The 71,695-nt window shown below is 46.3% G+C and overlaps 2 protein-coding genes and 1 long non-coding RNA gene across 3 annotated transcripts in view; all 3 read left to right on the top strand.

Moving 5' to 3' along the window:
- Positions 1-1,557: 1,557 nt before the first annotated feature.
- Positions 1,558-36,551, top strand: LOC115618958 (E3 SUMO-protein ligase PIAS2-like). The gene is made up of 9 exons (XM_030510948.1): positions 1,558-1,581; positions 11,391-11,865; positions 20,527-20,611; positions 21,742-21,792; positions 21,919-22,009; positions 31,417-31,551; positions 34,779-34,884; positions 35,457-35,530; positions 36,387-36,551. Exons 1-9 carry the CDS (start codon positions 1,558-1,560, stop codon positions 36,549-36,551), a joined length of 1,206 nt encoding a protein of 401 aa, XP_030366808.1.
- Positions 36,552-44,594: 8,043 nt separating this feature from the next.
- Positions 44,595-56,716, top strand: LOC115618962. The gene is made up of 3 exons (XR_003994878.1): positions 44,595-44,682; positions 49,420-49,425; positions 56,684-56,716. It is a non-coding gene; the product is annotated as an uncharacterized LOC115618962 (long non-coding RNA).
- A 13,191-nt stretch (positions 56,717-69,907) lies between these two features.
- The window catches only part of LOC115618956 (sorting nexin-18-like), a 20,123-nt gene continuing 18,335 nt past the window's right edge, over positions 69,908-71,695 (top strand). The window contains exon 1 of the mRNA XM_030510947.1: positions 69,908-71,456. Within this exon, the coding sequence (XP_030366807.1) occupies positions 69,908-71,456 (1,549 nt within the window). The remainder of the gene's footprint in view (positions 71,457-71,695) is intronic.

Genomic DNA, 71,695 nt, shown 5'->3' on the forward strand with positions numbered 1-71,695 from the left:
TGGGATTGTGTTCAGCGTGTTAAGGAGGAGGGGATGAAAAGTGCTATTTTTGTCAGAGATGCAGATGCTATGCTGCAGGCTCCACTATCAGTTCCAATTTGGAACAGGATTATTAGGACTGCACCACTGGCATATAAAGGCATTATGATGACTTTATTGACAAATGAAACTGTGTGATAAATTAATCGAGTCCCAAATAGGATTTTTAGAATTTATTAAACGAATAAAGGCAAGCAAACAGCGCTGGGTGCGCCGGGAGTCTCTGCCCACCAAGACGCGCACCCCACAGTTCCCGCCCCTGGTTTATATATCTTTCAGGGATAGGCGGGTCTCAAACTTTCCCGCTTCGGACTTTTCCCGCCTCGGCTAGCAGCGACCTTCCAGGGGTAGGCGTGTCTCCAACTTTTCCCGCGTCGGCTAGCAGCAAAACCGGCCCAACCGGTTTTAGGCTGGTATGCTGCAATGCCTGCCAAACGACCTTGCAAAAAACCTTGCAAACATAGGAACTATATACATTACAGATGTCCATCACGAGCCTTATCACCATCTTAGCCCTCACACATTCCATTTTCATATGGTCAGGTTCCACAACATTCTATAACAGAATACATTTCCTAACCCCTTAAAAGCATCTAAGCAACCAAACAAGGAACAAAACATTTCTTTTAGCAATTGTGTGATTAACCAAGGAATTATTCCCTTATCCCCTCTTACTGTGATGTCGACAGGGACGTTTATCATATTCTTTTACACATAATGATCACTAAGATTTCCTATTTGTTGACACGAATCACTCCTATGTTCCTCACAACTGGAAACCCCATAGGACAAATCATAGAAAAAATCCATAGAAAAAATGGGTGGATGTACCATGTAGGAATTTTCCCAATTACCTGAGACTCCTGGCATCGGCTGCAACAGGGCTTCCCAGCTGGAAGTGTGGGCCTGGATGATGATTCAGTGGTAAGTGGTGATGTATTTCTTCTTAATCTCTGTTCTCTCTATACAGTAATGATTTAATGCACCGCTAACTTTCTCCAGTATTTTACTTATATACCTATATCTCTGATTTTCTTTATTGTACTTATTCACTATATATAGATATTTACCTAATTCACATTAGTGTGCTTGCTTTACTGTGCTTATTGGCTTTAGTGTACTTGTTTATTAAACTCTGCATATTATACAGCTAGCGTGTGGTCACTTTGGGGCGTACCCTGTCTGTCAGCAGAAAAGAGGGAGAGCGGCAGCCCCGAGGGATGCGAGCCCGCTTGGCTTTCGTGCCCGGCCGGGGGCCGCTGCCGGACCCCTGCCGGGCTGAGGAGCTGCTTCTTCCCTACGGCCCGCGGGTTTGGGCACCCCGAGGGGTCCGGCTCGGTTAGGGGAACGACGGGTGTGTACAAAAAAAGGCCGGTTTTTCCTTACGATTTTTTCAGGGCCGCCCCGCCGGGCTGAGGCGCGGAGCTGTCCTCCCCCGTCACGTGCCGGGGGCGCGCTCAGGGTGCACGATGGTGGCAGCGGGGTCCGGCGACGGCGGCAGCAGCAGCGGGGTAGAAAATGGCGGATTTCGAGGAGTTGCGGGTGAGGAGGGAGAAAGGCGGCAGCGGGGGAGATGCGGCCCGAGGTGTCGCCTGAACGCTCCCGCGGCGGGGGGCCCCTCACCCACCCCCTTTCCCCGGCCTTTCCTTACCGGTACCCCCCGCCGCACCACTCCGGTGCCTGCCGGGAAAGCGGTGAGCCGTCAGCGCCTCTCGCTGAGGCGGCAGCCCGTAACGCCCGGCCGGAAATCACTAGGGCCCCGCGGTCGCCTGCGCGTTCCCCGGGGAGGAAGCGGGGCCGCTCTGAATCGCGCTCGGGGCGGTGGAAGCCAGCGGCGCTGCCCGAGGAAACCATCCCGTCACTCCGCGGGAGCAGCTCAGCCAGCCTGCTATCTATCATCTCCGCCGTGTGGGCTGTGCTGTTGGTGGGATTCTCCCCCCACTCCCGACGTTTTTAAAAGCCGTTTCGTGCGGCCCGACCGGGCAGGAAGCCGGGCCCTTGCCCGGTACCGGAGGCTCGCATGGCGCCTTGTGGGGCTCCGCGCCGTGGTGCCCTTACTGCGAACTGAAGGGAGAACGCTGAATAATTACCGAATCTCTAAAAATGCTAATAATGATTGAATTTTTGAAAATCCATTAACTGCTTTATAACTTAGGAAACTGCACCCGTGAAGCGTGAAATCCAGTATTTCTTTTCAGACCTGGTTTATCTTCAGTATATATTGCACTTGTGGACTTTCTGTAACAGCTTTTTTGGGGTGGTGCGGTGGCGGCCTTTCATATTTTATGTTGTGTGCACAAAGAGCTGACTACATAGTTTCCTTTTTTTTTCTTATGTTTCTTGAACAGTCTGTGTGTATCTTTGTTCAGAAGGAGAATGTTGTCCTTATGCAGCATCCACATCCGCAGAAGTGCTGCTAAGGGAATACTACATGCACATTGAAGCCCCCCCGACCTAGACTTTCCTACAGAAGGAATAAGTCAGTTAAATAGGAACCACTGTGAGTTAGGCTTTAGTGTAGAGAAAGGTCTGATGGATAAACTGACTGTGGTCTGGCCAACAGTGGGAAATACATTGCAATTGCCAGCAAATTTCCTACACTAAGGCTTCCTCCAGCACTAACATTACTTGGGTAGAAATGGCTGTAGCGTAGCTGAGGAGCTTAGGTATAAAAATCTAATGGAAAGAACCGAGTTTCTTCATTTGAGGACAACAGTGCTCTATCTCAATCTTATGACAAAATAAGCTAACCCTTCTTAAACCTAAGTAAAATGTTGGGTTTTTTGTTTGTTTGGAGTTTTGTTTATGTTTACATGTTTTCTTGTTTAGTGTCCTCACTCATTTTCAGCCCTTGTTCCAAGGTCTCTCAAAGGGTATAGCTATGTAGGTGGCTAAACCCTTCATGTAAACTTTGTAGCAGAGGTAACTTAGTGTAGCTCCTCTTGTCCAGGCTTGAGCCAGAGTGGTGACCTGTGTTTCCCAAAGCGCTATCATCACTTAACTAGATATGCATAAGTATTAATAGACTCTGTCTGGGAATTGGGTACCTTGAATACCTTTGAAATTATAGAATCATAGAATGGTTAGGGTTGGAAAGGACCTTAAGATCATCTAGTTCCAGCCCCCTGCCATGGGCAGGGATGCCTCAAATTAGACCATGTTGCCCAAGGTCCTGTTCAACCTGGCCTTGAACACTGCCAGGGATGGAGCATTTACCACTTCCTTGGGCAGCCTGTTCCAGTGCCTCACCACTCTCACAGTAAAGAATTTCTTCCTTACATTTAACCTAAATCTCTCCTGTTTAAGTTTGAACCCATTACCCTCATCCACCAAACAGTCCACCCATCAAATCCATATCTCTCCAGTGTAGAGAGAAGGATGTTGTGGGGACCGTGTCAAAGGCTTTACAGAAGTCCAGATAGACAACATCCATAGCCCTTCCTTTGTCCACTGATGTAGTAACTCTATCATAGAAGGCCACTAGGTTGGTCAGGCAGGGCTTGCCCTTGGTGAAACCATGCTGACTCTCTCGAATCACCTCCCTGTCCTCCATGTGCCTTATCATGGCTCCTAGGAGGATCTGTTCCATGATCTTCCCAGGCACAGAGGTGAGGCTGACAGGTCGGTAGTTCCCAGGGTCCTCCTTTCTACCCTTTTTAAAAATGGTGTGATATTGTCCGTTTTCCACTCACCAGGGACCTCACCTGACTGCCATGACTTCTCAAATATCATGGAAAGTGGCTTGGCAACTACATCAGCCAATTCCCTCAGCACTCTGGGATGGATCTCATCAGGTCCCATAGACTTATGTATGTTCAGGTTCCTCAAATGGTCACAAACCTGATCTTCTCGTACAGTGGGAGGGACTTTGCTCCTCCAGGTCCCACATTGCAGTTCATCCACTCGAGAGGTGTGGGGAGAGAGCCTGCCAGTGAAGACTGAGGCAAAAGAGTTGTTTAGTACCTCAGCCTTCTCCTTGTCTATTGTTACCAGTTCACCAGTCTTGCTCATCAAGGGGGGCACACTTTCTTTGACCTTCCTCTTCTGGTTGACATACCTGTAGAAGCCCTTCTTGTTATTCTTTGCATCCCTTGCCAAGTTCAGCTCCAGCTCTGCCTTGGCCTTCCTGACCCCATCTCTGCACAACCAGACAGGATCCCTATACTCTTCCCAGGATACCTGTCCCTGCTTCCACTGCCTGTGCATTTCCTTCTTGCCCTTTAGTTTGACCAGCAGGTCTTAACCCAGCCATGCCAGCCTCTTCCCTTCCTTATGCAATTTCTTACACCTGGGGATCGCAAGCTCTTGTGCTCTGTGGAAAGCATCCTTAAAGATCTGCCAGCTCTGTCCTGCTCCCTTGTCCCTGAGGGCAGTTTCCGAGGGGGTCCTACTGACTAACTCCTTGAAGAGCTGGAAGTTGGCTTTCCTAAAATTCAGGGTCCTGACTGTAGTCTTTGCCTGTCCCACCTCCCTCAGGACTGCAAACTCCACAAGTGCATGATCACTGCAGCCCAGGCTGCCTCCAATCTTGACATCACTGATTAGCTCGCTTGCATTGGTGACCATCAGGTCCAGTGTCACATCCCCCCTGGTAGGGTTGTCTATTACCTGGCTTAAGTTATCCTCAGTGCACTCCAGGAGTCTCTTGGATCGCCTACAGCTCGCTGTGCAACTTTTCCAGCAGATGTCAGGGTGGTTGAAGCCCATAGCAGGATAGGAGACTGACAGGGTGATGGCTCCTGTAGCTGGAGTAAGAAGGGTTCATCAGTAGTCTCACCCTGGTTGGGTGGCCTGTAGTAGACACCAATCACAAGGTTTCCTTTGTTGCCTCGGTCCCTGATTCTTACCCACAAGCTTTAGACCTGCACATGGCTATTCTTCAGAAACAACTCCTTGCACTCTATCCCTCTCTTGATGTAGAGGGCAACCCCTCCACCCTTCCTTCCTTGCCTAAGGAATTCATGTTAATGAATTCTAATCTTTTTTTTTCAAAAAGTAGGTGCAGAATCTGATGGCCAAGACTAGAGGGGCCCTGCCTCCAGCAAGGTGGAGGAGAAGGACAGCTGGGTTTACTGGACTTTGTGGATCAGATGGCCTGGCATGTCAGAGCCACAGAGGTTCTACTAGACACTGGTGCACAGTGTACCTTAATGCCATCAAGCAATGAAGAGGCAGAATCCATTTGTATTTTTGGAGTGACAGGGGGATCCTAACAGCTGACTCTACTGGAGGCTGAAATCAGCCTGACTGGGAAGGAGTGGTAAAAGCACCCCACTATGACTGACGCAGAGGATCTGTGCATCCTCAGCATCTCAGGAGAGGGTATTTCAAGGACCCAAAAGTGTGCTGGTGGGATTTTGGTATAGCTGCCTTGGAGACAGAGGAAATTAAGCAGCTGTCCACCTTGCCTTGTCTCTCAGAGGACCCTTCTCTTGTGGGGTTGCTGAAGGTCGAAGAAAAACATGTGCCAATTGCGACCACAACAGTGCACTGGTGGCAATATCGCACCAACCCAACGGCAGCAATATTGCACCAACTGAGACTCCCTGATTCCCATCCATAAGCTAATCCGTAGGCTGGAGAGCCAAGGAGTGATCAGCAGGACCCGCCCATCCTTTAATAGCCCCATATGGCCAGGGCAAAAGTCTAACGGAGAGTGGAGACTAACAGTAGACTATCGTGGCCTGAACGAAGTCACACTGCCATTGAGTGCTGCCGTACCGGACATGCTAGAACTCCAATATGAAATGGAATCAAAGGCAGCCAAGTGGGATGCCACAACTGATATTGCCAATGCATTTTTCTCAATCACTTTGGCAGCAGAGTGCAACTCCCACGGGTTGAGATAAGAACAGTCCAGTAACTAAGGTATAATACAAAACTACTACTGCTACCGCCAATCATAATAATAAGGGAAATAGCAAGGGGAGAGAATACAATTGCTCACCACCCTCACAGTGAAGAACTTCTTCCTAATATCTAATCTCAATCTCCCCTCTGTCAGTTTAAAGACATTGTCCTATCCCTACATGCCCTTGAAAGAAGTCCCTCTCCAGATTTCTTGTCAGCCCCTTTAGGCACTTGGAGGCTGCTCTAAGGTCTCCCCGGAGCCTTCTCTTCTCCAGGCTGAACGAGCCCAGCTCTCTCAGCCTGTCTCCATAGCAGAGGTGCTCCAGCCCTCTGAGCATCTTCGTGGCATCCTCTGGACTCACTCCAACAGCCCCGGCTCCCCAGGGCTCACCATATTGATGCTGGCCTTGAGCGCTGCCAGGTATGGGGAATCAGTTGGACCTTAAAGATCCCACCTCCCTGTCATGGAAGGAACCTGCATCTCTCTGTGTTGCCCAGGCTACACTGCAGTGGCTATTCACAGGCGCGATCCTGCTACTGACCGGCACAGGAGCTTTGACCTGCTCCGTCTCCAACCAGGGCCAGTTCACCACTCCTTAGTCAACCCGGTGTGCCCCGTGCTCGCTGAACCCAGGACACCTTTTTTAGTTTTATATTCTCTCCCCTTGTTATTTCCCTTATCATTATTATTATTGGTGGTAGCAGTAGTAGTTTTGTATTATACCTTAGTTACTGGACTGCTCTTATCTCAACCCGTGGAGTTACATTCTTTCAATTCTCTGCCCCATCCCACTGGGAGCAGGAGGGGGGAAGAAGGCGGAAGGAGCGAGCGGCTGCGTGGTTCTGAGTTACCAGTTGGGCTTAAACCATGATAGTCCTTTGTGGAGCCCAACATGCGGCACAAAGGGTTGAGATAATGACAGATCTGACCAGGGTGTGTCTAATCGTATTTGTGATAAGCATTCATTGTTTCGGATTAATAGTCACTCGTCACAATGTTGATTTATTTGCTCTCGGAGTTGTTGTGCTTGGTCTCAGAGTTTCAGCATGTCACACCTTACTTGCAGCCAGTATTTGCTGTTTTAGTGTCTATTGGTTTTGGGGCCTGGGCTAAGGTTCTCATTTTGCTGTACTTTGTGATAGTAGCTTGTGATAAAATAGAATTATTGATCATGAAACTGATCTGGTATGCGTTCTCAGCCTGGCCATCACCTCTATACTTTGGGAAGCATGTAATGGGAATTTTTAACAATTACACCTCTTTTCCCCCCCCCCCTCGGAGGGCCAACCTAGGAAGGAGACATCCTCTCACACCTTCCACTCCCCCACCAGGCCATCTACAGTAGATTTTGTGAATTTTAAAGATTTTTAATATCCTTTGAATATGAGCCAACAATGTGCCCAGGCAGCCATAAGGCAAATAGAATCCTGGTTTGTATCAATAAGAAGTGTGGCCAGCAGGACCAAGAAATTGATGTCTCCCTGTACTGGGCACTGGTGAGGCTGCACCTCAAATACTGTGTTCAGTTCTGGGCCCCTCACTCCAAGAAAGACATTGAGGTGCTGCAGCATGCCCAAAGAAGGACGGTGATGCTGGTGAAGGGTCTGGAGCACAAGTCTTATGAGGAGCAGCTGAGGGAACTGGGGGTGTTTAGCCTGGAGAAAAGGAGGCTCAGGAGAGACCTGATCTCACTCTACAACTACCTGAAAGGAGGTTGTAGAGAGGTGGGTGTTGGTCTCTTCTCCAAGTAACAAGCAATGGGACAAGAGGAAATGGCCTCAAGTTGCACCAGGGGAAGATTAGATTGGATATTAGGAAAAATTTCTTCACTGAAAGCATTGTCAAGCATTGGAACAGGCTGCCGAGGGAACTGGATGAGTCACCATCCCTGGAGGTGTTTAAAAGATGTGAATGTGCACAAGCCCATGGGACCTGATGAAATTCATCCACGTATCCTGAGGGAACTGGCAGTTGAAGTTGCTAAGCTGCTTTCCATCATATTTGAAAAGTCATGGCAGTCAGGTGAAGTTCCCAACGACTGGAAAAAGGGAAATATGACCCCCATTTTCAAGAAGAGGAAAGTGGAAGACCTGGGGAACTACAGACCAGTCAGTCTTACCTCTGTGCCTGGCAAGATCATGGAGCAGATCCTCCTGGAAACCATGCTAGGGCACATGAAAAACAACAAGGTGGTTGGTGACAGCCAACATGGCTTCACTAAGGGCAAATCATGCCTAACCAATTTGGTGGCCTTCTATGATGGGGCTACAGAACTGATGGATAGGGGCAGAGCAACTGATGTTGTCTATCTGGACTTGTGCAAAGCGTTTGACACAGTTCCCACACGACATCCTTGGCTCTAAATTGGAGAGATGTGGATTTGATGGATGGACCACCTGGTGGATAAAGAATTGGCTGGATGCTTGCACAAAGAGAGTTGTGGTCAACGGCTCAATATCCATGTGGAGACCAGTAACAAGTGGTGTCCCTCAGGGGTAGGTGGTGGGACCAATCTTGTTCAACATCTTTGTCAGTGACATGGACGGTACGATTGAGTGCACCCTCAGCAAGTTTGCCAATGACAGCAAGCTATGTGGTGCGGTCAACATGCTGGAGGGAAGGGATGCCATCCAGAGGGACCGAGACCACTTGAGAGGTGGGCCAATGCCAACCTCATCAATTTCAACAATGCGAAGTGCAAGGTCCTACACCTGGGTCGGGGTAATCCCAGGCACAGCTACAGGTTGGGCGGAGAAGAGATTCAGAGCAGCCCTGCAGAGAAGGACTTGGGGGTGTCGGTCGATGAGAAACTGAACATGAGCCGGCAAGTGTGCGCTTACAGCCCAGAAAGCCAAACGCATCCTGGGCTGCATCAAAAGAAGCGTGACCAGCAGGTCAAAGGAGGTGATCCTGCCCCTCTACTGCTCTCGTGAGACCCCACTTGGAGTACCGTGTGCAGTTCTGGTCTCCACAACATGAGAAGGACATGGAGCTGCTGGAGCAAGTCCAGAGGATGATCAGGGGGCTCGAGCACCTCCCGTATGAAGACAGGCTGATAAAGTTGGGGCGGTTCAGCCTGTAGAAGAGAAGGCTGCGTGGAGACCTCATAGCAGCCTTCCAATATCTGAAGGGGGTCTACAAGGGTGCTGCAGAGGGACTCTTCATTAGGGACTGTAGTGATAGGACAAGGGGTAACGGGTTGAGACATAACAGGGGAGATATAGGTTGGATATAAGGAAGAAATTCTTTACAGTGAGGGTGGTGAGGCACTGGAATGGGTTGCCCAAGGAAGTGGTAAATGCTCCATCCCTGGCAGTGTTCAAGGCCAGGTTGGACAGACTCTTGGGTGACATGGTTTAGTGTATGGTGTCCCTGCCCATGTCAGGGGGGTTGGAACTAGATGATCTTAAGGTCTTTTCCAACCCTAACCATTCTATGATTCTCTGATTCCATGTGTAGATGTGGCGCTTAGGGACATCATTTAGTGATTGAGTTGGCAGTGCTTGGTGTCGTGGTTTAAGCCCAGCTGGTAACTCAGAACTACGCAGCCGCTCGCTCACTCCCCCCACTTCTTCCTCCCCCCACTCCCGGAGGGATGGGGAGGAGAATCGGAAGAACGTAACTCCCACGGGGTGAGATAAGAACAGTCCAGTAACTAAGGTATAATACAACACCACTACTACTACCACTGATAGCAATAATAAGGGAAATAACAAGAGGAGAGGATGCAATTGCTCACCACCTGCCGACCGGTACCCAGCCCGACCTGAGCAGTGATCTGGGCCTTCCGGGTAACTCCCCCCAGTTTAGATACTGGGCATGACGTGCTGTGGTATGGAATACCCCTTTGGCCAGTTTGGGTCAGGTGTCCTGTCTCTGCTTCCTCCCGGCTTCCCCTCCTCCCTGGCAGAGCGTGAGACTGAGAAAGTCCTTGGTCGGCGTAAACATTGCTTAGCAACAACTAAAACCATCGGTGTTATCAGCATTGTTCCCAGGCTGAAAGTCAAAAACACAGCACTGCACCAGCTACTAAGAAGGAGAAAAATGACTGCTACTGCTGAACCCAGGACACTTGGTCACTGGTTGGACTCAGTGATCTCAAGGGTTTTTTCCAGCTTAAACAGTTCTGCGATTTGACGTTCATTTTTTATCTGGCTCAATTCACTGATCTGTCTTACTGTAAAAACAATTTTCTCAACATTAAGGAGAGAATAAGGAGCTAGCATCTTGGGGCACAGGTGGAGTTCAGACTTTTTTTTGTTTCTGACTGCATGGTTGTAGCATAGTTGTGTTAAAACTTAGCTGAGATCTGATCTATTTTAGAATACATGGGTGTAAACTTTGTAACTGTATAGTAAGTATTAGGGAAGGTAAACCCAAAGCATTGCGTTTTGAGTTGTATGACTTTCAAAATCAATGCCCAAAGCTTTTAATGTTGTCTATTGGACTACTATTTAAAAGTCACCAATGCACTTTTGAACTGTTTTAAAAAATATCTTTTATGATGCCATATGTCTACTACTTCATACCTTCTGTTAGGGCCTTTGTCTGCCAGTCCTTGAGTCTGGAGTTAGTATGGTACAGTAGTAGTACAGATTCAAGTTAGATGTTCATAGATGTGTCTATGCCAAGTTACTCATTTGTAGTAATGGGTGGAGAATATAGTTTCTTTCTCTGAGTTGTCTTTTTTATCTTATTTGTTTGTTTGTTTATTTATTTAAAATTAGAATCTTCCTGTCTATGAACTTCTTAGTTCAATCCTCCAAGTCTTCCACAACTAACTGATAGCCAGGTAAATAGTATTATTTCCTTTTAAGAGATCTTTGTGTCCCACAATACCAGAATGTGATATGAAAAGGACAGGAAGTTTTCTGTGACCTTCTGGAAGTATCAGTTATGTTGGTTAAACAGTTCGTTAGTATGATATAATGTAGCTTTTAAAAAACTGTCCACCTTGCTGTGCCATCCTTTCAGGAGTGAGACCTGATGTGCCTGTCTCTGTTCATGCATGCATTTAACATGCTGCCCAAAATAAAGGACATTTCAGAATAAACTATGGAGAACTTAAACACTTCCTTATTTCTTAAAATGTGATGGAAGACCTGTGATAATACTGATTAATCTGATTTTTTTTTTTTTTGCTTGCTTGCTTGTTTCATGTAGTGAGATATTTTGTGTTAGAGCTTATGCTTCTGCCTGGGAATTTAAAGTAGCACTGCATGGGTTGCATTAACGTTTTGTTGTTGCTATTGTTTGAGTGTGGAAACAATTAGAAGTCTTTGAAATTATGAACCCAACCAAACTCAACCTTCTTCCTGGACACTTTGTTTCTTTGTTTTAAACTAACTATACTCTTGTGTTGGGAGGGGGTATGGGTAGTACCTAAGATAACAAGTGTGAAACTATAATGATGGAAGCTCAGATGCTTCCCTATGCTCCTCGAAAAGGCCTACTCAGGGTACTGTTGGTTCATCTGTACTTTTTTCTCTTTTCTTTCTAGAATATGGTATCAAGTTTTCGTGTTTCTGAACTACAAGTGTTGTTGGGGTTTGCTGGACATAATAAAAGCGGGCGGAAACATGACCTCCTGATGAGAGCACTGCACTTACTGAAGATCGGCTGCAGCCCAGCAGTTCAGATAAAAATCCAAGAACTCTATAGGCATCGGTACCCAAAGACAATTGAAGGACTTTTGGATTTATCGGCTATAAAACCCACCGTTTTCAATCTGGACAATAGTTCCTCTCTTGTCGAGCCTGATCTCACTGTTGCTGGCATTCACCCACTCCCTTCTACTTCGGTCACACCTCAGTCTTCTTCCTCACCTGTCAATTCTGTGCTCCTCCAAGACAGTAAGCCACACTTTGAGATGCAGCAGCCATCCCCTCCGATTCCACCCGTTCATCCCGATGTTGAACTGAAAAGCCTACCTTTTTATGATGTGCTTGATGTGCTCATAAAACCTACAAGTCTAGGTAAGCGTTTAATAGCTCTGCAGCTTGCTTGATTCATGAAATAGGTGTTGCTTATGACAGCACTAAGTCCAGACTAAAAGGGCTTTTTTGCAGCTGGGGAAAAGTGTAAACTCCCCTTCTCATCTCTACTCTTGCCCTCTCCTCATCACTTGTCCCCAAAAGTGCCAAGCCATGCTTCAGAAAATAGTGTGCTCTTTTGTAAATATTAGATGGTTAAAGATCTTTGTCTTTTGAATACGAAGTAATAGAGTAGAATAGTTCAGTTGGAAGGTACCTACAATGATCATCTAACTGGCTGACCAAAAGTTAAAGAATAGTAGTTAAGGGCATTGTCCAAATGCCTCTTAAACACTGACAGGCTTGCGGCATTTGCCATGTCTCTAGGAAGCTTGTTCCAGTGTTTGACCATGCTCTCAGTAAATAAATGCTTCCTAATATCTAGCTTGAACCTCCACTTTTGGCTGAAAGATTTGGACCCGAAGTCTCTGCCTGGTACAGGTCGCACATCCGTCAGGGCCAACAGGAAAAGGATTTCAGAGTCAGTAATTAATAAGCTGCAACAACGTGAAGAGAACAAATTCACTGGTTTGTTAGTGTAGGCTTATCTCACTGCGACAATTCTGCAGGTTCTGACATCTGTTACTAAAATATATACTTTGTGCAGCAAAGTTCAAGTTCAGTGTTGTACTCAGATTAGTGAAGGTTTCTCAGCCTATGGATTGTTGCCATGCTGTACGTTAAAATGTAGAGTGGACCTTTGTCTTCCAAATAGCCTGAAATCTCAGTTTAGCTTCCTCAAACGCCCCACTCTTAAACTTAATTATTTGGAAATAAGTTGTTTTCTGTCTTGAAATTCAACCTGTCTTACCTTACATGGTAGAAAATGTTGCCTAACTATTTAATAATATTGTTTAGAAATGCTTCAGCATCTTGTAAGCTGTTTACATTATTTTAAACATTTTAGTTTCTTAACTGATAATAGTCTTTTAGGCTGTGACTTGTACTTCAGTGAGGCATATACTGATCATTGGTCATCCCCCAGTACCTAAATCAGCAAACATTACTAACAAGCATTATTTACAATGCCTGTTGTCATGTCTGTTTGTGTGTTGTGACACCCTGTTAGAGAGGAGTTTAATACTGAACCCGTGTATTGGTACAATTGCTGCTTTGGTGTAGGACAGTTCTATGGCTCATGCTGCTACAACCTTTACAGAGCTAATCAGTGTCCCAGCAAATGTGGAAATGAGGCTTCCTTTATTTAATATTTTTAGATTGGTATGGACAGCTTATAGTAACAGTTAGTAGACTTGGGTGATTAGGACATGGAACAAGCAAGTTTTGTGTGTTTGAGAATTAAGGATTGAGAAATCAAATAGACGGGTAGGTCAGAGAGCTAGGAGTATGGTCTTCACTGCAACTCTTTAAAAGGGATGAGTGTATGTATTCTTTTTCACTAACATGAGAATACAAGAACAGGTGTAGGTGTGGAGTTTAGTTTTAACCCACACTGACTCAATAACAAAATATTTCCATAACCTTTGTTACATGTGCTCAAGTATTATTTTAAAATATAAAATCCTGTCTATGGTGTGTGTGTCTGCGCACATACGTGCACAGTGTGTTTTGAATTGTTTGAGGAGGTTGGTGTGTGTGTTTGCTCCACCTGGGTTCTGTTTTGTGTTTGTGTCCTTTTTGTGTGTGTTTTCTGGGTGTAGAGATCATTTCTGAATGTCACGGTGTACAAGGCAGTCTAGCTCTTTGTCATGGTTTAAGCCCAGTCGGTAACTCAGAACCACGCAGCCGCTCGCTCACTCCCCATCCTTCTTCCCCCCCGCTCCCAGAGGGATGGGGAGGAGAATAGAAAGAATGTAACTCCCACGGGTTGACATAAGAACAGTCCAGTAACTAACGTATAATACAAAACTACCACTACTACCACCACTAATAACAATGATAAGGGAAATAACAAGGGGAGAGAATATGAAACTAAAAGGGGAAAAGGAAAAGAAAACAATAAACACAAGTGATGCATAATACAATTGCTCACCACCCACCGACTGGTACCCAGCCCGACCTGAGCAGCGATCTGGGCCTTCCGGGTAACTCCTCCCAGTTTATATACTGGGCATAACATGCTGCAGTATGGAATACCCCTTTGGCTAGTTTGGGCCAGGTGTCCTGTCTCTGCTTCCTCCTGGCTTCCCATGCCCCTCCTCCCTGGCAGAGCATGAGACTGAGAAAGTCCTTGGTCGGCGTAAACATTGCTTAGCAACAACTAAAACCATCGGTGTTATCAGCGTTGTTCCCAGGCTGAAAGTCAAAAACACAGCACTGCACCAGCTACTAAGAAGGAGAAAAATGACTGCTACTACTGAACTCAGGACAGTATCCACCCCTTATTCCATACCATTCACGTCATGCTCAGATCCCATATTTTAAAATGTACTATCGCTATTCTTTCTAAAATATATATATACACAAATGAAGAGAGAGATATCATTCCTTAGTCCATGGACTAATCCCTATAAAGTTGCTGAATTCATCCAGTCCATGATGTCAGGACTCCATCTCTCGAAACAGTCCTTTAGGGGAGGAGACACAGCGTATAGTGTTGGATTGTTGCCTGCTGACGACAGCGCCAAACTCATCTGGTCACTGCTGAGCTTGCCTGGTTTCATCAAAGTTCATTCTTTGTTAGGGTGATGATCAGAGGGAAGTCAGGGTCAGTCGATGGTGACCTGAGGACATTTCTGTTGCTGCTGGCTTTTCCCATGACTTTAGTCTCTGCTGATGATCATGACAGCACATATCTTCTTTTCAAAGCCCAGAGTGGTGGAGATGGGCATCTAGCTGATAGGCTATAGAAGTGTTATAGAGCAGGCAACAGCATATAACTGAGTTCATTGGCTGTTTTCCCCCAAAATCAAATCCCCTTGAGGTACACATCGGACTTCCCCATCTTCCCGCATTACCCACCAAGTATATCCAGGTCCCTGAGCAAAAGCAACCCCACGAGTGGGTTTGCCTTTACCTGAAGCAGGAATAACCCAGACTCTCTTCCCCAACAAATTCTTTATGTGCACCACAGGAACTTTATCCCCCTCTACAGTACGTAAAAGTTCTGATTGGGCTGGGCCAGCCCTGTTGGCAGATCCCCTAGTGTTGACCAACCAGGTGGCTTTTGGTAAATGTGTATCCCAGTGTTTGAAAGTCCCACCACCCATTGCTCTCAGTGGAGTTTTTAACAGCGCATTGTACCGTTGGATTTTCCCAGAGGCTGGTGCATGGTAGGGGATGTGATATACCCACTCAATGCCGTGCTCTTTGGCCCAAGTGTCTATAAGGTTGTTCTGGAAATGAGTCCCATTTTCTGACTCAATTCTCTCTGGGGTGCCTTGTCGCCACAAAACTTGTTTCTCAAGGCCCAGGATAGTGTTCCGGGCAGTGGCGGGGGGCACAGCGTATGTTTCCAGCCATCCGGTGGTTGCTTCCACCATGATAAACACATGGCGCTTGCCTTGGCGGGTTGGTGGGAGTGTGATATAGTCAATCTGCCAGGCCTCCCCATATTTGTACTTCAGCCATCGTCCTCCATACCATAGAGGCTTTAATCGTTTGGCTTGCTTAATTGCAGCACATGTTTCTCATTCGTAAATAACCTGGGCAATAGTGTCCATCGTTAAGTCCACCCCTCCATCACGAGCCCATCTATATGTTGCATCTCTGCCTTGATGGCCTGAGGTGTCATGGGCCCACCAGGCTAAAAATAATTCACCCTTATGTTGCCAGACTAAGTCCATCTGAGCCACTTCAATCTTAGCAGCTTTATCCACCTGTTGGTTGTTCTGGTATTCCTCAGTGTCCCGACTCTTGGGTACATGAGCATCTACGAGGCGTACCTTCACCACCAGGTTCTGCACCTGGGCAGCGATATCTTGCCACAATGCAGCAGCCCAGATGGGTTTACCTCTGTGTTGCCAGTTGCTCTGCTTCCATTGCTGCAACCACACCCACAGGGCATTTGCCGCCATCCATGAGTCATTATAAGGTGCTAGCCATTTTTCTCATTCAGCAATATCCAAGGCCAGCTGGATGGCTTTCACCTCTGCAAATTGACTCTATTCACCCTCTCCTTCAGCAGTTTCTGCAACTTGTCTCAGGGGACTCCACACAGCTGCCTTCCATCTCCGATGCTTTCCCACAATATGGCAGGACCCATCAGTAAACAAGGCATATTGCTTTTCACTCTCTGACAGTTCATTATATGGTGGTGCCTCTTCAGCACATGTCACCTCCTCCTCTGGTGACATTCCAAAATCTCTGCCCTCTGGCCAGTCCATGATAACTTCTAGAATTCCTGGACGACTGGGATTTCCTATTTGAGCTCGTTGTGTAATTAGTGCGGCCCACTTACTCCATGTAGCATCGGTTGCATGATGTGTAGAGGAGACCCTGCCTTTGAACATCCAGCCCAGCACAGGCAACCCGGGTGCCAGGAGAAGCTGTGCTTCAGTGCCAATCACTTCTGAAGCAGCTCAAACCCCTTCATAGGCTGCCAGTATCTCTTTTTCAGTGGGAGTGTGGCTGGCCTGGGATCCTCTATATCCCCGACTCCAAAAGCCGAGGGGTTGACCTCGAGTCTCCCCTGGAGCTTTCTGCCAGAGGCTCCAGGTAGGACCATTCTCCCCGGCTGTGGCTTAGAGCGCATTTTTCACATCTTGCCCGGTCCGGACTGGTCCAAGGGCTCCTGCATGAACTATTTCTCATTTAATTTGTTCAAAGGCTTGTTGTTGCTCAGGGTTTGAGTAGCTGCTGTAATTGTCACTGGAGTTGGTGTAGCTGTGATACTTGCCCATACTATCCCACACACCCTGCCACTCATGACTGTCCAGCCTCAGGGAAAATCTCTTGGTGGTCCTCCTATATTGTCATCTAACCCTAGACCAGACTCGAACCCAGTATGGCCTAACTTTCAAGATCAGATGAAATAGGGTGTTCCCAGGGTGGGATGGCCGTGGGTAAAACACACTCCGTATGTTTGCCAACATGCTGATCCCCAGCACAATCAGTAGGCAGGTCTCAACGGTATTCAAAGGCCATCCAGAACCTTCAGATCTCTCAAATGCTGTTGTAAATAGCCTGGCGGGGGAGCGAGGGGTGTAAGGGAATGCCTCCTTCCTAGGTTGACCCCCCGAGGAAAATAAAAAGATATGCAATTGCTAAAAAATTTCCCTATATACCTCCCAAATTATAGAGGTGATGGCCACACTGGAAGCACAAACCGGACCAGTTTCATGATCAATGAGTCTACTGTATTACAAGTCACTACCACCAAGTACAGTGAAACAAGAACCTTAGCCCAGGCCCCCCAGCCGATAAACACTAAAACAGCAAATACTGCCTCTAGGTAAGTATTACATGCTGAAACTCAGATCAAGCGCAACGACTCTGAGAGCCAAATAAATCAACATTGTGATGAGTAGTAACAATGAATGCTTATCACAAATATAATTAGACACACTCTGGTGAGATCTGTTGTTATCTCAACCTTTCATGCCCCACGTTGGGCGCCACATAGAACTGTCATGGTTTGAGCCCAGCCGGTAACTTGGAACCACGCAGCTGCTCACTCACTCCCCCCCCTTCTTCCTCCCCCTGCTCCCAGAGGGATGGGGAGGAGAATCATAAGAATGTAACTCCCACGGGTTGAGATAAGAACAGTCCAGTAACTAAGGTATAATACAAAAATACTGCTACTAGCACTAATAATAATAGTGATAAGGGAAATAACAAGGGGAGAGGATACAATTGCTCACCACCCGCCGACCGATACCCAGCCCAACTCGAGCAGTGATCTGGGCCTTCCGGGTAACTCCCCCCAGTTTATATACTGGGCATGACGTGCTGTGGTATGGAATACCCCTTTGGCCAGTTTGGGTCAGGTGTCCTGTCTCTGCTTCCTCCCGGCTTCCCCTCCTCCCTGGCAGAGCATGAGACTGAGAAAATCCTTGGTCAGAGTAAACATTACTTAGCAACAACTAAAAACATCGGTGTTATCAGTGTTGTTCCCAGGATGAAAGTCAAAACCACAGCACTGCACCAGCTTCTAAGAAGGAGAAAAATGACTGCTGTAGCTTTCTGCCAGAGGCTCCAGGCAGGACCATTCTCCCCGGCTGCAGTATAGAGCACATTTTTCTCATCTGGCCCAGTCCGGACTGGTCCAAGGGCTACTGCATGAACTATTTCTCGTTTAATTTGTTCAAAGGCTTGATGTTGCTCAGGGCCCCATTTGAAATCATTCTTCTTCTGGGTCACATGATAGAGAGGGCTTACAATCAGACTGTAATTTGGGATGTGCATTCTCCAGAACCCCACAACATCTAAGAAAGCTTGTGTTTCTTTCTTGTTAGTTGGTGGAGACATTGCTGTTATCTTGTTGATCACATCTGTGGGGATCTGGCAACATCCATCTTGCCATTTTATTCCCCAAAACTGAATCTCCTGTGCAGGTCCCTTGACCTTATTCCATTTTATAGCAAAACTGGTCTTTGAAAGGATTTGGATTATCCTCCTCCCTTTCTCAGAAACTTCTTCCCCTGTATCGCTCGACACCATAATGTCATCAATGTATTGCAGGTGTTCTGGAGCTTGCCCCTGTTCCAGTGCAGGCTGGATCAATCCATGGCAGATGGTAGGGCTGTGTTTCCACCCCGGGACTGTCGATTCGAAGTGTACTGGACACCGCTCCAAGTAAAAGCGAACTGTATCCTGCACTCTGCTGCCAAAGGGATTGAGAAAAATGCATTGGCAATATCAATTGTGGCATCCCACTTGGCTGCCTTTGACTCCATTTCATATTGAAGTTCTAACATGTCTGGTACGGCAGCACTCAATGGTGGTGTGACTTCATTCAGGCCATGATAGTCTACTGTTAGTCTCCACTCTTTATTAGACTTTTGCACTGGCCATATGGGGCTATTAAAGGGTGAGCGGGTCCTGCTGATCACTCCTTGGCTCTCCAGTCTACCGATCAGCTTATGGATGGGAATCAGGGAGTCTCGGTTGGTGTGATATTGCCTCCGGTGCACTGTTGTGGTTGCGATTGGCACTTGTTCTTCGACCTTCAGCAACCCCACAACAGAAGGATCCTCTGAGAGACCAGGCAAGGTGGACAGCTGCTTAATTTCTTCTATCTCCAAGGCAGCTATACCAGAAATACAAATGTGTTCTAACCCTTGATAGCTTGATGGCATCAGAGTACACTGTGCGCTGATATCTACTAGAGCCTTATACTCCTGTGGGACTGATGTGCCAGGCCATCTGATCCTCACAGTCCAGTAAACCCAGTTGTCCCTCTCCTCTACCTGGCTGCAGGCAGGGCACCTCTAATAGCGATCATAAGATTCTCTGTTTAATTCTTGTATGAAGGGATTAGTATTCCTTATCATAGGAGTTGGAGTTGGAGGGGCGGGGAGGAGAATCAAAAGAATGTAACTCCCACAGGTTGAGGTAAGAACAGTCCAGTAACTAACGTATAATTCAAAACTACTACTTCTACCACCAATTATAATAATGATAAAGGATATAACAAGGGGAGAGAATATAAAACTAAAAGGGGAAAAGGAAAAGGCAACAATAAACACAAGTGATGCACAATACAATTGCTCACCACCCGCCGACCAATACCCAGCCCACCCTGAGCAGTAATCTGCCCGTCCGGGTAACTCCCCCCAGTTTATATACTGGGCATGATGTGCTGTGGTATGGAATACCCCTTTGGCTAGTTTGGGTCAGGTGTCCTGTCCCTGCTTCCTCCCGGCTTCCCATGCCCCTCCTCCCTGGCAGAGCATGAGACTGAAAACGTCCTTGATCGGAGTAAACATTACTTAACAACAACTAAAAACATCAGTGTGTTATCAGCACTGTTCCCAGACTAAAGTCAAAAACACAGCACTGCACCACCTGCTAAGAAGGAGAAAAATGATTGCTATAGCTGAACCCAGGACAGTCTTCCAAATTTGCCTGGTTTAGTTGTTCTATTTTTGTGTTCATCCTCCTTGCCGGTTACTTTAAGCTGTTGGACAAGTCCAATCTGCCTTTTCTTCAGGTCAAGATTTCTAACTTTTCTGGTTAAAAGTAGAAAAGTAACATTTACATACTATGCACCCTTAATACTAAAATATTACTGCTTCCTATCATTGACAGATAAGTAAGATTCTGATATGAAAGTTCTTTGGGTTTTTTGGGTTTGCCAAATGCTCCTTGTCCATTGATAAGTTCTCGTGCATGTTCTCTTCTTGTAGTACATTAAAATAGTTGTAAACATCTTTTCTGTTTTACTGTTTTTGTCAGGTATCCAGTGTTTTATTTTCTGTGTCTTTGAACCTTTCTCCCTCCTTTGGGAGAAAGGATTATAACGCAGCTTGGCAAGCTTTTTTAGTACTGAAGTGTAATGTGATGTTAAGCCATCCTAATAGAGTTGAATGAATTATTTGTTCCATTGCTTTCCTGTTGACAGTTACATGCAGTTCAACCACAATTTAATTTTATTAAGCAAATTCTGTTTTGTTCCAGGAAAAACTCAATTGCAGATCCTGTTTTAATCAATGACTAATCACCATAGTTACATCTCTTTTGTGTCTTTTATTTTTTTTTTAGTACAGAGCAGTATTCAGAGGTTCCAAGAAAAGTTTTTTATCTTTGCTTTAACACCTCAGCAGGTCAGAGAAATCTGTATTTCCAGGTAAGAAGTAAGAGCGTGGCATTTTGTGAGTAAACTTTTGCAAAATCTTGGGAGAAAGCGTGGGTGTTTTGGTTAATTTTATGCATCACATAAGCTTGCAATTTTCTTCAGGAACTATTGTGCACAGAGTTCATGTGCAGTTGGGGTAAATCCTATGCTACTAAAGAGTTAACAATTAGCCGGTTCCAAATAATTGTGTCTATTTAGAGAGGTGGTGAGCTTTTCTTTCCTGCATGTTTCCTGGCTGCAGGAATGGAAGACTGCTTTTATCTTTTGTCCCAGGGTTCATGTTGCTACAAGACCTATGGTGTAAGATGAGAATTCATAGGGTTTTTTCCTCTCTGGCAACATCATACTTTATTGTTCAATAAACTCTTGACAGAGGATGCTGATACTGAAGTCCTGTTTAAAATGCAGTAGCTAAACAGGGGTGTCACTTGTAAGACTTGTTGGTGGCTCAATAAAAGAAAAATAAAATCAGACAATCATAGAATGGTTAGGGTTGAAAAGGACCTTAAAATCATCTAGTTCCAACCCCCCTGTCATGGGCAGGAACACTTCCCACTAGACCAGTTTGCTCAAGGCCGTGTCCACCCTGGCATTGAACACCGCCAGGGATGGAGCATTCACAACTTCAACAGGGCAGCCTGTTCCAGTGCCTCACCACTCTCACAGTAAAGAATTTCTTCCTTATATCCAACCTATATCTCCCCTGTTATGTCTGAACCCATTACCCCTTGTCCTATCACTACAGTCCATCAACCAACACCCCCAAGTCCTTCTCTGCAGGGCTGCTCTGAATCTCTTCTCCACTCACACTGTAGCAGTGCCTGGGATTGCCCCGACCCTGGTGTAGGACCTTGCACTTAGCTTGGTTGAACTTCATGAAGATGGCATTGGTCCACCTCTCAAGTGGTCTCGGTCCGTCTGGATGGCATCCCTTCCTTCCAGCGTATCAACTGAACCACACAGCTTGGTGTCATCAGCAAACTTGCTGAGGGCGTACTCAATCCCACTGTCCATGTTGTGAAGTTTAGTGATATTGGGGCAGGTGTGCCAGTTCTTTCTGCATGCGACTGGAATATGAGATCTGCTGTCTAAATGGGTACTTCTCTTTCTCTTTGCCACAGGGACTTCTTGCCAGAAAGCAGGAGAGATTACACAGTCCAAGTTCAGCTAAGGTACCTTTTTCATAGTGTTCTCTTATAACTTCTTAATTGGCTAATGTAACAGAAGTCTAGATGTTTGTGGGAACATATGAATGTGCTGACACTTGAAAATGATGTTTTCTTTTTTTTGGGATATAGGTTATGCCTAGCAGAGACAAGCTGCCCTCAAGAAGATAATTACCCTAATAGTTTGTGTGTTAAAGTAAATGGGAAACTGTTTCCATTGCCGGTAAGCTTGTTTGTACATATTTGTGGCTTCTTTGTGACTTGTCATATGTGTGGTTTTTCTGTAATGTTAGCTTGCTAAAACAATCAAGCCGTTTATTGTTATCACACAAATTTCTCAAGTTACTAATGTTAGGCATACGGTTTTTATGTTTGCTGTGTGAGATAACCATTACTATTATTAATCATGTTACAGCCACTGCATGGATTAATTATGTTTTAGCCACCTATAGCAAACCTCATCTGTTGCAGTTAACACAACAACATATGTCAAAAAGAAACCATTATCTGAGTGGGGAATCCTCCTCATAAGTCTTCAAACTGAGTTTATTTGACTTGATTGGTAGTGGCCCTCACTATTTGGGCTATAGATATTTGTGATTGGAATGAGTTCCTTCTTGTTCCGAGGGAATGGCATCACCCTCTTGTGTACAACTTTGCACACTGCTCTGCGTCTGTCTGGTTGGAGCAGTATTCATTGTGGGGATGAAGAACAGACACTTTTGAGGGTTCCTAGCATTTGCTGATACTGGAACAGTGTTGGCAGTCATACACTTCACTGGTATCTGATGTTGCAAGAGTTAGTACGTAGGCAGGGTCACCTCAAGGCTTAGAATATATACAAAAAAGGAAAAGCACTCTTATTATTCTTGAAAAATCTCTGAAACGAGTATCTCTACAATAGAACGGCAATAAACTCTTACACAACCTGTTCTGGAAGCTATAGAAAATGGAAAAATTTTCCTAAGACTTCCTTTCAACAAGTCTTTACACTTTGTCCTTCTCCAGCTGTATCCCTCACGGAATAACAGAAACGCGGATCCGGACTCCACACTTGCTTCGTACTTATTTGTACATCTCAGACACACACACTCACTCAAGCCTCTCAGAATGTCCCAACCACCAAGGTAATACTTAAAGTCCAATTTTCTTACCTTGGTCCATGTACGGAGTTGCTTGGTTGCTGCAGTGGTGTCTACTTTTTCCTCTTTTTCCCCCTCTGGTTCACTGGGTCTACCTTATAAAAATGGTCTCAGGATTTTAGTCAGTAGCTGCAGAACCCCTGTCGACTCCGCACGAGGCCGTTGAAATCAACGGGACGCATCTCCCTGTCCTTCGGTGTCGGAAGTCCCTTCAATGATGACTTGATCCCGGACGAGCCCCCAGATTGTGAGAAATGGTCTCTAGATCAAAACTTTTCTTGTAAAAGCTCAGGTTAGACACAGCAGTGAAGCAGCTATTTATTTAACGTTTTTGCAAAAATGGGCATCCTAGCAAGTAGGCACACAGCAAAAGTAGAACTATGATTTATATTTCCTATCCCATCCGCAAGTTCCCTCCCTTGTTCCCCCATTGGTTGGGTGTGGCGTATGTAAGGCACGGACTCAGAGCATCTTCATGCAGCGAATCACTTTATTGCCTATTGCTCTAACTTTTATACTGTTATAGCAAAGCTATCTTTAGCCTATTGCTCTAACTCTTATGCCAAACTATTTTATCACATCATGTTTAGTTCCTGGTTTACAGTTTTGGTTTTTTCAACATTCTTCGTCGTTTCACAAACAGTCCCAGAATAACCAGTTCCTTATCTTTCTGTTCTCCTACTCCTGTCCAGCTGGGTTGCTCTGCTTAATCACACGGTGTGCTTTGCTTCTTCTTTAACTCTTTCTTCTCCAGCCAAGTAGCTACCTCTCTTTGGCAATAATGAAATAGTTTCCATCCTCTCCCACAGTTGGGTACTCCAAGGTTTACAGCCTATCCAACGTGTATAATCTACATGCCAACTGTCCTGCCTCTGTTTACATCTCCCCTTACTCAATTTTGTATGCCCCTTCCTCTTATTTATTTGTTTCCTTTTATGGTTCGATTTCATAACTCTCTGGCAGACATGTGGTACCCCGACTTACTGTTTAACCAGCCTGCACCTGCTTAGTTGCATAGGTTGTACAAAGATAGTATTCTTTTTAACCACACAGTGTATCTTTTGTCCAGAGATGATATTGTCTTTAACCAGAGTGTGTCTTTCTAAGTTATGGTATCTCAAACCCTTTGTTTTATTCCTTTAGTAACTCAGCCCCAGCCCCAGTATTGAAAAATCTTAATATTGCAAAGCCTTAATATTGATCTTAAAGCTCTAATATTGTAAAGCCTTAATATTGCAAAGCCCCATCCCCAATTATGCAAAAACAACACTGTTTCTCTCACAGACCTTACACCTGATCTTATGTTCATAGAATCATAGAATCACAGAATAGTATGGGTTGGAAGGGACCATCAAAGGTCATCTAGTCCAACTCCCCTGCAATGAGCAGGGACATATTCAACTAGATCAGGTTGCCTCAGAACCACATCCGGCTTGGCCTTAAATATCTGCAGGGATGGTGCATCTTCCACCTCTCTGGGCATCCTGTTCCAGTATTTTACCACCCTCATTGTAAATAATTTTTTCTGCACATCCAGCCTGAATCTCCCCTCTTTTAGTTTAAAAGCATTACCCCTCCCCTGTCACAACGGACCCTGCTGAAAAGTCTTTCCACATCTTTCTTATAGGCCCCTTTTAAGAACTGAAAGGCCACAATAAGGTCTTCCTGGAGTCTTCTCCAGTCTGAACAACAGCAACTCTCTCAGCCTTTCCTCGTAGGAGAGGTGCTCCATCCCTCTGATCATTTTTGTGGCCCTTCTCTGGACCCTTTCCAACAGGTCCATATCTTTCCTGTACTGAGGAGTCCAGAGCTGGATGCAGTACTCCAGGTGAGGTCTCACCAGAGCAGAGGGGCAGAATCACCTCCCTCGACCTGCTGGCCATGCTCCTTTGGATGCAGCCCAAGATACGATTGACCTTCTGGGCTGCAAGCGTACACTGCCAGCTCATATCCAGTCTTTCATCCACCAGTACCCCCAAGTCCTTCTCCTCAGGATTACTCTCAATCCCTTCATCCCCCAGCCTGTATTGATACTGGGGGTTGCCCCAACCCTGGTGCAGGACCCTGCACTTGGACCTGTTGAACTTCATGAGGTTCACATGGGCCCACCTATCAAGCCTGTCCAAGTCCTCCTGAATAGCTTCCCATCCCTCAGGTGTGTCAACTGCACCACTCAGCTTGGTGTCATCTGCAAACTTGCTGACGGCATACTCCATCCCACTGTCTATGTCATTGATGAAGATATTAAAGAGTACTGGTCCCAATACAGACCCCTGAGGGACACCACTTGTCACTGGTGTCCATCCAGACATTGAGCCATTGACAACTACCCTCTGGATGCGACCATCCAGCTAATTCCTCATCCACTGAACAGTCCACCCATCAAATCCAGTTTAGACAGAAGGACGTTGTGGGGGACTGTGTCAAAGTCCCTGTACTTGGCACTGGTGAGGCCACACCTAGAACACCGTGTTCAGTTCTGGGCCCCTCACTCCAAGACAGACATTGAGGTGCTGGAGCTGGTCCAGAAAAGAGCAACAAAGCTGGTGAAAGGTCTGGAGAAAAGAGTCTTATGAGGAATGGCTGAGGGAACTGGGGTTGTTTAGTCTGAAGAAGAGAAGGCTCAGGGGGGGACCTTATCACTCTCTACAACTACCTGAAAGTAGGTTGTAGTGAGGAGGAGGTTGGTCTCTTCTCCCAAGTAACAAGCAATAGGACAAGAGGTAACAGCCTCAAGCTGTGCCAGGGGAGATTTAGATTGGATATTAGGAAAAATTTATTCACAGAGAGGGTAATCAGGTATGGAAACAGGCTTCCCAGGAAAGTGGTGGTATCACCACCCTGGAAGTGTTCAAAAACTGTGTAGATGAGGCCTTCAGTGATAGGGTTTAGTGGTTGTCTTGGCAGTCCTGGGGTAATGGTTGGACTTGATGATCTTGAAGGTCTTTTCCAACCTAGTTGATTCCATGATTCTATAAAGGCTTTACAGAAGTCCAGATAGACAACATCCATAGCCCTTCCTTGGTGAACAGACACTTTTGAGGGTTCCTAGCATTTGCTGATACTGGAACAGTGTTGGCAGTCATACACTTCACTGGTATCTGATGTTGCAAGAGTTAGTACGTAGGCAGGGTCACCTCAAGGCTTAGAATATATACAAAAAAGGAAAAGCACTCTTATTATTCTTGAAAAATCTCTGAAACGAGTATCTCTACAATAGAACGGCAATAAACTCTTACACAACCTGTTCTGGAAGCTATAGAAAATGGAAAAAGTAGTAGTACAGAAGATTATTTTTTTCAGCAGTGGATTTGGAAAAATGCTGTGTGGAGAGAGGAGGTGTGACAAACTCTTTCAGAATGTTTGTCACCTTCTTGGTGTGTCAGATGTGTACCGTCCTGCCTGCCATATGCAACCATGACTGCTTTTTTTGCCTCTACTCAGCTTAAATGAGATTCTGTAGCTTCTCTTTCCCCCTACTTTTTTAACCATTGCATCACTGTTCTTTCATCTGTCTTCAGCGTGTAAGAGGCTTTCTTTCATCTGTTTTCTGGTCAGTATTTTCTGCAAGTGCCAGTTATGTTCTCTGTGATAAACTTGAGAATTTTCTCCTTTCTTCTGCAGATTGTCTTCCTTTCCTTAAGCTACCCACCAAAAAGAATTGGGTCTGATGTTATCTGGTGGACATCATTGTCTGCCGATTCTTGGTCTTGCTAATACAGTTTATGCCCTGCTATGCTGTGTTGCACTATCCATTTTGTGCCTAACATATGTCACAGTCATAGCAAAAATTGATTGTAATCTTGGATTATTGCTTTGCTTTAGATCTAAATCCTGTAGGTTCTTCCTGCACATCATAAGATGATTGTTTAATTTGTCCAGCAGAAACTTTAGGTGTGAAAGTGAATAAATGACTATTGTCTCGGCAACTTCCTTGCCTCTCCTTCACTGTGAGCTGAATGACAATATAGTCTCAGTCTGAGTGCTCCTGCAAACATTTTTTTGTAGATTTGGTCACTGTCTGTATCCCTCTGGTTCCTTTCTGTTGCAGGAAATGTAAGATAACTTCTTTGCCTCAAAGACCACTATTGTCCAACTCGGTAGCATTGGTGTTAATCAGTGATGCCAGCCTCTATTGCCAACTTCAACAATTCTTCAGTGAGTACTGTTCTGTCTTTCCCTGGTATAGCATTTAATGCCACTGCAGATGTCTTTAAATTATTCTTGGTCATCTCCTTGGCTGCAGTCCTTACCAGAAACATCAGAGAAATGCTGCCAACATGCCAGTACTGCTTCAGGTTGTGCCAACACACGTTAACATGGTGTTTTCTTGTATTAGAATCATAGAATAGTTAGGGCTGGAAAGGACCTTAAGATCATCTAGTTCCAACCCCGCTGACATGGGCAGGGACACCTCACACTAAACCATGTCACCCAAGGCTCCATCCAACCTGGCCTTGAACACTGCCAGGGATGGAGCATTTACCACTTCCCTGGGCAACGCATTCCAGTGCCTCACCACCCTCACTGTAAAGAACTTCTTCCTTATATGTAACCTAAACTTCCCCTGTTGAAGTTTGAACCCATTACCCCTTGTCCTATCACTACAGTCCCTGATGAAGAGTCCCTCCCCAGCATCCTTATAGGTCCCCTTCAGATATTGGAAGGCTGCTGAGGTCTCCACGCAGCCTTTTCTTCTCCAGGCTGAACAGCCCCAACTTTCTCAGCCTGTCTTCATACGGGAGGTGCTCCAGCCCCCGTATCATCCTCGTGGCCCTCCTCTGGACTCGCTCCAACAGCTCCATGTCCTTTTTATGTTGGGGACACCAGAAGTGTACACAATACTCCAAGTGAGGTCTCACGAGAGCGGAGTAGAGGGGCAGGATCACCTCCTTCGACCTGCTGGTCACGATTCTTTTGATGCAGCCCAGGATGCGTTTGGCTTTCTGGGCTGTGAGTGCACACTGCCGGCTCACGTTCAGTTTCTCATCAACCAACACCCCCAAGTCCTTCTCTGCAGGGCTGCTCTGAATCTCTTCTCTGACCAACCTGTAGCTGTGCCTGGGATTGTCCTGACCCAGGTGTAGGACCTTGCACTTGGCTTGGTTGAACTTCATGAGGTTGGCATTGGTCCACCTCACAAGTGTGTCAAGGTCTCTCTGGATGGCATCCCTTCCCTCCAGCGTATCAACCGAACCACACAACTTGGTGTCGTCAACAAACTTGCTGAGGGTGCCATTCAATCCCACTGTCCATGTCACCGACAAAGATGTTGAACAAGATCGGTCCCAACACCGATCTCTGAGGGACACCACTTGTTACTGGTCTCCAATCGGACATTGAGCCGCTGACCACAACTCTTTGCGTGCGGCCATCCAGCCAATTCTTTATCCACTGAGTGGTCCATCCATCAAATTGATGTCTCTCCAATTTAGAGACAAGGATGTCGTGCGGGACAGTGTCGAACGCTTTGCACAAGTCCAGGTAGATGACGTCAACTGCTTTGCCCCTATCCGTCAGTTCCGTAGCCCCATCATAGAAGGTCACCAAATTGGTCAGGCAGGATTTCCCCTTAGTGAAGCCATGTTGGTTGTCACCAACCACAGATAGTTGTATTCCTACAACTATCTGTGTCTTCCTCTTATAGTGTTGGTTCTGACTTAAAAGGAGTAAATGTAGAGCCTTTCCTGCTGGAGTCTTGGGAAGTAACAAGGATTTTACACATAATGCACTACAGCAGGTGGTTCTCCCACTGCCTTCTCTTGTAGGCAAGACAAAACACGCAATTCCAAAAAGGTAACTTGCTTTTCTTCTCAGGGGACCTCCACAGACCACTGTGGGTCTCTTTCGAAGGACAAAATCAAATATGTCAGGGCAGGTTGGAAATAGCCAGATAGAAGAGCAGTCATGCTTCCTGTTGATAGATTTTCCTGGTTATAGCAGATTCTACCTGCTTTGACTAATATGGTTCTTGCAAGAAGCATGGAACACTTAGACCCAAATAATGTCGGCACTTGCTAGCCACTAGAATTGGCAGCCTGACTAAGCAGTGCTAGACCATGCTGGTTATGATAGGCAAGCAGAGTGCTCTTTACTTAGCTCCTGGAAGGCTAGGAAGCGAAGGTTTTAAAGCCTTCTAGGAGTAGAAGATTGAATCTGATCTCAAGATCATTGCTCTGTGGAAGAAAACATCAAAAGCTTGACTGAAATGAGAGCACGTGCAGCAGAATCTGTCTTTAAAAAAAGAAAAAAGTTGGGAAGTGTAAGAGAACTTGCATCCTTGCTCTCTTTAAAGCAAGGCAGCTTCATTTTAGGTTGGAGATCGGCAGGATTATTGCGGTCGATACAGTATATGTGGAAATAATCTCTTAAGTATTGCAGGGATGGTGTGTTCATCCACATGAGCTTGTTATAAAGTCACCATAGATAAAGGCCTACTATGGCAAAGCATTTGGGATTATACTCTATAAATGACCGCAGCTGTTACATCAGATTAAATAAATGGCAAATTGTTCATTCTTTTAAATATGAAATTGTCAGCAGTCCCCATACATCTACTGTCTCTATGTTCTGTGATAAAGCACACATGGTAAGGTGTGCTTACCAGGATAGCTACTGGGTCACTCAGCTGGGGTGAGAACTATTTCAGAGAGAGTCCTTCAGCAATTGCTGGCTGCCACTCTGGCCTGGCAGACCTGCCTGTAGAAGTCCCTATTCCGTCACTGCAAGCAGGCGTCCTGTCTGAAATTAATAAAGGGCAGTGGGGAGGCACAGCCAGGGCTTGGTTGTCAGGTGAAATGTGTAGACTAGTAATAGAGCTGTTTTGGAAACCTAGGAAATGATGTGACAACTATCAAGTCCTCCTTGGATTAAAGGCAGTGATTATCCTATGGTATACATGGCTAGGGAGTGCAGAGGCTGTTTATTTCTGTTTTTTATTTTCAGACTTAGTGTCTTTCAAAGTAACTCTTTTTCCAAGCACTAGGTCGTGAATGTGTATGTTTCTCTGGGTAAAAAAAATGTGTGGTTTTTTCCAGCATATCCTTTCTGGGAGAGTTTCTTGTATAGAACAATGCTATCTTGAACTAAATGAAATCTGGAAGTCAGTTCTGTGCAAGACAAAGAGCTGCAATCTTTTGGTGGCATCATTCTGGTGCAGGATGAGTTTTTGAGATGAGTGGACTGCAGGCTGGCTATGTGAGCTCAAAACAGATTCTCAGAGTTCCTATTGCAGACTGGCTTGCTTTCATAGTGGCAGATGCAGGGCAAGATAAATTAGTTGCTGTTAAGCCATGTGCTCCTTCACACAGGTCATGGTTTAGACCCAGCCAGTAGTTAAGTACCACACAGCCACTTGCTCATGCCCCCTTCCCCCCCCCAGGGCAGGATGGGGAGGAGAATCAAAAGAATGTAAACCCCACGGGTTGAGATAAGAACAGTCCAATAACTAAAGTACAATATAATACTATTGCTACTACTAATAACTATAAGGGAAATAAGGGGAGAGAATATAAAACTAAAAGGGGAAAGGAAAAAAAAACAAGCCAGCAGTGATGCACAATACAAATGCTCAACACCTGCTGACTGATACCCAGCCCAACCCAAGCAGCAATCAGTCCCTTCTGGGTAAGTCCCCCAGTTTATATACTGGGCATGATATGCTGTGGTATGGAATACCTCTTTGGCTAGTTTTGGTTGGGTGTCCTGTCTCTGCTCTCTCCCAGCTTCTTGTGCTACTCCTCACTAGCAGAGCATGAGAGACTGAGAAGTCCTTGATCAGGGTAAGTGCTACTTAGCAACAACTAAAACATTGGTGTGTTATCAGCATTGTTCTCAGACTAAAGCCAAAACATGGCACTGTACCAGCTACTAGGAAGAAAAATAACTGTTACAGCTGAAACCAGGACAACAGCCTTTTTTCAGGTGCCTTGGCAGAGTACAGTTGACAACCTGTTGCTAAATGGGGCCAGGTGTAATTGATGTGAGGCAAAGCAGATACTGAGGAGATGTGGAGCTCTTGGAAAAAGACTTTATTGTTTCTTAAATTGATTCAATGAAGTGTTTTCCAGGTGTGAAACACTGAATTAACTCTTCATGACTTCCTGTATTTGTTACTAAGGCTGTGTCTTTGTGATGTTCCACTCTTTCAGTGGGGTGGGGGAAAAAAAGGACAAAAAGCATCAACATTACTTTTTACTCTTCCAGTGAACTTACCTAGACCTAAACTGCATTCTCTTCCACCTTTTCAGCACTTTTGTAAAACCACTTTAAAACAGAAAATGCTTTAAAATTGTGATTGACTTACAATATTAGACTGTCAAAGGCTGATATTTCTCAGAGTAAGTGTTGAATTTAGTCTCCAGCCTAGAGAGCCTCTAGGTTTAGCTGCTTCCCATAGATACGTTTAAAACTAACAAGTCTGTTTCAGTAGGTTTCAGAGTACAGCGGGGAGACTTGGTAACACTTTTATTGTCCTTTCTTCCTATAGGGATATGCTCCACAGCCAAAAAATGGAATTGAACAGAAACGACCTGGGCACCCCCTGAATATAACATCTCTAGTTAGGTTGTCATCAGCAGTGCCAAACCAGATTTCAATTTCCTGGGCTTCTGAAATTGGAAAGGTAAACTCTATGTTCTGTAGGATGTGGAAAGAAATAATTTCATCTAGCATTCTTTCTCCCCTGCTGCCTGATGTTGCTGGCCAGGAGTACACCAGAAAGGGTTTAGTATTAGGTGGCCGAACTTATTATCAGTGCCAGGAAACAATGTTTGCTCTAGAAGTATGGTAGTTTACAGTAACATATGTAAGATTCGCATACATATGGCAAAGACTTTCTTATAGAATTCACATTAGAAAGCCCACCGTTAGGGGTTGCCTGAAATGTGTGTCAAAACTACACAAATATTTTTGTGGCATAAATAGTACAAAACAGTTCAGACATGACAAAATAACAAAAGGAAAATCTACTTTCCTCCTTGTAGCCTGATGGTGCAAAAAATGAAATTATGTAAGCGTATATTCTAAGGCATGTTTCTCAGCATGTGTTGTAATTGTCCATTGGAGAATGCTTTTTAAACTGACCAGATGTACCAAGGCTGTGGGGGTGGAGACATGCATTTGCTTTCGAGGTTTTTGTATTTTCTAACCAAATAGTTTTACAGAAGTAGTTTTTATTTCATAGGAAGAACTAGTTAATGGATTTTTTCCATCTTTATTCTTTTGAGATTCCTTTTTTACATGAAAATGGCTGCTCTAGGAGTCAATTTAAAATTGTACTTGCAAATAAACTAAAACAGGGTGGAATTTCCAGTTCAGGTGGCAGGTTGGTGGGAAAGGTTTACTGGGGAGGTGTCAGGCTGCTGGTGCCAGCTGTTTCTGGGCTTGATGGATCTCAAACATGCTTGGTTGGACCATACTTGTGCAGGGTGTGTGTTTTTTAATGCAGGATATCCGAACAGTGTGTGTTTTCTTACAAATTAAGAGTATTCTGGAAGTTTGGGTGACTTGAGGGAGAAGTGACTTAGTGTGGGGAAAGATGCAGAGATGGGGGGGGAAAAATGAAAATTGAAGCCTCTTCATAATTCAGTTCTAAACTTCATGGAAAGCTGCAGTGGGGGGAAGCATGCCAGACTTCAGGTGATAAAGGGGATGGTGACTGAAACATCATACCTGTTGCTTTCTAGTGTGTGCAGTCATTAATCATGAAAAGGAATTAGCCTTTAAAACTGCCGCATGGCTGTTCAAAAATCCCCCTATGGATTTACTAAGGAAAGAAAGGGAGAGCATGAGGAATTTCTGAATTCTTCCTAGGTTTAAATAGCTGTTGCAGCAGCCTTTTCAGCTGTTGGTAAGTCAAGAACTACTCATCGCTCTATCTGTGACTAGTTGTATAAATCATAGAATCATAGAATAGTAAGGGTTGGAAAAGACCTTAAGATCATCTAGTTCCAACCCCCCTGCCATGGGCAGGGACACCTCGCACTAAACCATGTGGTCCAAGGCTCTGTCCAACCTGGCCTTGAACACTGCCAGGGATGGAGCATCCACAACCTCCCTGGGCAACCCATTCCAGTGCTTCACCACCCTCACTGTAAAGAACTTCTTCCTTATATCTAATCTAAACTTCCCCTGTTTAAGTTTGAACCCATTACCCCTTGTCCTACCACTACAGTCCCTAAGGAAGAGTCCCTCCCCAGCATCCTTATAGGCCCCCTTCAGATACTGGAAGGCTGCTATGAGCAGCCTCTTGCATTCAGTTATCAAAAAGTAGCTTATCTCATCTCTTACTTTTTTCTTCAAAATCTGAACCTGAGGACTAGAGACACCGCATATTTCAAAATGAGACTCCAATATAAGCTTTTATACACTACATAAAATTTTAAAAAGAAATTGGAGAGAAAGCTAATGTTCAGAAAATAAATGAAGGGCAGTGCTGACAGCAAAGGTTTTTCTAAAACAGAGGCAGAGGGAAAGATTTAAGCCGTTTCTTACCAATCATAAAGCACAAGGATCTGGAAATGACTGCAGCATTCTGTGTGGTCTTGGCCTCTCCTGCTGACCCCTGCTTTCTTCCTCCCCTGTATCTGCCAAAACATATTCTCATGGAAGCGGATGAATTGGAGGTTGTCCCAGCATTCCCCCTTGTCCTGAGAGGTAGAGTGAGTTCTTTGGTTTGATATTGGTGCTCTGATTGAAGTATCGGAACTTGTGCAGCAGCCGTCGCTATTCATCCTCTAAATAAGACCCCTGGGGACAGTGTGAAGCATTAGTAGGCTTGTATGTTACGGGCTTATGGGCATGTACTTGACTGATAGTAGAGGGCTTCTGAGCAAAGGAGGCATGAACCCCACAGTGGTGGTCAGACTTGAGCCAATAGAATTCTTTCTGTAGGCAATAAACAGTGCAATGTATGGTCATTCTTTAAGGAAAAAAAAAAAACAACCTATTTTTCTTAGTGGTTTCCCATGCATTTAGATAACTTTATCTGCTCATCTAGGTAAGAGCTTGTTTTCCTATCAGTGGTAAAGGAGGAGTAGGACAGTAGGTGTTCTCATTTAAAATTCTTGTGCAGTATCCAGACAGTATAGGAGCCATAAGAACATGGCTAGCAGGGAGTGGAAATAAGAGATCACAGGTTGTGTTTGTTAGGCAAATGAAACCATTATTATTCTGCAGTAGTGGGACTTGCAGAATTTTCTCTTCACTAGTGACCTTGAAGAGACACTGAACAAAAGAAGCTGGCAAGTGGTGTGAATTAGGGAAGAGTAGTAAATGCTAGGGAATGTGACCAGCCTCAGAGGTGTGGATGTGGAGTAGTAAGGCTTGGCTTAAAAATGCAGAGTAAGCTAAAGAAAAAGTGCAAAGAAATTGGTGCAGCCGTGTGCCATTTGAAGGTGTTGTGTTTGCACCTGAAAGACCATTCATCTTTTCTTTTGTCACGTGATTGTCTTTGAGCTCCCCAGTAACAGATTGACACTGAAAAAAGGGAAGGATTTAGGAGACAGATATGAGAAATTCTTAAAGACTGCATGTATGAGAAAGTGTGTCGCCAGTCTAAATCATCTTTCCAAGAAAAGAGCCCAGATTGTCTCTTGGTTGTGGAGTTACTCATCTTAGTTGAGTCACACCTGGAGTACGACAATTGGACTGGATTGGCAGGAGAGTTCTAGCCAAGTATTGGACTCTTTCACAGCTTTGACAGATGACTTCAGGACTTTTCATAACTATGAAGCCAAAAATCAGCATGTTTTGGTTTTTACTGTATGCCGCAACTAGTGTAAATAGTAATCTGTTGTCATAGTGGAAGTACTGTATGAAATCAATATTCTTTAATCACTCTTTTTGTAGAATTACTCCATGTCTGTGTATCTCGTTCGTCAGCTCACTTCAGCAATGCTTTTGCAGAGGTTAAAAATTAAAGGTATCAGAAACCCTGATCATTCCAGAGCACTAAGTAAGTCACATTAATTTGCCTGTCTGTACTTTTTACTAGAACTGATGATACTTAGGGGCTTTGCAGCATTTTGAAAAGAAAATCCATGCCCGGAGTATCAAAGGTTCCCTTTGCTGTCACCAAAGCATCATGCATGTTTTCAGTGAGGGTCCCTGCACTGGTAGGGAGCACACCTAGAGATCCCATCTGAAATGTTCTTATGGGAATGCTATGAGCAGCACTTACTGGGGAGGGCTGTGAGGTGCAGGTAGATGTCCTAAATTCTCTTCACTTGCATGTGATGCTGATTGTACCTCACTGATGATTATTTTATCTCTTCGCATGTTGGGTTGAGTTTGCTCTACTAACCATTGTGGCTGTTAGTGCATCTGCTGCACATCAAACAGCCTTATGATGCACAGTGTTTGCCAGTCACTTATAAATAGTGAAACTATTGTTGTTTGATATTGCTATGAACTAGTTTCCTAGATGTTTAATTTGTTTTAGATAGCTGGAAATAAAGTACATATACTGGTGAATCAAGAGTAGCATTTTAAATGATGATGTCTGTGTATAACCTCTTAATTTAATAGTTAAAGAAAAACTAACTGCAGATCCTGATAGTGAGATTGCCACAACCAGTCTGCGGGTATCTCTGATGTGTCCTGTAAGTATGGCTGGAAATTACCATATACAGATTTGTATTTTTACCTTTCTAAAAGCAGCCCCACTTTAGAAACTTCACTGGCTTTTGTTATATACTGATTCATTAATATAAAATAGTGGGGAGAAGGGTGCATCTACAAGCACCTGATTGTAGCAGTGTTCAACCAACTATGGTTTAGAGCTGTGAATGCCTCTGGTGTAATGCAGTCAGAATCAAGTTGCTACTTGTGTGTGTAATTGAGGTCTTTAGAAGGAGTAATCTTGCATATTGAGGCATTGAGACTAATTAGGCAGGGTGATAGAATAATTAAAGGATTCAGTGATAAATAAAACTTCCAATCTCATCTTGGTGGTATTGCTTATACTGCCAGCTACTATAGCAAACAAAAAAATTGTTCATGTGTAACAATGTAATGCTGCCTTGGGGTTTCTCTTCCCAGGCAGAAACTGGCTTTGTGTTTGTGACCTATCTGTTAAGCTAAATGTTAAAATGGGTATTATGCCTTTCTAAGTCTAACACAACTGGAGCTCACAAAACCTCTTGAAATATTTGGCTAAAAGAAAATGGTAAAAGCAGGTACTTCAGTAGGTCTTTGAATAAAAATAAAATTCTAGAAATAACATTGCAGGTCCATTAGAAATGTTTCTGACTGCAACTCAGTGAAGACTTTGAGGATGGCTTTATTGTTCCTTTAAGAACAATAAGGGGTGGAGTTGCCTGCAGCATCCTTAGCACTGGGCACCTCTGTAGTGGGAAGAGACAGTTACTTCACCAACTGCCTCTGATTTCATCATTAGCCATCCAGGCCTACTTCACTGCCTTCTGTTCTGACACTCTTTAAATGTGTCTCCTGTAGCTGGGAAAAATGAGACTGACAATCCCATGTCGGGCTGTTACTTGCACACACCTGCAATGTTTTGATGCTGCTCTTTATCTTCAAATGAATGAAAAGAAGCCTACCTGGATCTGCCCTGTCTGTGACAAAAAGGCAGCTTATGAGAGCCTAATATTAGATGGGTAAGAGACTGGGTTTGCAGATTACACAATTATTTAAAATTTTTCATGATGTACTTGATGATAGCTACTTTTGTGACTTGAGGTTTAGCCATTTCATATCATTTTCTTTGTCAAAATACTTTAGACTGGGAGGGTTTGTTAGATTCTGTTTCTATTCCTATGTAACAAACTAGTAAATTTTCTCTCCGGACTGCATCATCAAGCTCTTGAGCCTCAGCATATTTTCTCTGGAAATGTGCCATCTAAGGATAGATCTCCCTTTTACATGTTTTTTTCCTGAAACTATTAACTTTAAAATTTAATTTTAACTCATGAACAAGTGTCAAACTTGATTTGAAGGATGATGATTTCTGCTTCTGTATGGAAATCTGTGAATTGCAGTAATGTTGGAGTGGAACATGGGTAGGTTGGGATGCTCTTCTAGGCTTTGATGTCTGATGGCTGTAATTACAGGCTTTCAGGTAAGATGAACTAGGGAGAAAGTACATGCAATGGGTTGAAGGTGATTGTAATTAGCTTGTCAAATTGTTCTTTAGTCTTCCCCACGAGTAATAATATAATTTTAACTATACCTGCGTTCCTATATCATATTTACAGGAGTCAATATGAATTCCCTCAGTTACCTTTAGATCCTTTTAAGCATTATCTTAGTGTCTCCCGGCTCGGTCACAACCTTCCACTCTTTCACAGGTCCTTTCACTCGCGACGCATGAGTCCAACCCTTTTCGGCAGCCCTTACAGCCGTCTCTGTAGTTAGAAGAACAAGAAATGGTCCCTCCCAGCGAGGGGATAGATTATCCTCTCTCCAACTTTTTATCAATACCTTGTCCCCTGGTTGAATTTTATGTATTGAAAATTCCAAGGGAGTGCTTTGAGCTAGCATTCCTTTGGCTCTGAGTCCTTGTATGTTTTGATTCAAAATAGTGATATAGCATTGGATAGTCACATCTTCCAATTTGGGGTGACTTATTGGTAGCCCTTGAGTGTAGGGCATCCCATATAACATCTCAAAAGGTGAGATTCCAGTTATCGAATTTGGCATAGTTCTAATATTCAGTAGGGCTAGAGGAAGGCATTTTGTCCAAGGCATTTTAGTTTCTATCATTAATTTTGACAATTGATGTTTTAGGGTCTGATTTACTCTTTCTACCCTCCCAGAACTTTGGGGATGCCAAGGAGTATGATAATCCCATTGGATTCCCAAAGCTGATATAACATCTTTAAGGACTTTAGAGGTAAAATGAGATCCCTGATCCGAATCTATTATTTCGATCATCCCATATCTGGGAATTATTTCCTCCAATAATTGCTTTGCCACCACCTGAGCCGTTGCCCTTGCAGTGGGGATGGCCTCAACCCAATGTGTTAATTGATCTATTATTACTAACAGGTATTTATACCGTCCTACTTTTGGCAATTCGGTAAAATCGACCTGTATTCTTTCAAAAGGTCGATGGGCCAAAGGCCTTCCCCCCTTTGGGGCCTGTCTCATTTGTTTCTTATTAATTTTCTGACATGTTAAGCATCCTTGTACTTCTTGTTTTGCCATTTCAAAAATTCCAATACACCCATAGAATTTTAAAAATTGATCAACAAGTGCTCTTGTTCCCCAATGTGTTTGCTGATGTAATCTGCGTAATATCCTCCTAGCAAAACCCTTAGGTAACATTTCTCTCCCATCTGGTAATACCCATTTATCGTTTTCAAATTTGGCCCCTAATTTTTCGTGAGATCCCTTTAACTCATTTTGAGAGTATGTTTTTGGTTCGTTTATCTGTTCTCCCTCTTTTTCTAGATGTTCACCAGTGGTTAAGGCTAAAAGAGCTGCCTGCCTGGCTTCCTCATCCGCCAGATTGTTTCCTCTGATTCTAAAATGGAGCCCCTTCTGGTGTCCAGTTTTCCTATTTCTCCCTTATTGTGCCAGACTTCTAAATTAATCCGCTCCTCATCCTTTTCCGTTAATTGATATAAGTTTACAGCAATCATTCCCTTTTCCACCTCTAAATTTATTCCTAAGTTTATAATTAAATCCCGTCCTAATAGGTTACTCTCTGCTTCTTCCACTAATAGAAAATCTCCTATACAAATTTTCTTTTCAGCTTCTATTTTTACATTTTTGATAATAGGGACCCTAAAGGGTTCCCCTTTTGCTCCCACCACTAGGGTGGTATCTTTACTTATCTGACATCCCATTGGAAGATGTCGAACCGTAGATCTCTCGGCTCCAGTATCAACTAAAAATATTGTTTCTTCTCCCTGGGGACCTATCTTTAATTTTATCAAGGGCTCTGACGATGTTCTTGTCCCCAGAATATAGAGCCCCTGACACCCCTATTCCTTGTCTTGAAACATCTTCTCATCCCGCATCCGCTTTCTACAATCCCTCTTAAGGTGTCCTTTTTTTCCACAATAATAACATTCTAGTACCTCTCTAGAGAGGGTCCTAGCCTTTTCCTTCTGTTCTGTCTGTTTCCCTTCTCGATACCCAGGTCCTGAAACCTTGGGTATTGATCTTGGCTGTTCTCATTTCTGAGTTTCTCGCACTGCTGCTACAAATATTTTTGCCTTTGCTTTCTGTTTCTCCTCATCCCTCCGTACATAGACTTTTTGGGCTTCCCTTAGTAACTCCTGCAATCCTCGATCCTGCCAATCATCTAATTTCTCCAACTTTCTTCTGATATCCCCCCCAGGATCGTGCTACAAATTGGGTTTTTAAAAGTGCCTCTCCTACCGGGGAAGCCGGATCAACTCCAGAATACATCTGCAATGTTTTCCTTAATCTTTCTAACCAGTCGGTAGGAGATTCATCTTTTTCCTGATGTTCACTAAAGGCTTTATTAATATTTTGTCCTCTCGGAACTGCTTCCCGAATTCCCTGTATAATAATTTCTCTCAAATCGGTCATGTTTTGTCTATCATGACCATTTTGATTATTCCAATTAGGATTTTGATTAGGCCATTTTTGTTCTCCGGGAGGACCCTGCTGATGTCGTCTCTCCCAATTTCGCATTCCGGCTTGCCTAATCATAGATCTTTCTTCCGCAGTAAATAATATTCCCAATATTGACTGCATCTCTTCCCAAGTATAAATATTAGGACCTAAAAATTAATCTAATCGTTCAGAAACCCCCAAAGGGTCATCTAATAACCGACCCATTTCCTTTTTAAAAGATCTTACATCGCCCGTGTTCAGGGGTACTGTTACAAATCCAATCCCTCCTATATTTCCTCCCATTGGAACCTCTCGGAGGGGAAATAAAGTTTCTCTTTCTCCTGTTTTCTCCTGAGGATGTTTATCCTCCCGCACTCTTGTCTTACTTCTAGTGCAACTGGAGGGAGGGGAAGAAGGGGGAGCCGTTTCTGTAAAGTCGGGAGATAACGGAGGATAAATGCCACCTCCACTATTTCCCGAGTTTTGTCTTTGATAGGGGGGTGGTAAATTATCCAACGGCTCCCATGAGGGTTCATTTGCTTTATTTGTTCTCCCTTTCTTTTCCCTTAGGGGAAATAACGAAACCATTACAGACGATCCTTTTCACAATGCCGCATAATCGCTTTCCTCCTGGCTAAAAGGTTCTTTGCCATTTACATATAAATTTAAAACCTGACAAATCCAATCATCAAAGGATCCAAATATTGGCCAATATAAACGGTCAGGCCGAATTTCCTCTTTAGTCCATACCTCCATACAGTAATGGACCATTTTCTCTTTGCTCTTTCCCTCTTGGGACGGCCAAGAGCCCCAATTCCTGATCATTATTCCTAATGGACTTTCTGGTGGTATGTCCGGTAGTGTGCTCCCTTTTCTATTCCTGGGACCTCTCCGTGGGCCCCCTCCTGGGCCAGAGCTACGACTCCTACTCTGACCCATCTAGGAATTTTAATGTGGCAATTCCTACAGCCCTTGGTTACCTTGTAAGAGTGTCTTGCAGGGGGTTTGGAGTCTGTCACCCACCCACGAATCCTCCTATAGGAAGCGCTTCGGTCCTTCACTGGCCAAGTCCCTCGCGGGAGATTGGAACCGCGGTTAGAAGACCTCCACACTCGCTTCACAGATCTCCATGTCCTGGCCCGTACCTTCACAGATCCAGGATACCCAGTCCGTGTCTCAGTCACACTCTTACACACACAGGCAACCGAATCCCACCCAACCAAATGGTATACGCTTTATACTTACGACCCAGTCGTCTTCGTTCGGATCTTCGTGCGCAGAATTACGGGCAAAACCTAGTGCTGCAGCCGGCAAGGGAGCTTATATAAAAAATTTTTCTTTGCTTGCCTCTATTCAGGTTCAAGATGGCATTAGTCCCGACCCGACTCGAACAGGAGCCACCAAAATGTAATGGTGGGGCGCCCCCCATGGATCAAGTCAGAAATCAGGAGCAAAAGCTATCCCGGATGAGCCCCCAATTGTGATAAATTAGTCGAGTCCCAAATAGGATATTAGAATTTATTAAACGAATAAAGGCAAGCAAACAGCGCTGGGTGCGCCGGGAGTCTCTGCCCACCAAGACGCACACCCCACAATTCCCGCCCCTGGTTTATATATCTTTCAGGGATAGGCGTGGCTCAAACTTTCCCACTTCGGACTTTTCCTGCCTCGGCTATCAGCGACCTTCCAGGGATAGGCGTGTCCTGAACTTTCCCGCTTCGGCTAGCAGCAAAACCGGCCCAACCGGTTTTAGGCTGGTATGCTGCAATGCCTGCCAAACGACCTTGCAAAAAACCTTGCAAACATAGGAACTATATACATTACAGATGTCCATCACGAGCCTTATCACCATCTTAGCCCTCACACATTCCATTTTTATATGGTTCGGTTCCACAACATTCTATAACAGAATACATTTCCTAACCCCTTAAAAGCATCTAAGCAACCAAACAAGGAACAAAACATTTCTTTTAGCAATTGTGTGATTAACCAAGGAATTATTCCCTTATCCCTTCTTCCCTCTTACTGTGATGTCGACAGGGACGTTTATCATATTCTTTTACACATAATGATCACTAAGATTTCCTATTTATTGACACGAATCACTCCTATGTTCCTCACAACTGGAAACCCCATAGGACAAATCATAGAAAAAATCCATAGAAAAAATGGGTGGATGTACCATGTAGGAATTTTCCCAATTACCTGAGACTCCTGGCATCGGCTGCAACAGGGCTTCCCAGCTGGAAGTGTGGGCCTGGATGATGATTCAGTGGTAAGTGGTGATGTATTTCTTCTTAATCTCTGTTCTCTCTATACAGTAATGATTTAATGCACCGCTAACTTTCTCCAGTATTTTACTTATATACCTATATCTCTGATTTTCTTTATTGTACTTATTCACTATATATAGATATTTACCTAATTCACATTAGTGTGCTTGCTTTACTGTGCTTATTGGCTTTAGTGTACTTGTTTATTAAACTCTGCATATTATACAGCTAGCGTGTGGTCACTTTGGGGCGTACCCTGTCTGTCAGCAGAAAAGAGGGAGAGCGGCAGCCCCGAGGGATGCGAGCCCGCTTGGCTTTCGTGCCCGGCCGGGGGCCGCTGCCGGACCCCTGCCGGGCCTGAGGAGCTGCTTCTTCCCTACGGCCCCGCGGGTTTGGGCACCCCGAGGGGTCCGGCTCGGTTAGGGGAACGACGGGTGTGTACAAAAAAAGGCCGGTTTTTCCTTACGATTTTTTTCAGGGCCGCCCCGCCGGGCTGAGGCGCGGAGCTGTCCTCCCCCGTCACGTGCCGGGGGCGCGCTCAGGGTGCACGATGGTGGCAGCGGGGTCCGGCGACGGCGGCAGCAGCAGCGGGTAGAAAATGGCGGATTTCGAGGAGTTGCGGGTGAGGAGGGAGAAAGGCGGCAGCGGGGGAGATGCGGCCCGAGGTGTCGCCTGAACGCTCCCGCGGCGGGGGGCCCCTCACCCACCCCCTTTCCCCGGCCTTTCCTTACCGGTACCCCCCGCCGCACCACTCGGTGCCTGCCGGGAAAGCGGTGAGCCGTCAGCGCCTCTCGCTGAGGCGGCAGCCCGTAACGCCCGGCCGGAAATCACTAGGGCCCCGCGGTCGCCTGCGCGTTCCCCGGGGAGGAAGCGGGGCCGCTCTGAATCGCGCTCGGGGGCGGTGGAAGCCAGCGGCGCTGCCCGAGGAAACCATCCCGTCACTCCGCGGGAGCAGCTCAGCCAGCCTGCTATCTATCATCTCCGCCGTGTGGGCTGTGCTGTTGGTGGGATTCTCCCCCCACTCCCGACGTTTTAAAAGCCGTTTCGTGCGGCCCGACCGGGCAGGAAGCCGGGCCCTTGCCCGGTACCGGAGGCTCGCATGGCGCCTTGTGGGGCTCCGCGCCGTGGTGCCCTTACTGCGAACTGAAGGGAGAACGCTGAATAATTACCGAATCTCTAAAAATGCTAATAATGATTGAATTTTTGAAAATCCATTAACTGCTTTATAACTTAGGAAACTGCACCCGTGAAGCGTGAAATCCAGTATTTCTTTTCAGACCTGGTTTATCTTCAGTATATATTGCACTTGTGGACTTTCTGTAACAGCTTTTTTGGGGTGGTGCGGTGGCGGCCTTTCATATTTTATGTTGTGTGCACAAAGAGCTGACTACATAGTTTCCTTTTTTTTTCTTATGTTTCTTGAACAGTCTGTGTGTATCTTTGTTCAGAAGGAGAATGTTGTCCTTATGCAGCATCCACATCCGCAGAAGTGCTGCTAAGGGAATACTACATGCACATTGAAGCCCCCCCGACCTAGACTTTCCTACAGAAGGAATAAGTCAGTTAAATAGGAACCACTGTGAGTTAGGCTTTAGTGTAGAGAAAGGTCTGATGGATAAACTGACTGTGGTCTGGCCAACAGTGGGAAATACATTGCAATTGCCAGCAAATTTCCTACACTAAGGCTTCCTCCAGCACTAACATTACTTGGGTAGAAATGGTTGTAGCGTAGCTGAGGAGCTTAGGTATAAAAATCTAATGGAAAGAACCGAGTTTCTTCATTTGAGGACAACAGTGCTCTATCTCAATCTTATGACAAAATAAGCTAACCCTTCTTAAACCTAAGTAAAATGTTGGGTTTTTTGTTTGTTTGGAGTTTTGTTTATGTTTACATGTTTTCTTGTTTAGTGTCCTCACTCATTTTCAGCCCTTGTTCCAAGGTCTCTCAAAGGGTATAGCTATGTAGGTGGCTAAACCCTTCATGTAAACTTTGTAGCAGAGGTAACTTAGTGTAGCTCCTCTTGTCCAGGCTTGAGCCAGAGTGGTGACCTGTGTTTCCCAAAGCGCTATCATCACTTAACTAGATATGCATAAGTATTAATAGACTCTGTCTGGGAATTGGGTACCTTGAATACCTTTGAAATTATAGAATCATAGAATGGTTAGGGTTGGAAAGGACCTTAAGATCATCTAGTTCCAGCCCCCTGCCATGGGCAGGGATGCCTCAAATTAGACCATGTTGCCCAAGGTCCTGTTCAACCTGGCCTTGAACACTGCCAGGGATGGAGCATTTACCACTTCCTTGGGCAGCCTGTTCCAGTGCCTCACCACTCTCACAGTAAAGAATTTCTTCCTTACATTTAACCTAAATCTCTCCTGTTTAAGTTTGAACCCATTACCCTCATCCACCAAACAGTCCACCCATCAAATCCATATCTCTCCAGTGTAGAGAGAAGGATGTTGTGGGGACCGTGTCAAAGGCTTTACAGAAGTCCAGATAGACAACATCCATAGCCCTTCCTTTGTCCACTGATGTAGTAACTCTATCATAGAAGGCCACTAGGTTGGTCAGGCAGGGCTTGCCCTTGGTGAAACCATGCTGACTCTCTCGAATCACCTCCCTGTCCTCCATGTGCCTTATCATGGCTCCTAGGAGGATCTGTTCCATGATCTTCCCAGGCACAGAGGTGAGGCTGACAGGTCGGTAGTTCCCAGGGTCCTCCTTTCTACCCTTTTTAAAAATGGTGTGATATTGTCCGTTTTCCACTCACCAGGGACCTCACCTGACTGCCATGACTTCTCAAATATCATGGAAAGTGGCTCAGCAACTACATCAGCCAATTCCCTCAGCACTCTGGGATGGATCTCATCAGGTCCCATAGACTTATGTATGTTCAGGTTCCTCAAATGGTCACAAACCTGATCTTCTCGTACAGTGGGAGGGACTTTGCTCCTCCAGGTCCCACATTGCAGTTCATCCACTCGAGAGGTGTGGGAGAGAGCCTGCCAGTGAAGACTGAGGCAAAAGAGTTGTTTAGTACCTCAGCCTTCTCCTTGTCTATTGTTACCAGTTCACCAGTCTTGCTCATCAAGGGGGGCACACTTTCTTTGACCTTCCTCTTCTGGTTGACATACCTGTAGAAGCCCTTCTTGTTATTCTTTGCATCCCTTGCCAAGTTCAGCTCCAGCTCTGCCTTGGCCTTCCTGACCCCATCTCTGCACAACCAGACAGGATCCCTATACTCTTCCCAGGATACCTGTCCCTGCTTCCACTGCCTGTGCATTTCCTTCTTGCCCTTTAGTTTGACCAGCAGGTCTTAACCCAGCCATGCCAGCCTCTTCCCTTCCTTATGCAATTTCTTACACCTGGGGATCGCAAGCTCTTGTGCTCTGTGGAAAGCATCCTTAAAGATCTGCCAGCTCTGTCCTGCTCCCTTGTCCCTGAGGGCAGTTTCCGAGGGGGTCCTACTGACTAACTCCTTGAAGAGCTAGAAGTTGGCTTTCCTAAAATTCAGGGTCCTGACTGTAGTCTTTGCCTGTCCCACCTCCCTCAGGACTGCAAACTCCACAAGTGCATGATCACTGCAGCCCAGGCTGCCTCCAATCTTGACATCACTGATTAGCTCGCTTGCATTGGTGACCATCAGGTCCAGTGTCACATCCCCCCTGGTAGGGTTGTCTATTACCTGGCTTAAGTTATCCTCAGTGCACTCCAGGAGTCTCTTGGATCGCCTACAGCTCGCTGTGCAACTTTTCCAGCAGATGTCAGGGTGGTTGAAGCCCATAGCAGGATAGGAGACTGACAGGGTGATGGCTCCTGTAGCTGGAGTAAGAAGGGTTCATCAGTAGTCTCACCCTGGTTGGGTGGCCTGTAGTAGACACCAATCACAAGGTTTCCTTTGTTGCCTCGGTCCCTGATTCTTACCCACAAGCTTTAGACCTGCACATGGCTATTCTTCAGAAACAACTCCTTGCACTCTATCCCTCTCTTGATGTAGAGGGCAACCCCTCCACCCTTCCTTCCTTGCCTAAGGAATTCATGTTAATGAATTCTAATCTTTTTTTTTCAAAAAGTAGGTGCAGAATCTGATGGCCAAGACTAGAGGGGCCCTGCCTCCAGCAAGGTGGAGGAGAAGGACAGCTGGGTTTACTGGACTTTGTGGATCAGATGGCCTGGCATGTCAGAGCCACAGAGGTTCTACTAGACACTGGTGCACAGTGTACCTTAATGCCATCAAGCAATGAAGAGGCAGAATCCATTTGTATTTTTGGAGTGACAGGGGGATCCTAACAGCTGACTCTACTGGAGGCTGAAATCAGCCTGACTGGGAAGGAGTGGTAAAAGCACCCCACTATGACTGACGCAGAGGATCTGTGCATCCTCAGCATCTCAGGAGAGGGTATTTCAAGGACCCAAAAGTGTGCTGGTGGGATTTTGGTATAGCTGCCTTGGAGACAGAGGAAATTAAGCAGCTGTCCACCTTGCCTTGTCTCTCAGAGGACCCTTCTCTTGTGGGGTTGCTGAAGGTCGAAGAAAAACATGTGCCAATTGCGACCACAACAGTGCACTGGTGGCAATATCGCACCAACCCAACGGCAGCAATATTGCACCAACTGAGACTCCCTGATTCCCATCCATAAGCTAATCCGTAGGCTGGAGAGCCAAGGAGTGATCAGCAGGACCCGCCCATCCTTTAATAGCCCCATATGGCCAGGGCAAAAGTCTAACGGAGAGTGGAGACTAACAGTAGACTATCGTGGCCTGAACGAAGTCACACTGCCATTGAGTGCTGCCGTACCGGACATGCTAGAACTCCAATATGAAATGGAATCAAAGGCAGCCAAGTGGGATGCCACAACTGATATTGCCAATGCATTTTTCTCAATCACTTTGGCAGCAGAGTGCAACTCCCACGGGTTGAGATAAGAACAGTCCAGTAACTAAGGTATAATACAAAACTACTACTGCTACCGCCAATCATAATAATAAGGGAAATAGCAAGGGGAGAGAATACAATTGCTCACCACCCTCACAGTGAAGAACTTCTTCCTAATATCTAATCTCAATCTCCCCTCTGTCAGTTTAAAGACATTGTCCTATCCCTACATGCCCTTGAAAGAAGTCCCTCTCCAGATTTCTTGTCAGCCCCTTTAGGCACTTGGAGGCTGCTCTAAGGTCTCCCCGGAGCCTTCTCTTCTCCAGGCTGAACGAGCCCAGCTCTCTCAGCCTGTCTCCATAGCAGAGGTGCTCCAGCCCTCTGAGCATCTTCGTGGCATCCTCTGGACTCACTCCAACAGCCCCGGCTCCCCAGGGCTCACCATATTGATGCTGGCCTTGAGCGCTGCCAGGTATGGGGAATCAGTTGGACCTTAAAGATCCCACCTCCCTGTCATGGAAGGAACCTGCATCTCTCTGTGTTGCCCAGGCTACACTGCAGTGGCTATTCACAGGCGCGATCCTGCTACTGACCGGCACAGGAGCTTTGACCTGCTCCGTCTCCAACCAGGGCCAGTTCACCACTCCTTAGTCAACCCGGTGTGCCCCGTGCTCGCTGAACCCAGGACACCTTTTTTAGTTTTATATTCTCTCCCCTTGTTATTTCCCTTATCATTATTATTATTGGTGGTAGCAGTAGTAGTTTTGTATTATACCTTAGTTACTGGACTGCTCTTATCTCAACCCGTGGGAGTTACATTCTTTCAATTCTCTGCCCCATCCCACTGGGAGCAGGAGGGGGGAAGAAGGCGGAAGGAGCGAGCGGCTGCGTGGTTCTGAGTTACCAGTTGGGCTTAAACCATGATAGTCCTTTGTGGAGCCCAACATGCGGCACAAAGGGTTGAGATAATGACAGATCTGACCAGGGTGTGTCTAATCGTATTTGTGATAAGCATTCATTGTTTCGGATTAATAGTCACTCGTCACAATGTTGATTTATTTGCTCTCGGAGTTGTTGTGCTTGGTCTCAGAGTTTCAGCATGTCACACCTTACTTGCAGCCAGTATTTGCTGTTTTAGTGTCTATTGGTTTTGGGGCCTGGGCTAAGGTTCTCATTTTGCTGTACTTTGTGATAGTAGCTTGTGATAAAATAGAATTATTGATCATGAAACTGATCTGGTATGCGTTCTCAGCCTGGCCATCACCTCTATACTTTGGGAAGCATGTAATGGGAATTTTTAACAATTACACCTCTTTTCCCCCCCCCCTCGGAGGGCCAACCTAGGAAGGAGACATCCTCTCACACCTTCCACTCCCCCACCAGGCCATCTACAGTAGATTTTGTGAATTTTAAAGATTTTTAATATCCTTTGAATATGAGCCAACAATGTGCCCAGGCAGCCATAAGGCAAATAGAATCCTGGTTTGTATCAATAAGAAGTGTGGCCAGCAGGACCAAGAAATTGATGTCTCCCTGTACTGGGCACTGGTGAGGCTGCACCTCAAATACTGTGTTCAGTTCTGGGCCCCTCACTCCAAGAAAGACATTGAGGTGCTGCAGCATGCCCAAAGAAGGACGGTGATGCTGGTGAAGGGTCTGGAGCACAAGTCTTATGAGGAGCAGCTGAGGGAACTGGGGGTGTTTAGCCTGGAGAAAAGGAGGCTCAGGAGAGACCTGATCTCACTCTACAACTACCTGAAAGGAGGTTGTAGAGAGGTGGGTGTTGGTCTCTTCTCCCAAGTAACAAGCAATGGGACAAGAGGAAATGGCCTCAAGTTGCACCAGGGGAAGATTAGATTGGATATTAGGAAAAATTTCTTCACTGAAAGCATTGTCAAGCATTGGAACAGGCTGCCGAGGGAACTGGATGAGTCACCATCCCTGGAGGTGTTTAAAAGATGTGAATGTGCACAAGCCCATGGGACCTGATGAAATTCATCCACGTATCCTGAGGGAACTGGCAGTTGAAGTTGCTAAGCTGCTTTCCATCATATTTGAAAAGTCATGGCAGTCAGGTGAAGTTCCCAACGACTGGAAAAAGGGAAATATGACCCCCATTTTCAAGAAGAGGAAAGTGGAAGACCTGGGGAACTACAGACCAGTCAGTCTTACCTCTGTGCCTGGCAAGATCATGGAGCAGATCCTCCTGGAAACCATGCTAGGGCACATGAAAAACAACAAGGTGGTTGGTGACAGCCAACATGGCTTCACTAAGGGCAAATCATGCCTAACCAATTTGGTGGCCTTCTATGATGGGGCTACAGAACTGATGGATAGGGGCAGAGCAACTGATGTTGTCTATCTGGACTTGTGCAAAGCGTTTGACACAGTTCCCACACGACATCCTTGGCTCTAAATTGGAGAGATGTGGATTTGATGGATGGACCACCTGGTGGATAAAGAATTGGCTGGATGCTTGCACAAAGAGAGTTGTGGTCAACGGCTCAATATCCATGTGGAGACCAGTAACAAGTGGTGTCCCTCAGGGGTAGGTGGTGGGACCAATCTTGTTCAACATCTTTGTCAGTGACATGGACGGTACGATTGAGTGCACCCTCAGCAAGTTTGCCAATGACAGCAAGCTATGTGGTGCGGTCAACATGCTGGAGGGAAGGGATGCCATCCAGAGGGACCGAGACCACTTGAGAGGTGGGCCAATGCCAACCTCATCAATTTCAACAATGCGAAGTGCAAGGTCCTACACCTGGGTCGGGGTAATCCCAGGCACAGCTACAGGTTGGGCGGAGAAGAGATTCAGAGCAGCCCTGCAGAGAAGGACTTGGGGGTGTCGGTCGATGAGAAACTGAACATGAGCCGGCAAGTGTGCGCTTACAGCCCAGAAAGCCAAACGCATCCTGGGCTGCATCAAAAGAAGCGTGACCAGCAGGTCAAAGGAGGTGATCCTGCCCCTCTACTGCTCTCGTGAGACCCCACTTGGAGTACCGTGTGCAGTTCTGGTCTCCACAACATGAGAAGGACATGGAGCTGCTGGAGCAAGTCCAGAGGATGATCAGGGGGCTCGAGCACCTCCCGTATGAAGACAGGCTGATAAAGTTGGGGCGGTTCAGCCTGTAGAAGAGAAGGCTGCGTGGAGACCTCATAGCAGCCTTCCAATATCTGAAGGGGGTCTACAAGGGTGCTGCAGAGGGACTCTTCATTAGGGACTGTAGTGATAGGACAAGGGGTAACGGGTTGAGACATAACAGGGGAGATATAGGTTGGATATAAGGAAGAAATTCTTTACAGTGAGGGTGGTGAGGCACTGGAATGGGTTGCCCAAGGAAGTGGTAAATGCTCCATCCCTGGCAGTGTTCAAGGCCAGGTTGGACAGACTCTTGGGTGACATGGTTTAGTGTATGGTGTCCCTGCCCATGTCAGGGGGGTTGGAACTAGATGATCTTAAGGTCTTTTCCAACCCTAACCATTCTATGATTCTCTGATTCCATGTGTAGATGTGGCGCTTAGGGACATCATTTAGTGATTGAGTTGGCAGTGCTTGGTGTCGTGGTTTAAGCCCAGCTGGTAACTCAGAACTACGCAGCCGCTCGCTCACTCCCCCCACTTCTTCCTCCCCCCACTCCCGGAGGGATGGGGAGGAGAATCGGAAGAACGTAACTCCCACGGGGTGAGATAAGAACAGTCCAGTAACTAAGGTATAATACAACACCACTACTACTACCACTGATAGCAATAATAAGGGAAATAACAAGAGGAGAGGATGCAATTGCTCACCACCTGCCGACCGGTACCCAGCCCGACCTGAGCAGTGATCTGGGCCTTCCGGGTAACTCCCCCCAGTTTAGATACTGGGCATGACGTGCTGTGGTATGGAATACCCCTTTGGCCAGTTTGGGTCAGGTGTCCTGTCTCTGCTTCCTCCCGGCTTCCCCTCCTCCCTGGCAGAGCGTGAGACTGAGAAAGTCCTTGGTCGGCGTAAACATTGCTTAGCAACAACTAAAACCATCGGTGTTATCAGCATTGTTCCCAGGCTGAAAGTCAAAAACACAGCACTGCACCAGCTACTAAGAAGGAGAAAAATGACTGCTACTGCTGAACCCAGGACACTTGGTCACTGGTTGGACTCAGTGATCTCAAGGGTTTTTTCCAGCTTAAACAGTTCTGCGATTTGACGTTCATTTTTTATCTGGCTCAATTCACTGATCTGTCTTACTGTAAAAACAATTTTCTCAACATTAAGGAGAGAATAAGGAGCTAGCATCTTGGGGCACAGGTGGAGTTCAGACTTTTTTTTGTTTCTGACTGCATGGTTGTAGCATAGTTGTGTTAAAACTTAGCTGAGATCTGATCTATTTTAGAATACATGGGTGTAAACTTTGTAACTGTATAGTAAGTATTAGGGAAGGTAAACCCAAAGCATTGCGTTTTGAGTTGTATGACTTTCAAAATCAATGCCCAAAGCTTTTAATGTTGTCTATTGGACTACTATTTAAAAGTCACCAATGCACTTTTGAACTGTTTTAAAAAATATCTTTTATGATGCCATATGTCTACTACTTCATACCTTCTGTTAGGGCCTTTGTCTGCCAGTCCTTGAGTCTGGAGTTAGTATGGTACAGTAGTAGTACAGATTCAAGTTAGATGTTCATAGATGTGTCTATGCCAAGTTACTCATTTGTAGTAATGGGTGGAGAATATAGTTTCTTTCTCTGAGTTGTCTTTTTTATCTTATTTGTTTGTTTGTTTATTTATTTAAAATTAGAATCTTCCTGTCTATGAACTTCTTAGTTCAATCCTCCAAGTCTTCCACAACTAACTGATAGCCAGGTAAATAGTATTATTTCCTTTTAAGAGATCTTTGTGTCCCACAATACCAGAATGTGATATGAAAAGGACAGGAAGTTTTCTGTGACCTTCTGGAAGTATCAGTTATGTTGGTTAAACAGTTCGTTAGTATGATATAATGTAGCTTTTAAAAAACTGTCCACCTTGCTGTGCCATCCTTTCAGGAGTGAGACCTGATGTGCCTGTCTCTGTTCATGCATGCATTTAACATGCTGCCCAAAATAAAGGACATTTCAGAATAAACTATGGAGAACTTAAACACTTCCTTATTTCTTAAAATGTGATGGAAGACCTGTGATAATACTGATTAATCTGATTTTTTTTTTTTTTTTGCTTGCTTGCTTGTTTCATGTAGTGAGATATTTTGTGTTAGAGCTTATGCTTCTGCCTGGGAATTTAAAGTAGCACTGCATGGGTTGCATTAACGTTTTGTTGTTGCTATTGTTTGAGTGTGGAAACAATTAGAAGTCTTTGAAATTATGAACCCAACCAAACTCAACCTTCTTCCTGGACACTTTGTTTCTTTGTTTTAAACTAACTATACTCTTGTGTTGGGAGGGGGTATGGGTAGTACCTAAGATAACAAGTGTGAAACTATAATGATGGAAGCTCAGATGCTTCCCTATGCTCCTCGAAAAGGCCTACTCAGGGTACTGTTGGTTCATCTGTACTTTTTTCTCTTTTCTTTCTAGAATATGGTATCAAGTTTTCGTGTTTCTGAACTACAAGTGTTGTTGGGGTTTGCTGGACATAATAAAAGCGGGCGGAAACATGACCTCCTGATGAGAGCACTGCACTTACTGAAGATCGGCTGCAGCCCAGCAGTTCAGATAAAAATCCAAGAACTCTATAGGCATCGGTACCCAAAGACAATTGAAGGACTTTTGGATTTATCGGCTATAAAACCCACCGTTTTCAATCTGGACAATAGTTCCTCTCTTGTCGAGCCTGATCTCACTGTTGCTGGCATTCACCCACTCCCTTCTACTTCGGTCACACCTCAGTCTTCTTCCTCACCTGTCAATTCTGTGCTCCTCCAAGACAGTAAGCCACACTTTGAGATGCAGCAGCCATCCCCTCCGATTCCACCCGTTCATCCCGATGTTGAACTGAAAAGCCTACCTTTTTATGATGTGCTTGATGTGCTCATAAAACCTACAAGTCTAGGTAAGCGTTTAATAGCTCTGCAGCTTGCTTGATTCATGAAATAGGTGTTGCTTATGACAGCACTAAGTCCAGACTAAAAGGGCTTTTTTGCAGCTGGGGAAAAGTGTAAACTCCCCTTCTCATCTCTACTCTTGCCCTCTCCTCATCACTTGTCCCCAAAAGTGCCAAGCCATGCTTCAGAAAATAGTGTGCTCTTTTGTAAATATTAGATGGTTAAAGATCTTTGTCTTTTGAATACGAAGTAATAGAGTAGAATAGTTCAGTTGGAAGGTACCTACAATGATCATCTAACTGGCTGACCAAAAGTTAAAGAATAGTAGTTAAGGGCATTGTCCAAATGCCTCTTAAACACTGACAGGCTTGCGGCATTTGCCATGTCTCTAGGAAGCTTGTTCCAGTGTTTGACCATGCTCTCAGTAAATAAATGCTTCCTAATATCTAGCTTGAACCTCCACTTTTGGCTGAAAGATTTGGACCCGAAGTCTCTGCCTGGTACAGGTCGCACATCCGTCAGGGCCAACACCAACTAACAAGAAAGAAACACAAGCTTTCTTAGGCGTTGTGGGGTTCTGGAGAATGCACATCCCAAATTAGTGTAATTGTAAGCCTTCTCTATCACGTGACCCGGAAGAAGAATGATTTCAAATGGGGCCCTGAGCAACAACAAGCCTTTAAAAAATTAAATGAGAAATAGTTCATGCAGTAGCCCTTGAACCAGTCCAGACCGGGCCAGATGTGAAAAACGTGCTCTATACCGCAGCCGGGGAGAATAGGCCTGCCTGGAGCCTCTGACAGAAAGCTCCAGGGGAGACTCGAGGTCTACTCCTTGGCTTTTGGAGTCGGGGATACAGAGGATATGAGGCCAGCTGTATCCCAAGTGAAAAAGATACTGGCAGCCTATGAAGGGGTTCGAGCTGCTTCAGAAGTGATTGGAACTGAAGCGCAGCTCCTCCTGGCACCCCGGTTGCCTGTGCTGGGCTGCATGTTCAAAGGCAGGGTCTCCTCTACACATCATGTGACCGATGCTACATGGAGTAACTGGGCCTCACCATATAATAAACTGCCAGAAAGTGAGAAGCAATATGCCTTGTTTACTGACGGGTCCTGCCGTACTGTGGGAAAGCATCAGAAGTGGAAGGCAGCTGTATGGAGTCCCCTGAGACAAGTTGCAGAAACTGCTGAAGGAGAGGGTGAATTGAGTCAGTTTGCAGAGGTGAAAGCCATCCAGCTGGCCTTGGACATTGCTGAACAAGGAAAATGGCCAGTACTTTATCTCTCTACTGACTCATGGATGGCGGCAACTGCCCTGTGGGGGTGGTTGCAGCAATGGAAGCAGAGTAACCGGCAGCGCAGAGGTAAACCCATCTGGGCTGCTGCATTGTGGCAAGATATCGCTGCCCGGGTGCAGAACCTGGTGGTGAAGGTACGCCTCATAGATGCTCATGTGCCCAAGAGTCGGGACACTGAGGAATACCAGAACAATCAACAGGTGGATAAAGCTGCTAAGATTGAAGTGGCTCAGGTGGACTTAGATTGGCAACATAAGGGTGAATTATTTTTAGCCCTGTGGGCCCATGACACCTCAGGCCATCAAGGCAGAGATGCAACATATAGATGGGCTCGTGATCGAGGGGTGGACTTAACGATGGACACTATTGCCCAGGTTATTCACGAATGTGAAACATGTGCTGCAATTAAGCAAGCCAAGCAGTTAAAGCCTCTCTAGTATGGAGGACGATGGCTGAAGTACAAGTATGGGGAGGCCTGGCAGATTGACTATATCACATTCCCACCAACCCGCCAAGGCAAGCGCCATGTGCTTACCATGGTGGAAGCAACCACTGGCTGGCTGGAAACATACGCTGTGCCCCATGCCACTGCCCGGAACACTATCCTGGGCCTTGAGAAACAAGTCTTGTGGTGACACGGCACCCCAGAGAGAATTGAGTCAGACAATGGGACTCATTTCCAGAACAACCTTATAGACACTTGGGCCAAAGAGCATGGCATTGAGTGGGTATATCACATCCCCTACCATGCACCAGCCTCTGGGAAAATCAAACAGCACAATGGGCTGTTAAAAACGACCCTGAGAGCAATGGGTGGTGGGACTTTCAAACATTGGGATACACATTTAGCAAAAGCGACCAGGTTGAAGACTAGAGGATCTGCCAGTTGGGCTGGCCCAGCCCAGTCAGAACTTTTATGTACTGTAGAGGGGGATAAAGTTCCTGTGGCACACGTAAAGAATTTGCTGGGGAAAACAGCCTGGGTTATTCCTGCCTCAGGTAAAGGCAAACACATTCGTGGGATTGCTTTTGCTCAAGGACCTGGGTGCACTTGGTGAGTAATGTGGGAGGATGGGGAAGTCCAGTGTGTACCTCAAGATTTCATACTGGGTGAAAATAGCCAGTGAATTGAACTGTATGATAGAATCATAGAATCATAGAATCATAAGGGTTGGAAAGGACCTTAAGATCATCTAGTTCCAACCCCCCTGCCATGGGCAGGGACACCTTGCCCTAAACCACGTGGCTCAAGGCTCTGTCCAACCTGGCCTTGAACACCGCCAGGGATGGAGCATCCACAACCTCCCTGGGCAACCCATTCCAGTGCTTCACCACCCTCACTGTAAAGAACTTCTTCCTTATATCTAATCTAAACTTCCCCTGTTTAAGTTTGAACCCATTACCCCTTGTCCTACCACTACAGTCCCTAAGGAAGAGTCCCTCCCCAGCATCCGTGTAGACCCCCTTCAGATACTGGAAGGCTGCTATGAGGTCTCCACGCAGCCTTCTCTTCTCCAGGCTGAACAGCCCCAACTCTCTCAGCCTGTCTTCATATGGGAGGTGCTCCAGCCCTCTTATCATCCTCGTGGCCCTCCTCTGGACTCGCTCCAACAGCTCCATGTCCTTTTTATGTTGGGGACACCAGAACTGTACGCAGTACTCCAAGTGAGGTCTCACGAGAGCAGAGTAGAGGGGCAGGATCACCTCCTTCGACCTGCTGGTCACGCTTCTTTTGATGCAGCCCAGGATACGGTTGGCTTTCTGGGCTGCAAGCGCACACTGCAGGCTCATGTTCAGCTTCTCGTCAACCAACACCCCCAAGTCCTTCTCTGCAGGGCTGCTCTGAATCTCTTCTCTGCCCAGCCTGTAGCAGTGCCTGGGATTGCCCCGACCCAGGTGTAGGGCCTTACACTTGGCTTGGTTAAACTTCATAAGGTTGGCATCGGCCCACCTCACAAGCATGTCAAGGTCCCTCTGGATGGCATCCCTTCCCTCCAGCGTATCAACCGAACCACACAGCTTGGTGTCGTCGGCAAACTTGCTGAGGGTGCACTCAATCCCACTGTCCATGTTGCCAGCAAAGATGTTGAACAGGATCGGTCCCAGCACCAACCCCTGAGGGACACCACTTGTTACCTACCTCCAGTTGGATATTGAGCCATTAACCTCAACTCTGCGTGCAGCCATCCAGCCAATTCTTTATCCACCAGGTGGCCCATCTATCAAATTGATGTCTCTCCAATTTAGAGACAAGGATGTCATGCGGGACATTGTCGAATGCTTTGCACAAGTCCAGGTAGATGACATCAACTGCTTTGCCCCTATCCATCAGTTCTGTAGCCCTATCACAGAAGGCCACCAAATTGGTCAGGCAGGATTTCCCCTTAGTGAAGCCATGTTGGCTGTCACTAACCACCTCGTTGTTTTTCATGTGCCTCAGCATGCTTTCCAGGAGAATCTGCTCCATGATCCTGCCAAGCACAGAGGTGAGACTGACTGGTCTGTAGTTTCCTGGGTCTTCATTTTCCCCTTCTTGAAAATGGGGGTTATATTACCCTTCTTCCAGTCATCAGGAACTTCACCTGACTGCCATGATTTTTCAAATATGATGGACAGTGGCTTAGCAACTTCATTCGTCAGCTCCTTCAGGACCCACAGATGGATTTCATCAGGTCCCGTGGACTTGTGCACATTGAGGTTCCTAAGATGATCTTGAACTTTATCCTCTGTTAGAGTGGGCTTAAGGTCTGCATTTTCACAGTCCCTGCATTTGCCTTCCAAGACTTAGAATCATAGAATAGTTAGGGTTGGAAAGGACCTTAAGATCATCTAGTTCCAACCCTCCTGCCATGGGCAGGGACACCTCGCACTAAACCATGTCGCCCAAGGCTCCGTCCAACCTGGCCTTGAACACCGCCAGGGATGGAGCATTCACAACTTCCTTGGGCAACCCATTCCAGTGCCTCATCACCCTCACTGTAAAGAACTTCTTTCTTGTTTCCAATCTAAACTTCCCCTGTTTAAGTTTGACGCCATTACCCCTTGTCCTACCACTACAGTCCCTAAGGAAGAGTCCCTCCCCAGCATCCTTATAGGCCCCCTTCAGATATTGGAAGGCTGCTATGAGGTCTCCACACATGTTAAGCTTCTCATCAACCAACACCCCTTCTCATCAACCAACACCCCAACATGAGCGACATGGCTACAGCACTTGCCAGTGAAGACTGAGGCAAAGAAGTCATTGAGAACCTCAGCCTTCTCCAATTCCAGGGTATCCAGGTCTCCCATTTCCTTCCGGAGAGGGCCCACATTATCCCTAGTCTGTCTTTTGTTAGCGACATACCTATAGAAGCATTTCCTGTTATCTTTGACATCCCTGACCAGACTCAATTTTAACTGGGCCTTAGCTTTCCTGACCTGACCTCTAGCTTCCTGGACAATGTCCCTGTATTCTTTCCAGGCCGCCTGTTCTCACTTCCACCTTCTATAAGCTTATTTTTTCCTTCTGAGTTTTCTCAGCAGCTCCTTATCCATCCATGGAGGCCTCCTGGCCTTTCTGCCCCATTTCCTTCTTGTCAGGACGCAATGCTCCTGACCTTGGAGCAGGTGATCCTTGAACAGCAGCCAGCATTTTGGGACCCCCCCACCCTCTAGGTCTTTATCCCATGGAACCTTACTAAGCAGGTTCCTGAAGAGGCCAAAGTCTGCTCTCTTGAAGTCCAGGGCAGTGAGCTTGCTGCGTGCCCTTCTCACTGCCCTGAGGATCTCGAACTCCACCATCTCATGATCACTGCAGCCAAGGCTTCCTTGGAGCATCACATTCCCCACCAGCCCCTCCCTGTTAGTGAGCATGAGGTCAAGCATAGCACCTCTCCTTGTCGGCTCCTCTATCACTTCCAAGAGGAAGTTGTCTTCCACACAACTGAGGAACCTCCTGGATTGCTGGTGCTAGGCCATACCATCCTTCCAACAGATATCAGGGTGGTTGAAGTCCCCCATGAGGACAAAGGCCTGAAAGCATGAGGCTGCTCCTATCTGCCTCTACAGGGCTTCATCCATGCAATCCTCCTGATCAGGTGGCCTGTAGCAAACTCCTACAGTAATATCCTCCATCACAGTCTTCTCTTTGACCCTAACCCACAAACTCTCAGTTGGCCCATCACCCGTCCCCAGGCAGAGTTCCCTACTTCTCCAGCTGGTCATTGACATAAATAGCTACATCCCCTCCCTGTCTGCCCTTCCTAAAGAGCCTATAACCTTCCATTCCAACACTCCAGTCATCGGAGCCATCCCACTATGTTTCCATGATGCCAGTGATATATCCCCATAGACAAGCACACATGTCTAATTCCTCTTGTTTATTCCCCATACTATGGGCATTTGTATAGAGGCATCTGAGCCAAGTTCCAAAGAAAGCCAACTCATTGGCTGGAACAGTTGGAGTAGCTCTGCATCACTCCGAGCATTCATTACAGGTGCTGGCATCTGACTGGTAGTGTTGGGATGGATCAGTGCCCTCCTCCCCCAACAAATCTAGTTTAAAGCTGCCTTGACCAAGCCTGGCAAGTCTCCTACCAAAGCAGCTCTTCCCCTTCTTTGTCAGACTGGCCCCATCAGCCTCTAGTAGACCTGGCTTCCCAAAGCGAGTCCCATGGTCTAAGTAACCAAACCCCTGACTATGGCACCACCTCTCTAACCATTTGTTAACCTGCCAGATTCGCCTAGCCTTTTCAAGGTCCTCCCCTTTGACCTAGAGAATCAATGAAAAAACTATCTATCTGAGCCCCAGAACCCCTAACTGCCTTTCCCAGGGCTCTGTAGTCCTTAATACTTCCCAGACTACTGCTGTCAATATCACTGGCACCCACATGGACCATTAGGAGTGGGTAATAGTAGGACTTACTAGACCAGGCAACCTCTCAGCAACATCTCTGAGCTAACAGATAGGCACTTCTATACCTTTCAAAGTAGAGTCACCTACTACAATAACCCACTGCTTTTTCCTGGATGCACTAGTAGTTGTCCTCTTTATTGGTGTGGCAACTGGTTGTTCCTCCATTGTGGCATTTGTTACCTCATTAGCCCCCCACAGAGCTGTGAAGCGGTTCTGGGTGGGGACATCAGGTTTTAGAGGAAGCCCCTTGCTTTTATTTGTCCTCTTCCTCCTTTTTTTTTTTTGTTTGTTTTGACAAGTTCCCAACCTCCTGGATTAATGCCCTCCTTCTTTTCTCTTTGTGCTAAGGCAGACACTTGTGGCCCCTGCACAGTTTGGGCTTGGAGCCAGCAGTCCAGCTCCCTCTCAGCTTCTCTAATGTCTCTTAATCTCTTGACAGTCTCCCACAGCTCAGCCACCTGCTGCAGGAGGTCCTCCACTAGGGCACACCGTGTACAACCCTGCCCACCCTTGCCTCAAGAGACATGTTGAGGCACTTTCTACAATCTGAGGTCTGCACTGCAGCCTCCTCTTTCATCAGCTCCATCTGGGCGATGACACCGGCCATCGCCAGGGTAGCTAATGCAGAGCTCCCAGATTGGTATCTAGCCCTGAGAAGAACACTAACCTGCCTGGACTGCCGCGCTGCATCCAAGAGCGGTGTTTTATCCGCTCAGGGGTGGTGCCGTCCCTCCTGGCACCGCCCCCTATGAGTCAGTTGCTCGCATCAGCAGAGCTGCCATCTCCTGGGTAAGTCCTGCTGAAGACTTGGGGCTCCCTTGGTGGCTCTTGCTGTTCAGGAACGAGGCTCCTGGATGCTGCAATTTCCCCACGTTCCGGTGCCAAAGGCGTCGTCTCCGGAGCTACTCACCTCGGCAAATTGCCCTTTGTTGTGATCGGTCAACCCACCGATCACATCCGGAAACTGGTGGAATTGCCGGGAGGAACGGTTAGGATCCCAGACAGACAGGAGACCGCCCCCCCTCCCCCTAGCGACGGTGCCATTAACTCTTTTGCACATTTGTGGGAGGACCTGAAGAGGTTAAAAAACTAGAAACCACGGTTTGGGGCTCGGGCTGCCCAGTCGGTATGGTGAATACCTCCTGCCAATGGTCTGCTGATGAGGAGCCCTATATACATATCCCCGTGAGGCCAAAGTGAATAAGTCTGGAATTTTTAATTGATACAGAGGCCCAAATTAGTGTTTTAAATAAACAGCAGGTCGAGAAGTTAAGAATTAAACTGTCAAGGAAAGCTATAAACTGGTGTAGCAGAAAAATTCCCCTTAGCTCAAACTCAACTCTGGCTACCTGGGAAGAAGAGGATGACAGCTGTGGAAGTGGTTCTAGGTCCTCACAAGGAAAATATATTAGGGTTTGACATACTAGCAGGCAAGCAATAGTATCTACCCAATGGCAGGGTGTGGAGTTTTGGATGCAGAGAGGCAGAAGTTGCTCATGTGAGGCTTTTGCAGACTGCCCCTGCACTACCACTATCTAGAACTACCTGTGTCTCTTAATTTCTGCTGCCAACTGCTGCCAAATGGGGAATCTCTGAAGTAATTAACGATCTAGAGAAAAGACACATTATAAGTCGTACACACTCTCCTTATAACTCTCCAGTCTGGCCAGTCTGTAAGGCCGATGGCCAGTGGCATTTAACAATTGATTACAGGAAATTGAATAGTAATACTCCACCACTGACTGCTGCTGTCCCAAGCATAAACTCTGTAGTGACAGCAATACAGGCTGCTGCCCACCCCTGGATGGCCGCTCTAGATGTTAAGGATATGTTTTTTTATGCTTCCCCTAAGGCAAAAAGACAAACCTCAGTTTGCTTTCACTTGGGAGGGGACACAGTACACCTTTAATGGACTCCCACAAGGGTATAAACACTCCCCCACTATTGCCCACAATGCTTTAGCCAAGCTCCTTGATACTGTGGAGGTGACAGCGGGCATCCCCATATATCAATATATAGATGATATCCTAATTGGTGGGACAAGTGGCTGGAGCCATCTGGAACCTATTGAATAAAAATAGGCTAAACATTCCACCCTCCAAATGCCAAGGTCCCAGACAAGAAGTTAAATTCTTAGGGGCTTGATGGGTAGCAGGAGCTGTTTCAGTACCTGATGAGACCCTCTCAAGCATCGAGAAAGGACAAACCCCGGGCAATAAAACAGAATTACAACAGTTGCTAGGCACATTAGGTTATTGGAGAAAACATATACCGGGGTTTTTGGTAATTGCTTACCCATTATACAATTTGCTTTGGAAAAATGAGGTATAGGACTGGACTCCACAACTTACAGAAGCCCTTAATACTCGGAAAGATGAACTCAAAGCCTATCAGAGGCTGGGTCCACCACACCCACAGGGTCCGTTAAGAGTGGAGTGGGGATTTGCCACCCATGCTTCATATTGTGGCGTGTTCCAAAAGGGACCACGAGGACTGGCTAGGACTCTACTATTTTCTTTTACCTCATTTAAAGAAACCAAACAGTGGTACTCAGGTTGGGAAAAGGGGGTCTTTTCTCTCACTAGAGTGGTTAAGGAAGCTGAGAAACTATGCACATTGCAAGATGTTATAGTACAGGGTCCTTTTCCTCTTCTGAATCCAATCCTTAATGGATCATCTCCTCCTGAGGGAGTAGCTCAAAAGGCCACAGTTCAGAAATGGTATGCATACTTAGAAGGAATTAATCAATTACTTCTGTTAAGAGAGGGTCCAGTCAAAGTCTCCAGATTTCAGCAACCCATAAATCCAGACCCAGGCTTACTAAGTCAGCCCTGTAAGCCTTCTCCTATTAAGGAAGCACCTGAGTCTATGGCAGGCTTGGACACAGAGGGAGTATGGTTTACTGATGCATCTGCTCGTTGAGTGGGATTAAGGTGGCAATATAAAGCAGTAGCATTAGAAATTGGCACCAGAAAGACAGTTGAAGAAGAGTGTGAAGGTAGTGCACAGGTAGGAGAAGTGCAAGCTCTACTGTTGGCTGCAGAAAGTGGTGCTACAGAATGGATGTCAGTGGGAATCTAATAAATGGGAAGTAGGTCATACAAAAGTGTGAAGAACAGAGTATTGGAAGCATCTTCTGGAAATAGGAAGATCCCAACCTTTGAAGGTGGGATGGGTAAAAGGCCACGCATGGGACAAAACCCCTGCTGCGAAGTGGAACCAGCAAGTAGATCACTTAGTCCAGATCAGGGTAATGACTTGTGAAAAGAAAGACTGGGATCGCCTAGCTGAATGGTTGCATATCAAGCAAGGCCACTCAGGCAAGGCAGACCTCTATTATAAATGTCGATCCTGAGGCTGGCTAGTGCCTATGAAAACCTGTGAAGTGATCCTCACAGCTTGCCCACAATGTTGCGACAGCAACAAAGAAGCTAAGGGACTAGCAACAACTTGGAAGCTGATTCTAACGACCCTTCAAGTGATGAGGGTGGAGCGATCAGCCGCTGCCGGAGCTTTTATAGCTTTACAGCCCCCATCGTCTAAGATCAAAGTTTTCGATCGGCTCCCTGTCCCTTCCCCCGCTGCCCCGTCAGCACCTCCGATAGAGGACGAGATGGATCCCCGGAAAGACGAGGGGATGGAAGTGGATGAATCCTGGCCCCTACCGCTGCCTCCAGACCCTTGCATAGAAAAGCCACCTGGGGGAGAGCCGCCGCCCGTCCCACCCGACCCATCTCACTCCAAGAGCCAGCCATCGCTTTTTCCACCTCTCCCTCCATCCATGCCTCCCCCACCAATGTCTCTGTGAAAATCATCCACGCTCGAGCCCCACAGGGAACCAGACTGGGCACAGAAACTACTTCGAAAGTTGGAGGACTTGGAAAGAGATAAGATCGCTCGAGAAGAACACAGGGGGAGGAGGAGGGCATGATAGCAAGCTGCAGGAAGCTCCAGGGGGTGGGGGGAGGCGAGAGGTGAAACTGCTAAAACTGACGGGGACCTAACACGACGATGGAGAGGGATTATTCAGAATGCGTTAGCGAAAAAAAAAAAAAATTGTGAAAGAATTTGCAAAAGGATAGAAAAAAGGGGGATTTGAGACAAGGAAGTACAAAATGAAATATAATCTTTTGTAAATAAGAAAATTTAGTTCTAAGTAACTTTAAGCTTGGTGGCTTTGTATATAACAACAAAACTTTCCAAACCTAAAAAAGGCCCGACCAAAAGAACACAATAAGGGTCCTTGTCTAAGATGAATCATTGTAGCTGACATAGTTTTGGAACCTTATGACCTTCGCATAAAATTTATTGTAACCAAAACAGGATTGTAGCTAAGGAGCAGCTGAAACTAAGCAGATGTTCAGGAGGTGATGTAGCGAAGTTAACTGATAAGTAGAAGGACAAGGAGAAATCACTCATTTATGCCAGCAGCGTTACCGAACTAATTAAGTTGGCAAGTTCTTAACGAGTTCTATGAATCAATTTGGTGACCCAGATGGGACCCTCTCTGCTCGGCTGCAGGACCCGCTGAGAACAGGGCTCCCTAGGACCCCCGGGGAATTTTCCCAGAGGGACCCCTCAACTCACTCGGATCACTGCGGGAGCAGACAAGGACCATCTTTAAGAAGGTATTCTTTTGTAAATATTGTTTTGTTTTGGTTAACATTCCGTAAGTCATAGGAGACGTCCTGCATGGGAGTCTGTTTGAAGTTTGGATTTTGGTGGGTTAACCTTTTGTTTGGAGCCTTCTGTAAATCGAGATATAGAAATCTTGTAGGTAAAGGCATATACCCGGCTGCTAGCGCTCGATTGGTATACATTTGGATTTGTTTCTGTTTGTGGCTTGCTGGTATTTGACCTAGTTTTGTGGATTATCACAGTAACGATTTTGGTGTTGACGATATAATATGGTTAAGGCTGCACTGTATGTTGTGATTGTGTCCTTAATAGTTGTTTATCTAATTGGGGGGTTTTTTTGTGTTTTAGGTATTGTAGTTGTGTGGAGTGTGTTTGTGGGATCCTTTGTGTGTGTGTGTAAAACTAATAATGGGATATCAACAGAGCGAAGTAATGTATGCAGATATGTTTTTCACGTTAAGAAACCAGCAGGAGTGGCAGAAGGAATGTGGAATTAAGAGAGCTCTGCCAGATCCCTTAATTTTAGCTTTGGAAAGGGACAAGAGCAATTAGAGAAAGGTCACATTAAACCGACCACAAGCCCTTGGAATACCCCAATTTTTACTATTCCAAAGAAAAGTGGCAAACGGTGCCTATTGCATGATCTGAGGAAAATTAATGAGGTCATGGAGGATATGGGGGCGTTACAGCCTGGATTACCCTCCCCAAATATGATTCCAAAAAATTGGGACATTTTAATTATCGATTTAAAAGATTGCTTTTTTACCCTTCCCCTGCATCCAGAAGATTATCAGAAATTCACTTTGCTTCAAAAACAAAAAGGGGGAGAAAGTACTATATCACCAACAGATAGATTAAACAAAGTCCTATATGTGTTAAATTTCTTATGATTAAGGTTATCAGTCACAATGGTTTAAGGGATATGTGTCAAATGACATATTGTTTAAGTTAGAGCTCAATATTACTTATCAACAAGGATACAACTGAGGCCCGATTGTAATGTTCAGGTACAATTTTAGGATGTGCCATCTCGAGTTATCGTCTCCTTGTTTGCACCTGGAGTAGCTGCAGCAAAAGCATTAGGAGACGTGACTGTGTTGGGCCACAAAGCAGATGATAAATTTAATGTCAGAAGTACTTACACAAATGCTTAATGATGTAGATAGCACAAGACACGCTGTTTTGCAAAATGGAGCTGCAATTGATTTTTGCTTTTAGCACAGGGTCACGGGTGTGAGAATTCTGAAGGGTTGGTTGATCTCCTTAGCGAAAGATGGCCTGATGATGTTTATAGTCATTCTAACGATCTTAATACTGTTGCCCTGCCTTTTCCACTGTATCCAACGTATGGTAACCAGTGCTATGAAACGTGTCTGGATCGCTCAAAGAAAAGAAGGGGGATTTGTGGAGGACCACTTGGAACAAAATGGACACATGAGCGATCCAGGACTCATGTCAAAAGCAAGAGTTTGAGTTAGGTCTCACGGCCTAGCATCAAGGTCATCTAAAGGACACTTGTGGGGGCAGAATGAGAAAGTTGGCTCAAGAAGAACAACTCCCGGATGTGGAATGCAAAACTTGGCAAACTTAAGGACTTACAAGGCCTTCGCGTGAACTGAAAGCTTTAGCCAATCATAAGCTGTATCTATGCGCATGTCTCGTTAAGCTCAACCAATAAAGATTGTATAAGGTCCGCGTGGGCACTCAGAGAGAATATATAAACAGCTATCTGGGCTTAATAAAGTCTCAGCATTTAATCATATTGGTTGTCCTGCTGTCCGTTTATCTCCCGCAGACCCCTCGGCTTTTGGAGTCGGGGATATAAAGGATCCGAGGCCAGCTATACTCCCACTGAAAAAGAGATACTGGCAGCCTATGAAGGGGTTTGAGCTGCCTCAGAAGTGATTGGAACTGAAGCGCAGCTCCTCCTGGCACCCCGGTTGCCTGTGCTGGGCTGGATGTTGAAAGGCAGGGTCTCCTCTACACATCATGCAACTGATGCTACATGGAGTAAGTGGGCTGCACTAATTCACACAACGAGCTTGAATAGGAAATCCCAGTCGTCCAGGAATTCTAGAAGTCATCATGGACTGGCCAGAGGGCAAAGATTTTGGGATGTCACCAGAAGAGGAGGTGACGCGTGCTGAAGAGGCCCCACCATATAATGAACTGTCAGAGAGTGAAAAGCAATATGCCTTGTTTAGTGATGGTTCCTGCCCTATTGTGGGAAAGCATCGGAGATGGAAGGCAGCTGCGTGGAGTCTCCTGGGACAAGTTGCAGAAAATGCTGAGGGAGAGGGTGAATCGAGTCAGTTTGCAGAGGTGAAAGCCATCCAGCTGGCCTTGGACATTGCTGAATGAGAAAAATGGCCAGTACTTTATCTCTCTACTGACTCATGGATGGTGGCAAATGCCCTGTGGGGGTGGTTGCAGCAATGGAAGCAGAGCAACTGGCAACGCAGAAGTAAACCCATCTGGGCTGCTGCATTGTGGCAAGATATCGCTGCCCGGGTGCAGAACCTGATGGTGAACGTACGCCACGTACATGCTCATGTACCCAAGGGTCGGGCCACTGAGGAACATCAGAACAACCAGCAAGTGGATAAAGCTGCTAAGATTGAAGTGGCTCAGATGGACTTAGATTGGCAACATAAGGGTGAATTATTTTTAGCCCAGTGGGCCCATGACACCTCAGGCCATCAAGGCAGAGACGCAACATATAGATGGGCTTGTGATTGAGGGGTGGACTTAACAATGGACACTATTGCCCAGGTTATTCACGAATGTGAAACATGTGCTGCAATTAAGCAAGCCAAACAATTAAAGCCTCTCTGGTATGGAGGACGATGGCTAAAGTACAAGTATGGGGAGGCCTGGCAGATTGACTAGATCACACTCCCACCAACCCGCCAAGGCAAGCGCTATGTGTGTACCATGGTGGAAGCAACCACTGGCTGGCTGGAAACATATGCTGTGCCCCACGCCACTGCCCGGAACACTATCCTGGGCCTTGAGAAGCAAGTCTTGTGGCGACACGGCACCCCAGAGAGAATTGAGTCAGAAAATGGGACTCATTTCCAGAACAACCTTATAGACACTTGGTCCAAAGAGCATGGCATTGAGTGGGTATATCACATCCCCTACCATGCACCAGCCTCTGGGAAAATCGAACGGTACAATGGGCTGTTAAAAACTACCCTGAGAGCAATGGGTGGTGGGACTTTCAAACACTGGGATACACATTTGCCAAAAGCCACCTGGTTGGTCAACAGTAGGGGATCTGCCAACAGGGCTGGCCCAGCCCCATCAGAACTTTTACGTACTGTAGAGGGGGATAAAGTTCCTTTGGTGCCCATAAAGAATCTCCTGGGGAAGACAGTCTGGGTTATTCCTGCTTCAGGTAAAGGCAAACCCACTCGTGGGGTTGCTTTTGCTCAGGGACCTGGATATACTTGGTGGGTAATGCGGGAAGATGGCAAAGTCCGATGTGTACCTCAGGAGGATTTAATTTTGGGGGAAAACAGCCAATGAACTCAATTGTATGCTGTTGCCTGCTCTATAACACTTTTATAGCCCACCAGCTAGATATCTTCAGGTCGCCAGCAACTGACCCTGACTTCCCTCCGATCATCACCTCAACAAAGAATGAATTTTGAGGAAACCAGACGAGCTCAGCAGTGACCAGACGAGTTTGGTGGTGTCATCAGCAGGCAACAACCCAACAGTACACACCATCCTTCCTGCCCTGAAAGACTATTACGAGAGTTGGAGCCTGACATCATGGACTGGATGAATTCAGCACTTTTTATAGGGATTGGTCCATGGACTGGGGAATGATATCTTTCTCTGTGTGTGGGTGTGGGTGTATATATATGTGTATATATGGGACAGGGGCAATGGTGTGTTGAGAGATGTGGGATCTGAGCATGACATGAATGGTATGGAATAAGGGGTGGATACTGTCCTGGGTTCAGGTACAGCAGTCATTTTTCTCCTTCTTAGTAGCTGGTGCAGTGCTGTGTTTTTTAACTTTCAGCCTGGGAACAATGCTGATAACACCGATGTTTTCAGTTGTTGCTAAGTAATGTTTATTCCAACCAAGGACTTTCTCAGTCTCATGCTTTGCCAGGGAGGAGGGGAAGCCGGGAGGAAACAGAGACAGGACACCTGACCCAAACTAGCCAAAGGGGTATTCCATACCACAGCACGTCATGCCCAGTATATAAACCAGGGGGAGTTACCCGGAAGGCCCAGATCACTGCTCGGGTCGGGCTGGGTATCTGTCGGCGGGTGGTGAGCAATTGTATCCTCTCCCCTTGTTATTTCCCTTATCGTTATTATCATTGGTGGTAGCAGTAGTGATTTTGTATTATACCTTAGTCGCGGGACTGCTCTTATCTCAACCTGTGGGAGTTAAATTCTTTTGATTCTTTTCCCCATCCCTCCGGGAGCGGGGAGAGGAAGAAGGGGGGGAGTGAGCAAGCGGCTGTGTGGTTCTGAGTTACCGGCTGGGCTCAAACCACGACAGGTGATCAGTAGACTGGAGAGCTAAGGATTGAGTAGCAGAGAAATAGTTCATGCAGTAGCCCTTGGACCAGTCCGGGCTGGGCCAGATGTGAAAAATGTGCTCTATACTGCAGCTGGGGAGAATGGTCCTACCTGGAGCGTCTGGCAGAAAGCTCCAGGGGAGACTTGAGGTCGACCCCTCGGCTTTTGGGGATATAGAGGATCCAAGGCCAGCTCTACATCCACTGAAAAAGAGATACTGGCAGCCTATGAAGGGGTTCGAGCTGCCTCAGAAGTGATTGGCACTGAAGCACAGCTCCTCCTGGCACCCCGGTTGCCTGTGCTGGGCTGGATGTTCAAAGGCAGGGTCTCCTCTACACATCACGCAACTGATGTTACATGGAGTAAATGCACCACACTAATTCACACAACGAGCTCGAATAGGAAATCCCAGTCGTCCAGGAATTCTAGAAGTCATCCTGGACTGTCCAGAGGGCAGAGATTTTGGAATGTCGCTAGAGGAGGAGGTGATACATGCTGATGAATCCCCACTGTATAATAAGCTGCCAGAAAGTGAGAAGCAATATGCCTTGTTTACTGATGGGTCCTGCCATACTGTGGGAAAGCATCCAAAGTGGAAGGCAGCTGAATAAATAAAACAATAAACTGCAGAAATAAACAATAAACTGCATATGTTGCAGGATGTTGACAGGAAAACATGAATAACTGGGGGCCAAACAGGCACAATCTCCTCCAGAGAACTTCTTTCCTAGCAGGGGCAAGAAAGCTTACCACAACATGCTGAAGGCAATGTTTACACCCAGGAGGAAGATAGCAGACAGAAAAATGTTTGTAGCCAGTGTGTGCCACACAAACTTTATTTCAATTTATTCTTTAACAGGTAGAAATCTTGAGAGAAACTTGTATCCAGGGATCCAAAGACAGCTCATCATTAATAGCATGGGATCCATGTGATCAGACAACACAGGACCAGGTGCTACAGGAGTTATGAGGGGAAATTATCAGGGCAGGGGAAAAAGCATAGGGATGGGCTTGAGGCTGTTCCACAGAAAACCAACATAAGCAGCATGACCACATTTTTCAAGGAGGTTGAAATACACATTATCCTCAATTCAAATGCATGCTTTCCTAATTCTAACCTTACTTTTCTTGCCTCTTTGTAAGCAAGAACCAGCTGGAGGAGGACCACCAGTGTAACCTTCCCATAGCATCTGCATAACACACCTAATGCAGAAAAGTTCAAGAAGCGATGGCATAAATTCTTCCTTCTCACAACATGGAAACCCTGAAAAGAAAACAAAGCATCTGAGAAGATGCACAAGCTGCTTTGCCAAACTTGGAGAAGCACTGAAACATCTTTGATGGGGGTGGAAGTAATCGGCATGCATGTGAGTCACGGAAATCTTCAAGACTTATGAAAATGTAATCAACAGATTTAAAGAGGCTAAACTTGCAGGTATTACAACCTGTAAACTTTGGTATGAAACACTCAAAGCATGGCAGTTTGGAAACGCTACCAGATTATGACCGTGTTATTGTTCTGGCTGCGAGGCCAGGGTGCCTTTCTCGAATGAGAGCAGAGGCCGCGGTGGGGAAGTTGAGTAGGGACACGAGCGGGGTTTGGTGCCCACCCTGCGGCCGGTCGGACGTCAGGGGGCAGGCAGGGCTCATCGATGGAGGAGGCTACTCTGCGCTCGGCTCTTCCGCCCTGCCTCTCGGCTCTGGATTAGTAAAACTGACGATGTGGGATGGTCGCTGGTTGGGTCTCCGCGCCCTGCCTCACCCGCTGGTGCAGCGGAGCTGGGGAAAGCCAGATGCTGCAGCGTCCCCGCCGGTGGGGCGCGGCACGGCAGTACCGTGGCGGCGTGGAGTTCCCGGGGGGAGGTTGGGCGGCGGGCCCATGGCGCTGCGGGTCCGAGCGCTCTACGACTTCAGGTCGGAGAACCCTGGGGAGATCTCGCTGTGGGAGCACAAGGTGCTGAGCCTCTGCAGCGAGCAGGACATCGAGGGCTGGCTGGAGGGCGTCAACAGCCGAGGCGACCGCGGCCTCTTCCCGGCCTCTTACGTGCAGGTGATCCGCTCCCCGGTCACCGAGCTGCCGCCGACGTCCCGCTATGCCAACCTCTCCTCCGGCAGCTTTGAGCCGCTGCCGCCCCATTCCACCTTCAAGCCGGCAGCACTAGAGCTCTTCTCGCTCCCCGCCGCCGCCGGGTACCCTTTCTCACTGGTGCCCTACGGCAGCTCCTACCAACCCAGCCAGGGCAGCGATGACGACTGGGACGACGACTGGGATGAAAGCTCCACGGTGGCCGATGAGCCAGGTGCCCTGGGTAGCTCCTACCATGACTACGAGGTGACGGGCAGCCAGGCCTCTGGCCACTACTGCCTATCCACGCAATCCAAGCTGTCCCTGAGACCCCGCAGTGGCCACCTGGCAGGCCACCCACACCCACCCAGCAGCGGTGCCAAGAGCTCGGCCACGGTGAGCCACAACCTCAACCGCTTCTTCATCTTTGTCAAGTCTGGTGGGGAGGCCTTTGTGCTGGGTGAAGCATCAGGCTTCGTGAAGGACAGGGACAAACTATGTGTAGTGCTGGGCCTCCAGGGCCCTGAGTGGCAGAAGAACCCTTACCCCTTCCAGTGCTCCATTGAGGACCCCACCAAGCAGACCAAGTTCAAGGGCATGAAGAGCTACATTGCCTACAAGCTGGTGCCCAGCCACACCAGGCAGCAGGTGCACTGCCGCTACAAGCACTTTGACTGGCTCTACGGGCGCCTGGCTGAGAAGTTCCCTGTCATCTCTGTGCCCCACTTGCCAGAGAAGCAGGCCACTGGTCGCTTTGAGGAGGACTTCATCTCCAAACGTCGCAAAGGCCTGGCTTGGTGGATGGACCACATGTGTAGCCACCCTGTGCTGGCTCAGTGTCATGCTTTCCAGCACTTCCTCACCTGTCCCAGCACGGATGAGAAGGCCTGGAAACAAGGCAAGCGCAAGGCTGAGAAGGATGAGATGGTGGGTGCCAACTTTTTCCTGACCATCAGTGTCACCACTGGCCCTGAGGCCAGCCTGGACTTGCAAGAGGTGGAAAGCCAGGTGGATGGCTTCAAAGCCTTCACAAAGAAGATGGACAAAAGCACCCTGCATCTTAATCACACGGCGAATGAGTTTGCCCACAAACAAGTCACTGGTTTCAAGAAAGAATACCAGAAGGTGGGGCACTCCTTTAAGTGTCTCAGTCAGGCGTTTCAGCTGGACCAGCAGGCCTTTTCCACTGGCCTCAACCAAGCCATAGCCTTCACTGCAGAAGCCTATGATGCTATTGGGGACCTCTTTGCAGATCAGCCCTGGCAGGACCTAAATGCTGTGATGGATTTGTTAGCACTGTATCAAGGGCATTTGGCCAACTTTCCAGACATCATCCACATCCAGAAAGGTAACACCTTTACGTGTTTACTGAAATGATGAAGTTTTATGTATCAGTGATATGCATACAGATATACAAAGGGCTAAATTTGCTCTGCATCTGGCTTGCTGGCCTTGGGTTAAATCTTTCAGTGTTTACTTGGGTTAACTGTTGCTAAAAATACAAAAAAACACATCAGTGACAATTTTCATTCGGTGCCAAAGGTCTAGACGTTGTTGGGAATTTTATTGGTCAGAGGTTACTGTGTTTGGCTGTGTATCTCT

The sequence above is a fragment of the Strigops habroptila genome, chromosome W (assembly GCF_004027225.2).
Source record: "Strigops habroptila isolate Jane chromosome W, bStrHab1.2.pri, whole genome shotgun sequence".
Lineage (NCBI taxonomy): Eukaryota > Metazoa > Chordata > Aves > Psittaciformes > Psittacidae > Strigops > Strigops habroptila.

Excerpts from the sequence above, each read along its gene's own strand:
- LOC115618958 (XM_030510948.1), top strand. The coding sequence starts at position 1,558 with ATGGCGGATTTCGAGGAGTTGCGG. Across the intron at positions 1,582-11,390 it reads CGGATTTCGAGGAGTTGCGG|AATATGGTATCAAGTTTTCG; the intron begins GTGAGGAGGGAG and ends TTTTCTTTCTAG. Across the intron at positions 20,612-21,741 it reads AGAGAAATCTGTATTTCCAG|GGACTTCTTGCCAGAAAGCA; the intron begins GTAAGAAGTAAG and ends TCTTTGCCACAG.